Source organism: Notamacropus eugenii, chromosome 5 (genome assembly GCF_028372415.1).
Source record: "Notamacropus eugenii isolate mMacEug1 chromosome 5, mMacEug1.pri_v2, whole genome shotgun sequence".
Lineage (NCBI taxonomy): Eukaryota > Metazoa > Chordata > Mammalia > Diprotodontia > Macropodidae > Notamacropus > Notamacropus eugenii.
This window is the reverse complement of record NC_092876.1, coordinates 221010339-221082427: the sequence shown is the minus strand read 5'-3', so window position 1 is coordinate 221082427 and position 72089 is coordinate 221010339.

Here is a 72089-nt window from a genome sequence, read left to right as displayed (position 1 = left end):
TGTGTAATGGAGTCTCAGAATTTTAGAATTTGATAATCTAAAGGAACCTCAGCAGCCTTCTAATCCAATTCCAAACCAAAAGGAATCCTCACTAAAACACAGCTGAAGGCATATAACATACCTTCTTCGGTAGATATTCAGCACAATCTCAACTAAAAATCACAGAATCAAAGATAAAGGTTAAGGATTTAATGTTGTTATCATCTGGATCTGTTATTTTATTAAAGGAGGAATTTCTCTTCTATATCAGCAAATCTTCTATGACCTATGGTATTAGAGTTGCCTAGGATGTTAAATGGCTAAGTAACTTCACCATGGTCCTAGAGTTAATATGTGTGAGAGAAAGAACTTGAACCTAGGTCTCCCTAACTTGAAGATTAATTCTCAATACATGGCTACAGCAGCAATATCACACTGCTTCTCAGGATTAGGGTTGGACTTTTCATTAAAAGGGAAAGATTTCAAACAACAGGAATCAACTTCTGATCAAATTCCAGAATAAATTATTTAGGAGATGATGTGAGCACCTGGAAAAGAGGAAAGGTAATTACAATAAATCAGCATTAATTCATCAAGGAAGTTATACCAGCCTAGCCTCAATTCACTTTTTATAAGCTTGCTAAAGTATAAAATCTGAGTATAAAAAATATAAACAGGGTAGATCTGGATTTCAGCAGGAGATCTGACAGTCTTTTATACTACATACTTGTGAGAAACATGAAGAGTTATATTCTCGATTGGAAATTCTAAATCCCTGGGACCTGGGGACCCTTAGAGACCTTTTCAAGTGTCCTGAGAGATCAAAACAATTGTCATAATAATACTATTTACCTATCAGAATACTTCTCCCTTTTCCAGCTACGTATCTGTGTGAGGCCAGATTTTCTTCATACACGTCAACCAAAACAACATATCACAACAGATTGAATGCGGGAGCAGATATGAGAATCCAACTGTTTTCTGTTAAGCCAGACAGTCAAGAGATTTGCAAAAATATGTAAAACACTGTCACTCTCCTCACTAAATGTTTTTGTTTTTGTTTTGGAAAATATAGTTATTTTTTTCATTCATTAAAATGTTATGTATGTTAACATGTAATGGGTTTAATACTGTTGTTTTAAATGAATTAATAAATATTTATTCCTTAATTTCTAATATCCAAATATTGATATATATATGTAATATAGATATAGATATAGCTATAATCTCACATAAACAAAGCTCTTTGGTGTATCCTCAAAAAATTTTTAGACTACAAAGGGGATCTCAATAATTTTAAACAGTGTAAAGTAGTCTTGATCCCCAAAAGCTTGAGAATCCCTTAACTAGATGATATATACCTAGTTAGAGAGGTTCAGAACTGCTTGATTGACAGGACCTAACTAACATAGACACAGATCAATGTCAGCATAAAGGTGTGCCTCCAGTAGGACGCTCTGAGGTCTGTTCTTGGCCTAGCTCCATTCAATATTTTTTTCAATGAGTTGGATGAGGTATAGAAGCCATGCTTGCCAAATCTCCAGATGCCACAAAACTGAGAGGAACAGCAAATGTATTGGATAGAATAATTGGAATCTCCACAGGATGGAACAGTAGGCTGATATTAACAAATCTAAATTTAATAGAGATGAATATAAAGACTAACACTTTGGGTTATTTTTTTTAAATCAGTTGCAGAAGTAAAGAATGAAGAAGACATGGCTACAAGCAAATTTTTGTAGAAAACAAGACTCTAAGGGATTAGTGAACTATACTCCATAATGTCATAGAACAACTGAAAAGGATAATGTGACCATAGCCTGCACGTACTGATGCCCAGCATCCAGGAGAAGGGAGAGGATGGTCCCCTTACTTCTAATACTATCCATCCATCTCTGAAATATTTGGCCTAATATTGAGCACCACTTTTTAAAAGTAGCACATCTAACAAGATGGAGTGCATCCAAAGAAAGACAACTAGGATGATAAGAATATAAAAAATCATATCATAAGAGAATCATATTAATGAACTTGAAATGCTTAAGCTGAAAAAAATAGACAAACAATAATAAGATATTAGCTAGTATTTAAATAGCACTCTAAAATTTGTAAAGCACTGTACATATGTTATTTCTTTTGGTCCTCACAATAACCCTATGACGTAGGTTTTCTTCTTCTTATTAAGTGATGTCTTTCTGAGCACTCTTATCCACTACAATACCCAGGTATTGTGGATGAGAGATTAGGCTTGTTCTGTTGGACCCTAGAGGGCAGAACCAAGACCAATAGGTGAAAGTTACATGGAGGCAGATTTCAGGGCAGTCTAAGGGACAATTACATAATAATTAGAGCTACTCAAAAATGAAATGAACTGTCTTGGGGGAAAGAGTGTCCTGCTTATCCCATGAGGTCTTAATGAAGAAGCTAGATAATCCCTGGTTCAAGATATTGCAGGAGGAATTCGTATTTTAGGGGGTTTGAACAAGATATCCCCTGAGGTCCCTTCCAATTTCCTGTATCTGGCTTTATAAGTTTAGTTAGAACTGAGTTCCAAAATAAAAGACTCAGAGATATTTAGTTGTGAAAAAAAAAAACTAAACTTTTAAAGTATCTTCACCATACTTCACTTGCTAAGGCAAGAAAATATTAGGTATTCAGACAAAATAATTTGAAAATGGGTTGTGTAATGATGTATACAGTAGCAGCAATATTGTTTTAAGAACAACTTTGAATGAATAAGTCATTTTGATTATTATAAATACTCAAATAAACTCCAAAGGACCTATGAAGAAAGATGTTAACTGCTTTCAAAGAAAGAATTGATAAACAGAAGTGTGTTTAGAAAGTGCGTGTGTGTATCTAATAGAGAAGAAAAAAAGGAAAAAAAGAAATTTATAAAATTGTATTATGTATTTAAAAGGAATAGTATCTTGTACACAATAGATTTGTAGTTTCACATGCAATTATCTTTTTTTTTAAAAAAAATTACACTATGTTATAGTATGCTACAGAGAGCACAACTACAATGGGCTGGCCAAGTTGTTTGAATGTCAAATGTATTCTTGCCAAAAAGACAATTTTATAGAGAACTCACATAGAGCAAGTGCTCACATGGCGGTCAGAAGAAGCAACACAAGGACACTCTCAAGATCTCTCTTAACAACTTTGGAAATGATTGTGTGACATGGGAGACACTGGCACAGGACCGCCCAACATGGTGTGTCCACATCAGAGAAGGTGCTATGCTGTAGGAGAAAAGCAGAATTGAAAAAGCCCAAAGGAAGCATGAGATGCTCAGATTTAGAGAATTCACCCCAAATGTTCACCTGGACTATCTGTGCCCAACCTGCAATAGAACATTCCGAGCTCGTACTGGTCTGATCAGCCACAGTGAGCCACGCTGTAACTTGACTCTAGCATAGTGAAGTCATTTTGGTCCTCTTCAAAAACAAAGCACAACAACCAACTATGTTATGGAAATACTTATTATATTCCATAAATTAAAAATAAAATGTAAAATTAAAAGAAATACATGAGTTGAAATGGAGAGGGTTTCTGGTTATTCCTCAGTTTACCAGATATCCCATTAACTACAAAGTACCATTCTCAGGGTATTTCAGTCAGGCAGATTTAAAAATTTTGTGTTATAGTGTACTACAACATAAAATTTAAGATTACTGCATGACTGTAAGGTAGAAAAATAAAATTTTAACAACTGATTCTTTAGTATTAGAACTTAAGTTAAAATTAACTGTGGTTCCTCATCACCTCTATGATAAAATATAAATTGATGTTTGAGCCCTTCACATTCTGGCTGTAATCTATCTTTTTAAATTGATTTCACATTACTGCCTTTTACAAGTATTATATTCCAGCAAAACTGGCCTGCTTACCATTCCCTGTGCACAATAGTACATAATAATGAAATGTTCTATCTCCCACTTTTTGTCTTAATACTTATCAAGAAAATTCATTCACCTCACCTTTGCATTTGAAAACCCTACCTCCTTTCAGGATTTAGCTCAAATGCCACCTCCAACATGGGATTTTCTTGATCCCTCTAGTTCTAGTATTCTCCTTCTCCTGAATTTAGGTAGTATGCAATTTGCACTTATTTATTTGTACATGTGATATTTCTCCCCAGTGGAATATAAGTTTCTTGAGTGTAGCTACTCTTTTTTTTTTAAAATCTACATATTCAAAGTTTCTAACACAATGCCTGGCACTTCATAGTCACTTAATAAAAGAATTAAATCTAATTGCACTTAAATGGATTGATTATCAAAGGATATTTACAAATTCATAGGTCTATTTTTGAGAAATAAAAAAAAGTTTATTGAAAAAATAAGTTCTACTTTGTTTGAAATAAAGTTAGTCAAGCTAAAAGCTGCATATGAATTAGTTTCTTTTTGCATCAAGTAATATTTAAATCATCTCTATACAAAAATACAATGTATTATTTTGTTTTAATTTGAAATCATAAATACAATTTAAAGTACCAAGAATAGAGTAGTTTTCAAAGAAATGCAATGTGAATAGTCTGGGTATATCTTTTTAAGTTACTGTCTGACACTGTTTCATCTCAATTAATTATAAAAGGAACAGAATATTGTGCAACTAACAAATAGGACTTTGTTGAATTTCAAGTTTTATAATATTTAGATTATGTCATTCATTTAAACTTTCTTCTAGGGTAGACAAATCTTTTACTTCCTTTGATATTTCCCTCTGGGAAATAAATAAATGATAAAGCAGTATGAAATCATTTCTATGTGTAGACTCTTCAAATTGATGGTATTTTCCCCACCCCAAGCACTGGGGAAAGAAAAGTTATATCCTAGCACTATTTTGAGTCCTGGTAATTTCTGTAACACCATAAAAGTCATGCTGTTTGCACATACCAGCTATTCAACAAATTTTAGACATATATTGTTATTGCATATAGTTGGACTCTACCTTTTCCTCATTGCCCTTCTCATCTAATCCCCCTCCCCACCAAATTTAATCATGAACTTCCATACTATAGAATGCATACACTTCTTGCTCCCAGAAGCATTGGGATATAATGGAAAGCACCTAGACTAGTACAAAATTTCTATATATCCATGACCTTATTATAATTGATGTTTTCTCCAGTCATGTAAATTGCAAATCATTCATGTCTTTTCAACCTGTGATTCTTGTTCATGACCTTCCATAAATCCTTCATAAAAAGATCTTATAACACAATGAAGGTCTTCCACTAGGTTAGTGGTACTCAGTCTTTTCAAGAATGAGGACCCTTAATTTTTTTTAATTTCTCATATTCTCTTATGATGTTTTATTAGTATATGTCAACTGATAAAATACATAATGGCAAAAAAGCTATTGTCAATTGTCTCACTTCTATAAGTGTCTTTGTATTGTATATTGATTGCATTTCATCAGTTACAAGAATATTCACATACAGGCATATCTCAGCGATATTGCAGGTTCAGTTCCAGATCACCTAAAGTGAATATCACAATAAAGGGAGTCAAATGAATTTTTTTGGTTTCTCAGTGCACATAAAGGTTATGTTTATTCTATACTGTAGCCTATTGAGTGTGAAAGAGTATTATGTCTTAAAAAATACATATCTTAATTAAAGATACATTATTGCTAAAATAAAAATAATATCACCTGAGTTCTGCAAATCCTCATCTTTTTGCTGATGAAGTATCTTGACTCGATGTTAATGGTTATTGACTGATCAGCATGGTAGCTGCTGAAGGTTGGGGTGGTTGAGGCAGTTTCTTAAAATAAGACAGTAATGAAGTTTGTCACATTGATTGACTGTTCCTTTCACTTGAACACTGGGCATTGTAAGACTATTAATTGGCCTTATTTCAATATTTTGTCTCCAGGAATAGGGAAGCCCAAGGAGAGGGAGAGAGATAGGGGTAGGCTGGTAGGTGGAGCAATCAGAACATACAGAACATTGATTGAGAACATTTGCCATCTTATATAGCCTCAGTTTCCAGTGTCCCAAAACAATTACAACAGTAATATCAAGGATCACTAATCACTATAACAGATATATAATAATAAAGAAAACGTTTGAAAGACATGGTGCGAGTACCTGCTGTTGGAAAAAAAATGGTGCTGACAGACTTTCTTGACATAGGGTTGTACAAACCTTCAATTTGTAAAAAAAAAAGCAATGTCAGAGAAGAGTGATAAAGCAAAGCACAATGAAACAAGGTGTGCCTGCACAAAACAAAAACAGTAATTGGTATATGTACAAAGCATTACATATTTAGTCTATAAAATGTATATTTATTTAGAGACTCCCAAATGAATTTGTGGAATCCTTAAAATTACTGCATAGGCCTCACGTGACCATGATCTACATGTTGGTGTAGCAGGAAGCATCCTGACACACATCCAGGATGACCTGCTGGCACAGGTTCTTAGATCTGCTTTTCTAAAAGGAAAGCAACTACCTTCTTAGTCACATTCACCAAGACAGAAAATACAAGCAGAGAAATAAAGACCAACAGACAGGGCTTCTAACTGTCTGACATAAGCAATACAGACAGCATAGATCAACAGACAGATCCAACTGTCTGACCATTGCATAAATACGTAGTTACCAGAGACAGACAACTGTCTAAAAGGCCATGGGAGGGGGATTCTCTTTAGTGGCTATCCAGAGTCTCATCTGGTCATATCACATGAACATTCTTCCAAAGAATAAGCCCCCAAAAGCAAAACCTCACCTAAGAGTATATATACATTTTCAGAGCCCTCTTGACCCAGTGCCTCATTAATTAACAAAACAAGCCTCCCCTAATCAAGTTCCCCTTAATGGGCTCCAGGTGAGACCTATTAATGGGCAGGGAAGATCTTTTACTCTAATTAACATTACAGTTGGGAACAACTGGCTAAAATCTTTTAATACTTTATAGATACCAGTGGAAAAACAGGTTTTCCATCTGTTATTCTTTACTTTTCATAAGATCAACCTTCTTCTATTTCCTATTATGTGTCCTTGATAATGTTTTTCATACCACTTCCTGCACAAATGAACACTTAGTATGGTATACATTTGTAGTCTACTTACACATGTATCTTTCCTTTGTCCTTCTGGTCACCTGCAAATCTGACTCTTCAAAGAGCTGCCTGTTTTCTCAGTTTCATCAAGGACCAATACCTGCACAGGTCATTCTCATTAAGATTTTATATAAATAAAAAAGTTGATATTTGGGTTGGTTGCTTCTGTTCATTTTTTAAATAATCCATAATCTTTTTTAATCTTCTGAGAATCATCCTTTTTTGAGATATTTTAAAAATGAATAACTCTAAACATAAAAAATCTATAACAAAAAATTTGAAAAGAAGATACTTTTTACAGCTATGGTTAAGAAGAAAATTCTCAATCAAATAAGAGATGATCACAAAAGAAAAAAATGGATGATTTCTTTATATGAAATTGAGCTTTTCTACAAACAAAATCAGGGTAGTTAAAAAAATGAATTTTTATAAAGCATCAATTTGGAAATATTCTTGCACCTAATATTTCTTACCAAATGTCTGCTAAACTAATATATATAATATGTATATATATATATACATACACACACATACATGTCATTTCCATATGGATAAATGGTTAAAGGATATGAACAAACATTTCTCAAAAAAGAATCACACACTCTTGATGCAAAATGCCATCTACATCCAGAGAAAGAACTATAGAGCTGGAACTCAGAATGAAGCAGACTATTTTCTCTTTTGTTATATTTTATTCTGTTTTGGTTTTTCTCATGGTTTCTCCCATTCATTTTAATTCTTCTACAATATGACTAATATGAAAATGTGTTTAATAAGAACCTATGTGTAGAACCCATTTAAGATTGCATACTGTTGTGGGAAGGGAGGGAAGAGAGAGGGGTAGAAAAAAAATTAAAACTTATGGAAGGGATTGTTGAAAACTGAAAACAAAAAAATTAATTATTAAAAAAAGAATCACACACTACTAATGACTTTAAGAAAGATTTCTCCAAATAACTAAGAATGAAAGAAATGCAAATCAATACTATGATGCAGTTTGACTCAACATCCAGCAAATTCCAAAAGATGACAAAAAATGGAAATAGCCAGTGTTGGAGGGTCTATGGTGCTACAAATTGGTCCAATCATTCCAGAAAGCAATTTGCAAATATTTATTTTTTAATATAATAATTTTTAAAATCCAAATCATTTGACCCAGAGAGCCTACTGCTGGGAATATGCTGCAAACAAGAACAACAATAGGAAGAAACATCCCATATACACCAAGGTATTGATAGCAGCATTTTCTGTATGTGCGTGCACATATTTGCAGTATCAAAGAACTGGAAACAAAGTAGATTCTTATTGTTTGGAGAATTGTTGAGCAAATTATGGTACATGAATTAAATGAACTATTACTGTACCACAAGCTGTGAGTATGATGAACTTATAGGCACATAAGAAGACTTGTATGAGCCAATGCAGAATGAACTATACAGCAGTAAAACAAATATTCCTGATGACCACAAACATGTAGATGGAAAAGCATATAAACCAAAAAGAAATTAAACATTATATAGTCATAATGACCAAGCTTAATGTTGGAGAAATATTGGGTCAATACATCTCCATCTTCTCTTTTTGGAAGGGGGGGGTAGTTCTATGGGTAGAAAATATGGCATATACTGTCAGATAGGGTAGATGCATTGACTGCATTTGTTGAATCTTTATTTTTTATTGTTATAAGGGCATGGCTTGATGAATTGAGGAAAAGAGACTTTAAGATTTTTCAAAGAAGTTTGTTCTATAAACCAGTGTCGTATTTGGCTGCCATGTCTAGTTGGTTTGCAGGAGAATCAAGTATTTCCTGTGTGAGAAAGTATATGGACTCTTTCAGTCTCTGCATTATGGTGACTATTTTACACCTCTTAAACTTTTCTAAGAAATGTTGATAGTCAAAATCAATATCTTTACTCTTTATCCATTTCTTATTTTCAATGTCAAAAATTTAAATGGGTCAGGTTGCAACTATTTGATGTTGCCTCATCTATTAAATAAGAGGGGTGTATTAGATGACCACGAAAATCTCTGCTAGCTACAAATCGATGATTTTAAAAATATAATTGCAAGGAATCTTCATCTCATATTGATGATTTTTTCTAATTTAAGTTTGGTTATTGTTCTTACTAGTGTAATTTGATCATAGACAGATGGCTGATTCAAAAATGACTCATGTAATAACTATATGTTGGATTTAAGATATGGTGAATCTCATTTCTTGCAAAAACTTTCAACACTTTCTGTGTCCAGAATAAACCTGAAGAAAATATTTACAAGATATAGACATAAGGATTAAAACATCTACAAGTCTTTGGCCTCTTTAATTTCTTAATCACAAATCATATTTGTGTATTGATAATGTATTTTTGCTTATTGTTAGTGTAATTTTGCTTCTTAATGGGAAGATCTTTCCCATCCATTAATAAGCCCATGTGACCTGCCTGGGTACATGGAAGTCTGATTCACATGCAGTCTATGGTGGGATGAGCTTGAAGAGTGAGTGGAACAGGAAAGGGTGGGGCAGGAAGGGTAGAACAGGAAGAGGTGGAGCTAGAGCCTAGTTGAGAGGAAGTTAGACAGAGAGCACTCAGAGTTGGGAAAGGCAGCAACTAGCATGAGTGCGAGAGCTTGTTTGTTTAATGGAGCTGATTTGTGGGAAGCCTAACAGGGAAGGCTTGAGGCTGGTGTTACCCTCTGCATGGTTATTGTGTATGGATTTTTGTTACTATGATGGATTTGGTTTTCTGGTGTCTGAATATATGTTTTGGTTCTGTCTTCCATGTGGAGAGTCTGCTGTGTTTTGCAATTCAGAATTGCACTGAGATATTCTTGGCTACATTGGCACTGTGAATATCACACTGGTGCTACAATTTACCAAACTAATTTTTACTATCATTCCCCTTGTGCCTACCTTCACATTAAAGCCTTTATTATTAAAGTATATATGGATTTTGGAGGATCTTGTCAAGTTCTTCATTGAATTCTTCTACTTCAATACCTGCAACAGATATGTTGGTTCATAAACTTCAATATCTTGCATTTAACTACCATATATATGTACATATACATACTCACACACATATATATGCATGTATGGTAGTTAAATGCAAGAGAGTTTACATGAATATACATATATATTAGCATTTGTTAACTTTATATATATATGCAGCATATATATATTTTATATGTACCTATTATCTCCCTCCATTAAGCTCATTGGGAGTAAGTATTATGGCATTCTTTGTACTTGTACCTTGGGCACCTAGAACAACAAAGTGGGCACTTAATAAATACTTGTTGATTGATGGGTTTTAGCATAGAAACAAACATGTTCCTGAAACCCTGCGCACCTGTAAAAATTCTTATTAGTTCTTTAATATAATTTTCTTCCAAGAAGAGCCCTGGATTTGAAATTTGAGGATCTAAGTTCAAATTCTGTCTCTGCTAATTATGGTAGTAAGACCTTGGACAATTGTGAGACCTTGGACAATTCCCTTAACCTTTCTGGGCCTCAGTTTCTTCATCTGTAAAATAAGGGGGTGAACTATATGGATGACTCCTGAGAATCCTGCCAGCTCTGGCTTTGTGATACTTAAAGGACTTGGATAAGAAGTTGAATTCTGAATTTCTAACGTACCTCTCAGATTTTAAATTAGAATCTGATAGTCACAATAAGTTTTATATAGTAATAACTATTGTATAGCATTTATGGTATAAAAGGAAAAGTTATCCTATTTCAAATCCCCTCTGCAGAGTTGTGTCTCTCAAGATGTAAGACCTCTCCAGGAAATACACACACACACACACACAAACACACATATGTAGATAGATAAAGTGTGTATATACACATATACATACACACACATATATAATTTATATATGAAACCAACCACCAATTTCTATTAACTGTCTTTTTTCACAAGGAAGATTTTCATCTTTAAAAAGACAATGTGACATCAGGAGTATTGGTTGGTTTTGTTGAACTGATTTTTTCCCCCTTTTATAATCTCTGTTTCAGGAAATAGTTTACTGGGTAAGGGGCATATCTTTGGAAATTTAATGTGACATAAAAACAAAAAAAACTATATTAAAAAATGTAAATATGTACAATACACACTCTAAGATCTCTAATTTGAAGACACAAAGGCTATGAAAAAGAAGAAACATATGCATGTCAAGAATTCCTGAGGCGTAATCCCATTCCACTGCTAACAGAATCTACCATATAATAAAGAAACTATTTTAGAATTAGGAAGAGATAAGGAGAAGTGTGAAATTATGCTGTCTTGCTACACATATAACTGTTGATATTAATATAATGGAAATTCCTGAAACAATACATAATACGACCAACTAAGAGGAAAGATTTCAACGAATATGAAATGTTTTTATATCACAGTAGCAAAGCTTTCTATAAACGTAACATTTTGCACACATATAGTAGATGAAAGTTATCTATGGCACTGGCTAGACACAATTTTGAAATGACTAATTTACTTTTACCAGGCAGAAATCAACCGATAGTTTAACATTGTGGTGATGTTCAGTAATATTGATCTCAAAATACGCATCCAGACATGTTAAAACATGAGCCAAATTCTGCTCTTCGATTCACACATACAGTTTTCATTGGAATTAATAGGATATGCATATCATGAGGATGAATTTGGGCTTTGACATGAAGCTTTGCAGGAGCCTTCCACCCTAGCTGGAAATAAGAGTGTGAAAGGGATTAATTTAACCTGAAGTTTTCTACTTCACAGAATCAAAATATTTCCTATGCATTTCAACTGAATAATTTAAACTTGTAAAAACAAGTTAGAAGGAGGTTTTTGTTTTGTTTTAATTTTAGCTTCTTTATAGTCAACTCTATCTGAGCTCCTAACAACACAATCCTTCTGCCTGAATCTCTCAAATGTAACAGTAGGCATGAATGTCAAAAACCGGATTGCTAAACAGAGGGGCATTCTAACGACATACATAATGCTACAAACATACCAAACTCTCTAATAATTAAAACTGCTTCTAAATTGGTGACCCTTATGGTTGGTCAGCTAATCCAGTCTGACTACAATCATCGTCATACAATCATCTTCATCATCATCACCATCATCACCACCACCACCACTTCAGAGCACAAGTCAAACAAAATATTTGTGCACCATAGCAGAGTAGATTAAAAATCTACTGGGTATTTGGCATCATTTTGCCTAACCAAGGTCAGACTCTTGGTTCAGTGTCTCAGCAGTTCCTCCAATGGCAACAGCATACTTCTATCAAATTCTATTTTTCTTGGAAAGTCATGGATAAGAAAAATGTCAAACAAGGATATCAGATGGGAGCTTCATTTCACTACCCCTTTCTATCTTGGCAGAACCCACCTCCTTTTAAAGAAAAATCACAAAAATAGAAAATAGACCCTAAAAATAAGCCAAAGACACATGGATATGTGAAGTTATTAGAAAGGGATTTCAAAATACTATACCTTCAATCAACAGACATTTCAATTTTACCAGACTTTTAAAGTGACATATTTATGGCGTGTTTTGTCTTATGAAACAGTGATTCAGAGTATCCTTAATGAAAACAGGAGACAGAAACAGGCAGAGTTTTTGCAGACAGTTTATTTTGCAGACAATATCTTTATGGTCACACAACTGACTGAGGTTTAGAGAATATAAGATCCCACTGTGTTTATTGTTTACTTATTTTAGGCAAGCATTTGATGTGGTCAAACAAAATGAAGCCTTGAAAGTTCTCCTCAGACAAGGTGTCTCCAACTCATACACTACAATCGTTTAAGACTCTATGACAGATACAACTAAAAAGGTAGCTTTATTTAATGATCTCTTGAGTACTGACATAAGGTAATGTGTTAAAAATAGCAATATATATTCTAATGTGTTTTTTCAGTGTCATGAAATATGTATCAAAGAAAGATTCTCTTTAGATGGAGACATTCTGTAAAATGTTCCTATTCACAAATGATACAATAATTACATTGAGCCCCAAAATACTTAGTAGCTTCCTCACTGAAATTCACACCAATGCCAAAGACGCAAATTTAGCGAGCCATACTTTAAAAACAGAATGGATGAAAAATGCACATTACTTTGACTAGGCATGACATGAAAATGGAAGAGTAGCTTATTGAATTAGTCATATAAACATATATGCAAATATATGTATATATATGCATATATGTGTGTGCATGCACGCACACGTGCACACAGATTTTATATATATATAAGCACTTCTAATGATTCAGAATTTAGTAGAAATAAAATGTGAAAGTTGAGATGAATTACATTTGGAAAACAGTGATTCTTTCAATTGTTCTCAAACTGCTCACTACCATAAAGACTTGACACTTTAACACCGATAACTTTTCACTGACCTATTTGATGGTAAATAATAGACTGCCTTGATCTCAGAAGACTAAAATTGCAAATAAGGAAGTAATGGGAAAATGCGTGCTAGATATAAGCAATGTACCCTTATGTTACCAATTACAAACAAGTAGCATGGTATAGTATTAAAAAAATAACAGATTCTGATACCAGAAACAGACCAAGGAATGGGAGAAAGGTGGGGTTGGGGCAAGGAGAGAAAGAGTACATGCATTTACTATATGCTGGGCAACGTGCTAAGTGTTTAGATCTGGGTTTGATTACAAACTGCTACTTATTATGGGTCTGACCTTTGGCAATTCATTCCACTTCTCTGCATCTTAGTCACTTCATATATAAAATGAAGAAGTTAAATTTAATGAGCTCTAAGGTCTTTTCCAGCTTTAGTCTAAACCAGATGTGTAAAATGTCACAAAAGAAAGTTGATGAAATGTAGCTGGTTAGATAACAATGAGGCGAAGAGGAAGAGTCTGAGTGATCTATTGGTACTCTGAAAAACGTGATGATCATGCTGGATAGTGACCTTACTGAACATTATAAGAAAAAATGGAAAGAATCACAAAGGATAAGAAATAAGCAATCAGCAGGAATTTAGTTAAGTACCTACTATGTGCCAGGAACTATGCTAACTGCTAAGAATACAATTATAAAAAATGAAAAATTCCCTGTTCTCAAGGATTTTATATTATTTTAAGGGAGATGATATACATATGCATAATTATATACAGAATAAATGTACAGATAATAAAATTTAAGGGAGCTAGGGAGGATACAAACAGTTTGGTGGGGAGTAGGGTTGGGAAGTTGGGAGATCAGGAAAGGCTTTCTGTAGGAAGTGGTGCAATTTGAACTTTATCTTATAGAAAGTAAGAGATTCTATGAAAGGAGGTGAGGAGGTATTTGATTCTGGGTATGGGGAAAAAGCAGTAAAAAGGCATAGTGATGGAAGATGAAGCACTGTTTATATGGAACAGAGAAAAGAGTATAAGCAGGGGGAAAATGTATAATGAGGGCAGAGAATGGGCAGAAGAGTTAGTGGTGCATTGGATAGAAGACTGCTGCTTTTGGAGCCTAGCGTAGTTCAAATTTCATTCCACACTTATTAGCTAGATGTTCGATCCTAGGGAAGTCTTAATTTATTTTTAAAAATAGTTATTTATTAATTTATCAATAAATAATAGTAATTAATAAAATAATAAATAATGATCAATAATTTATTCATTAATAATATTAATCTATAAAATTAAGGGGTTGGACTCTATCTGAAATCTCTTTCAGCTCTAAATCTTTAATTCTATAATCCTAAAGAAAATAGGGAGCTACTGGAGTTTATTTAATAGGGAAGCAATCATTATGGGTGGAAGAAATATCAAGGATATCACAAATCCAAAGGGTCTGACGATGGGTCAAGTAACCTGTAGTAGAAAGGGTCACTGTAATATATTTTGAGTTATATGATCACCTTGATTTCTGAATTTCTTCTTATCTAAAGGTAAGACACCTACCAACTTCTAAAGTATCTCTGCATATATAACAAGCCTACAGAAGAGGAAAGGAATTAAAATGAGACTTCCAAAGAACCTAACACACCACTGTCATTCAATAAATGCTAAAAGGAATAAACCCATCCACCTTTCTATTTTGACTGGCTCTCAGATTTCTGTAAAAATTACCTTTCTTGGCTAATACTTCCAATGTACTGCCAACAGTGAATTCTTTTGGAATGCTGAATTTTTAAGAATTTGAGCATCTTGGAATTAAAGCAGAGTAAAAATAGTAAGGAATATTTTCTGACTTACTTAGATTCCCCCCTCCCCCACGAACATACCTAAAGATGAAACGTGCCATAAGCTTACATGGTTTACAACTGTTACAATGAGTTCTAGAAACATAATACAAAATTACGAAGTTATACAAATCATGTAATAATTACTAACCTACATCCTCAGTGTCTAAAAGAAGGCAGGGTGAGCCTATTGAGCAATGGAATATATTGGACTTCTACTTTCATTTCCTTTTTGTTTGGATTTCATGGGAGTTTATGTTTGTGGGAGGAATTCTGAATATATTTGTAATAGGTAAATATTGCTAGGAGAAGCTATCTGTCTGGAAATTATTGCTGAAATATCCAGAATTCTTTCCTTCCTTCTTCCTGACAACTGGAGTTAAATGACCTGCCCAAGTTTACACAGCTAGCAAATATCAGAGTTTGAACCCATGGTGTCCTGACTCCAGGGTCAGTGCTCTATCCACTGTACCACCTAATATCTGGAAAAACAAGCAAGTCCAATAGTTTCTTGAGTATATATAAAACCAAGGTGGGGGGAGGGGAAAATGTCATGTTCTTGAGAAGTCCCAAGAGCTACTTCAATTTAATGAGATTTAAAAAGCTAACAGAAGGTAAAAACAGGGGATTGTTCCTTTCTTGTGTGTTCATCCTTCATTGCCGAAGACCATGCCATCAGAGAAATGATGACATGACTTGCACTTGACTTTGTTTTGAGTGAAGGAAGCCTGTGCAGGTCACCAAACTCACTTTTCCTCTAGAGCCATCTGAAACCAGTGACCAGATATTCATCAAGATGACCCAGGATGAAGCAACTGGGGTTAAGTGACTTGCCCAAGGTCACACAACTAGTGAGTGTCAAGTGTCTGAGGGGAGATTTGAACTCAGGTCCTCCTGACTCTTGCACTGGTGCTCTATCTATTGCACCACCTAACTGCCCCTTCCTATTTTGACCAGGTAGAAAAAGAAATTATCTCCTTCTTGCTAAAAGGTAAAGGTTGATTACAATAAGTAGAGTCTTTCCTTTAATATACCTTCAGTAGTTTAACTGAATTACATTGTAGAGAGCTCTCTTGTGCATTTCATGGGGATGGACATGATATTTAATTATAGCTATACCTCGCTGTCTTATTGTAAAATACGTAGAATATAAGCTCCTTGAGTTCTGGAACTGTCATTTTCATCTCGGTATCCCGTGTATATTATAGTATCTGATCCATAGTATACATTTAGTAGATGTTCATTCATGGTTATTATTTGTTCTGAATCCTATAAAATAAGTTCTTTTTTAGGTACAATCAACAAGCATTTATCAAGTGACTACTATGTGCCAGGTATTGTGGTATACTGTTTTGGTTTTTCAGGCAGCTTGGTGGTACAGTAAATAGAAAGCTGGATCTGAACTCAGGAAGGCCTGAGTTCAAATCTACCCTCAGACACTTACTACTTACTAGCTGTGAGACCTTGGGAAAGACATTTAACCTTGCTAAGCCTCTGTTTCCTCATCTTTAAAAAAGGGTTATTAATAACACCTACCACGTAGGATTACTGTGAGATTCAAAAAAGATAATATTTGTAAAGTGCTTTGCAAACCTTAAAGTGCTGTATTATTACCATTTTCAGAATATTGTCTTTTATCAGAACTAAGCATTCTCTCTGAACCCTTCTACCTTTTTTCTCCTGATTTACTTTAAAGCTACTGACCTAAACACTGAAGGATAAACAAACTGACTTATTTGTAAAAGAAATCAATACAGTCAGCACATCATAAATTTGTTCCTTTAGTAATTTCATTATATTATATTCACATGGCCAGTAAAACAGCATGGGAAAATAATACATTATGTTCAAACACACCCTTCTTTCCACCCTGAGAATCACAAGGGATTCTAAATGTTATTCTCCTTATTCTTACCTTGAAACATTTTGATTACTATACATTACAAGGTTGCTGGATTTCTAAAAGCATACAGAAGGTATAATGTTTGTATGTAAATAACTTCTTTTTGAGTGCGAGCTAACATGTAGAAATTTGGGTGTGGCCCAATGTTGATAGTCTATGCCATTTGCCTGCCCTATAAATAAATATACACCTATAATCCCTGCCTAAGGACAAATGTGGCGAGGGTGTAGGATCTTTATACAACAGGTCTGAAACAATGAATTTGAAATCAATAATTTTAAGTTAATTTATTCTGGAGCTGTTCAAAGTTACTGATGTTTGTGCCTGATAGGTCAATAATACTTTAGTCATCCCTCTTACCTCAGCTTTGCTTAGACCAGAATATGTGTATGTGTATAGACAAACAGAGAATAGCTCATATATTTTTATGAGTTTTACAATTTACAAATTTTTTTTCATGACAACCCTGTAAGGTGGGTATCAGCAAATCCATTTCCTAGCTGAGAGAACTATGCATATTTATACTGCTACATATTTAACACCGGCTCTGAAAAAAATGCACGTATGGCATACTTTTAAGTTGAATCTGATCTATTAACATTTTCTCCAATAATTTCTTAATTCTAGACAATCAGCAAAAGAATAAATCAAGTCCTCATTTGTAATATTTGTCAATTTCAGAGGTGTAAATGCTGACACGGAAACTTTAACAATCAACTCTCATTAGTCTGTACAAACTTCTCATCCCATCAGTGAAAGAACTCAGAGAAGGGAAATGTCTTGTCTACAGACATGCAATGAAGTCTGCTGACTCACAGACCAATGTTCTTTTCACTCTATCATACATATATGTGTGTGTATGCATGTATACATACATATAAATACACACATCTCTGTGCGTGTATGTAAGCATGCGTGTATATATGTATACCAGATCCCAGAAAGATAAACAAGAAATTCTGAACCAATAAATTATGACATTTGTTTAGAGAAGCTGGTAAAAGATGAAGCTGGGGGAAACTGAATATATTAGATTTTTCAAAAGGTGTTTGTATTATGTGGGTTTTATTTATCTGTGCCAAATTAGAAGGAGTGTTATGCCCAAAGCTATACAGGAAGGGTCTTGTGGCCATGATGACAGCACTCTTCTTGATGCATTCACAGTACCATCCTTCTTGGGATCCATAGCAATTGGTTCCACCACATCCTTCATTGACTCAACTCTCAGTGTGGAAAGGAGATGAGCCAAGACTACATACTATAAAATTATATATCTAAGCCCACTTTACTAAAGTCAAAATCCAGCTGCATTTTGGGTCCAACCAAATGCTTCTTTCTTCATATGAACGTCTTTTGAAGCTCCAAATAGATTTTGTCAGGTACCTTTACTGTTTAGTTTCTAAGCACACAGGTACTTTTCAAGAGAAAAGTAATATGTTTTGGATTCATTTATACATAGCTTATCAAAATATTTTTCCATGAGACAATCTGATATTGAATGAGCCTTGTAAACCTTTTCATTCCCTGTTTAGTCTGTAACTCCCCAAAAGGAAAAAAAACCCCACAGGAAATCATGTTCTGTCAAGAAAGGCTACATGGCTTGGTGGACTGAGAGCTTTCTTTGGAGCTCAGACGACATGAATTCAAGTTTCACCTTTGACAATATTAGCTGCACAACCCTAGCCAACTAACTTAAATTCTCAGCATCCTAGGCAACTTTCTAAGGCTACAATTTGCAGCAAAGCTGAAAATCTGCCTTGGTAGAGAGAGCTGCAGAAATCTGGAACAACAACAAAACAGTGACATTAAAAATCTAAAAGACCCAAGGTAACACTAAAACTCGGGATGAGAAATTTCTTAACATGAAAACTTAGTTTTAGACTAAATTTAACTTATTCTAAAATATTTAATCTATGTTAGAAATTGAAAGAGATTGATTTGTGAGAACATATTTCTTCATCTACTCTCTACACTAATTCCCTTTCCTGGGAGCTATTTAATTGTATGTAGCTTTCTCCTAGTCCACCAAACATCTCTAAACCTATGATGCTACATCACTCATACTGCTATAAATCAATGCTTTAGACCCTTTGGAAATAGCAATCTGAGGAATAAGATCATGGAAACATAAACCTAGAGATGGAATGAACTTTAGAGGTCATCTATTTTGCTAATTTTACCAATGAGAAAACTTCAGCACAGAGAAATTGAGTGAAATGTCCAAGATCATACAGGTTATGTGAGTAGTAGAACTGGGATTTGAACTCAGGTCCTTCCTCTGTCACTCATCAATCACTTAAGTAAATGGGAAGAAGAATGAAAGGAGAAAAAATATCATGAGAGTTAGCAAGCAAAACTGGATGGGATTAAAAGTAATTTTGGAAAAGGTAACTACTAGTTATTTACTTCTTTTTCTTCTTTTTAATTGATTTGAAAGTCAACCCATGTAAATTAATCAAATGTAAATAAATATATCATTTCTGGAATTCAGTGAATTAGAAAACTCTATAGGTATTTGTTAAAACTTAAAATGCAGTGATGATGTGGCATTAATGCTTTTGTATGACATTGAATTAAATCATTTCTTAGATATACAAAGAGATGCTAACACTCTAAATCATCATGCTATGAAGATGAAATTTATAGGAATAAATGTAAAACTTTGGGTTCAAAATGCTTTATATAAGTACCAGGTTAGGCTACTTGAGTGACAATATGTCCCAAGAGGTCCTGACCTGCTAGTTCACTTTGCAGAACCATCAGTAGCCCAAGTCTCTAACAATACACCGAAGGACTGCTGATGGAATTTTTTTTGACATTTTATAATGAACATTTATGTGAAAAGGCCTAAATGGAAAGTACTTCCCTTACAATTCTGAGAAAAGACTGAGCATCGTTGAGCAGCACAGTTGCTGCTAGATTACTGTATTCCATCTAGATTAAACACAATCCTATTTCTCAGAACTATTTTCTTGCATTATAGAAACATAAAAATAGCAGAACTATTAAATGAGTTGTCAGTCATGCATAAAAACTGACTGTGTCTAGCTTAATATTATATTTAGTAAATTTCACAAGCATATGCCGATATATACAGATGTACAAACATCTTTCAAATGCAACAAAAGCCAAATTCATTGCTATTCTTCCACTCATTATCATCAAAACTCATTTGTTAAATACTAACATATATGTGACGTGTCAGTCTAGTCTTTCAACTTCTTAGATGGGTCAAAGCTTATAATTTTCCTTTAAAGAATCCCATCAACCAAGCTTATTTTGAGATAAGATGTAAAAGATCTTTGAAAATCTTGATTTTATTGCTATTATTATTACTATTATCAGAATTATTTCTTTGAGAACTTAAAAACAACAGTAATACAATATGAATAATATAAAAACAATTGATAACTGTGACTATAACTGAAAAGCATTTAGAATGTGATCTTGTGAATGATGGCTCAGGAAACAGGGAGAATGCCTTCCTCCCAAGATGTGCAAATACTGTATGTAAGACGTAGTCAGTTCAGGAGTAACAGTCATGTCCCAGATTGTCTCCATGGGGTCTGCTATAACCTACGAATATACAGGCTCATGGATACAGTTCATGACACACTGCAACAAACAGCTCATTAGCCCCTCAGCCTAAACTCATAAAAAGGAAAATGGAGGTGTGTGTTTTTCAGGAAACCTGAAGTAGGAAAAAACATATCAGTTTTTATCCAAAGGAAATTGCCAATTTGCACTCCCAGAAGCAGGAATCAATGCATACCCTAGTGACCAGGTAGGAGTTTCACGGCTTCTCACCTTCACACATGCAAGGGAGCTACTTGCACAAGAGACAAGTCTGTAACTATTTTGTGCTCCATTTCAATAACACCTCAAGTCAGGAGAACGGAATTGCAGAATTTTTCAAAGAGGTGCTATAGCTCAATGTTTCTTCTAAACTGTGATGTAAAATAAAGTCTGCTTCATAGGAAAGCAGACTTCCTGGTTACCAGCCAAGAGGAATATAGAGGCAGAAAGGCAGAAAAGGGGCAAAGAGAAGTGGTTAGTAAATATTATATTCCTAAAAGTGTGCCAGGTTATATAACTGCGAGATTCATACTTCCATGTCAACTGAACAGGAAAGGAAACCATGGGATAAATAGCACTTAATTGCAATGACATTGAACAGACAAAATAAACTGAAAGGTAATGGTATGGTGGATAGAAATTTGGCTTTGAGACCAGGAAGACATGCATTCAAGTTCTGCTTGGGACATCAAATGACTGTGATTCCCTTGAATTCACTTAATCTCTCAGCACTCTAGTCAGTTTTCTTAAGATTATAAATTGTAGAGAAGGTGCTAACCTACCCTGGTACAAGGAGTTTTCTCACCTGGGAGTTCCCTATACCAATGAAATCACAAGTAAATTTCCTTCTTCCATCTACTACAGTAAACAAAGAATACTACCTCACTTTTATACAGTATCTTAACATTTCGAAAGTGCTTTTCTCACAATAACCATTTGAAATAGGTAGTAAAAGGTGTCATTATCTTTATTCTATAAGGGCAGAAACTGAGGCTTAGAGACACTAATTGACACGTCCAAGATTTTAAAACTAGTAAGTATCAGATCCAGGACTCCTAATTCCCAATATGCCGAATTTGTTATCATTAAGAAAACTGTTAAACTTATCCTTTCACTGATTAATTAATTAATAACCTACAAACTACTATGGTTAATACATTATGTGCTAGGTTCTATGAGAAATACAAAGACATATTAGACACAGTCCCTGCCATTCTAGGAGTTTACAATCTAGTTGGAAGGAGGACAAGTACACACATAAAGAGATTACTAAAATTTCAAGATAATATAGTTTTCTAAGCCTTCATTTAAAATAAGGAAAGGTACACACATAAAGAGATGACTAAAATGAGTACTACAGATTCAAATAAATTCTTAGTTTTCTAAGCCTTCATTTAAAAATAAGAGTTAAAGATCTTTGTCTCCTGACATTTCCACAGGTAGCAATTCAAGAGTTGCTCTGAAAATTCTCTTAGATTTTCTTAAGTCGGTAGGGTAATGATGGTCACACAAATAATAAAAGATTTAGGACTAGGACTGAGAGACCCAGTCTCCTATCTGGTATTCCTTCCACTACACTAGTGGGGTTGTCTTTGCCAACCACATGTTGTTTTCCTCCATTTGTTAATCAGACTCATTCCTGAGCACATCACAGGAGTTGTAGTAGGGTTGGTTGTAGAGGAGCCTGGACTTCAACCAAAAATTGACAACTTTTTTGTGGAACAATGTAATCTGGCTTGAAATAGTCTAAAAACAACAGTGATCCATATTATATAATATGCAGGCATAAGATGTATGTATGTACGAGTATTTAATTCTACCTGGCAGTTGGTTTGCATCTGACCTTCCACCACCTATTCGGTATTTGATATAGCTATTTGGTAGCTGATCTTCTATAATATCATCATGAATTCACAGGTCTAAATTAGTAAACAACACAGACTGAAGTAAATTTGTTTCCAGAAAAAAAAAACAAAACGTGAAATACTGGGAGAAGATGAAAAGGTTTATTTTAAAGGTCAGAATTTTCTTCTAAAAATTCAACTACAGTCAGGTCTCTAACTTGCCATCTTTGCACCTGGGACAGGTGTAAGACAACAAGGTCGGGTTAGGTTAGGGAGGAGTGGCCATCAATAAAGGAAGAAGGTCTTGGAAATTACTCTTTTTACTAAATTACTAAATAGGTGAGAGACGAAGGATTGTAAATGCTATTGGTGACTGCTAACTTTTTAGGCCAGGGGCAAGGTCCTAGCTGAATCAACCTAATTAGAGCTTTGACTATAATCCCAGATGAATGGCTATTTTTTCTATTTGAGGTCCTGTCACACCTTGGTCACCACTGGAAAAGAAATGCTGTTGTATTTAGAAAGCAACTTCATTTTAAAAGGCGTTCCTTTCAAAATTATAATATTTTTTCTCTTCTCATAGTATGTCAGAATAAAGTTGATTTTGCCAAAACAAATTATTGTCTTCTTATACTAGAATCTTAGAAAATGGATCTTAGACATCATCTATTCCAACTTCCCTTCCCATATGAGAGGATTCTCTACAATATTCCTGAGCACTGGTCATCCAGCCTCTGATTTGGTCAAGTTCAGTGACAAGGTACTCAGCTAGCTCATTCTGGGGCAGCTCTAACTTTACTAGCCTTAACACTTTCCCTCCACCTCTTTCTGTCCCTTATTCTTCAATCTGGTAGCTGTGTGCCAGCACATAACATCTGGCCATCTGTCCTACCCCCTTCTTTCTACGTCTTTGGTCATCTGTTCTCTCTCTACTAATTTAGATGACTTAGCACAGTAAACAGAGCACTGGGCCTGGAGTTAGAAAGACCTGAGTTCAAATGCAGTCTCAGACACCAGTTAGACAAGTCATTTAACCTCTGACCACCTCAGTTTCCTCAACTGTAAAATGGGGGTCATAATAACACTTACCTTCTAGGGTTTTTGTGAGGATTGAATTTTTGTAAAGTGCTTATATATAGCAGGTGCTTAATAAGAGCTAGTTCCCTTCCCTCCCTAAAACAAGCTTCCAGAATAAGAATTCGGTTTCCTAGCATAGATGCAGCATTGATAAAGAATAAAGAGAAGTTATCCTTAAGAATTAGGTGAAATGAACTAGGGAAAATCATATGCCCTGTCACTGATCCTTGCCTTGACAACTTAATACTGGCCTTTGTCATGGAGAGAGGCTATGACTCACTAGCAAAAGTATGCTTGAAGGAATGAATGATCCTTATTGTCAATGAGAAGGTAGGAAAAAAAATTTTTAATAGCTGTTCAGGAGCAGCTATTTTAATATGTCTTCCTGACACCAACAGAAAAGTATCCTGGGACTAGGACTCATTCTTGAAAGCTACAGTACCTAACTTGTGTTTAAATATGCATACATGCAGTTATCTATCGAGAGATGCAGAAAATATAAACTGAAAGTGACAAACTGTAAACTTTAAATTAGTTAAGGGAATTAAGATGCATTAATTTTTCTTTACAGATAGATTTTAGTTTATCATTGCCACAAAAGTTGTAAGTTTTTGTTTTCATTTTAATGAAAATTAGTTCCTCTTATCTTGGCCTAAGTTGTTGGGGGAGCATAAGAGGTGATTTCAAAAGGGAGAAAGATGCAAGGAAACTTCCTTCCTTTGATATTAGCCCAGAGTTCTTCATTTTCACTAAAATTTATGGAATTATTTGCCTCACATCCACCAATAAACCGTTAAAATAGTGAGTGTACAATTCTATAAAACAAAATATGTTCAAGTGGAACTTTTATGTTCTAGACTATATTACCAACTTATTAAACTCTAATACTGGGGAGAGGGGCATGAATGAATAAATGACATAAAACTGAGGAACATATGTTTACCTGAAATGAATATGAATCCAACAAAGTACCTTATCATTTTGTTCCTATCGGCCGTTGTGCCCATACTCCCTACCATATCTATCTCCAAATCATGCCTCACATCTTAGTCAGATGGTTGGCCATCAGGATGCTAGGGCCTATCCTTTCAATAACCCTCCTTTCTTCCCCCACTTTTCACCTTCTTATTCTAGAAAAAAATACTACATTGCTACTATTAAAAAATTTGGCTATACTTTACTCACAATCCCTGAAACTACTTGGATAAAAACTGCCATTTCTTTCTTCCATTCTTTTCAGGTTTCACATCTCCCTACTAAAATGACTACTTGTTGAAGGCAGGGATTGTCTCATTTCTGTCTTTGTATCCCCAGTGACTGGCACATTTAGGGTGTTTAATAAATTTTGTTTATTGATTATACTACTCCAAGGCACCCCCTTATTCCGAACATAGAACTGATCCAAATAGTTTTGGCTTAAATGTAGTTTTAACATTCGTCAAAGAACCACAGATTTCTTCCAGTTATAATATTCTTTGATTCCAACTACCTTTTATTAGTGAGAAAAACTGCCTTCAGTGAGTTGGAAGATAGAGTAAAATTTCTTTTAAAAAATACATTTTTCTATTTCCAGTCCCTGGAATTAGATTCTTGTAAACCACTAGACAAATCATAATGTAGCTTTTAAAAGCAACCACAGAACATCCAGGAAAAAATGCCGAAAAATTGGTATGAACAAGAATCCCCCAAGTCTCTATTTTTAATCATACCCTTAACTTTGTAAATCTGAGGTCTAACCTAAAAAAAAGTTAAAGAGAAACCTCTTACTGTGAATAGCTTTGGTTTGTTGGGATTAGCAAGGACAAGCAGAATTCCAAATACAACTTGACGTTACTCTAGCAACCAGATATATTTTATAGGCAGTGGAAAAATCCTCTTTTCTAAAACTCACTTAATGGAACCTAATAATACAATTTGCATGGTCTTCCTTGCTGACTCAGGCCATGGATGAGCAAATCTTGTTGATGCAAATATGGGGAATGTGTAAATCAGTTATATCCCCACACAATCTGGACCTTTGCAGCACATCCATCCATCCTAACCTATACCATAAGTGGATGAATCTTCATGCCCCAAGGAAACCTGTAGAATCTTGCCCTAAAGTGGCCAATGCTAGACTTTCCCAATGATTTTTGAGCCTACAAATACAGGGGGGTCTGTAGCTACTCTGAGAAACGCCTTGGAGGAGAGAGTTGGGAGCCTTCTCCCAAAAAAGAGCTCAGAAACTCAAGGGCTGAGCTCCCTGTGGCTACTTCACAGTCCTAGTCATGAGCATTAGCACTTGCTAAGGAGACCAGGGCACTGTGGTGTTTATTACAGTAAATGCATAGCACAGTTGTAGGCCTTCTCAGCTGATAACAAGTTTGTTCTTTGATTACTTTAGTGATCCCCAGGATGTAAAAAATAGTTACAATAACCAGTTGATCCAATAAAAACTAAAAACACCTCAAGTCCCATTGACAAGAGACTGACAAAGGACAGAGTAAGAAACTCTTGCCAAAATTCCTCCTCTCCTTCCTTTTCGGAAAGAAAAAGAAAATAAAGATAAGCAAATTTTGTTGCTCTATATACACAAGAGTCAATCAATTCAACTATCACGACCAAAGTTTTGGTTAAAAACCTCTTAAAAATCTTCCACTTTTACCCTGTACAAACTTCCTCTAGTATGGACATGGCCTTGACAGGTTGACTAACCAGCTTGTTTTGGTATTTTCCATCATTATCTTTGCTGTGCTCTCTCTACTACCTTATAGCTTTGCTTCCCTCTGTTTATCTGAAAGATATCCTTTTTTATTAATTATCTTTCCAGCACCTTAATTTTTAAGGAGATACATTTTTTGGAAGGTAAATAAACAAGGAGCTACTCATTGATTCATGTGCCTCTTCTTTTAAAGAGGAAAAGAAAGGAAGAGCAGGTAAAGGCCCACTGTTGGCAGTAAATCCGTATGGAACTGAATACAAATAAACTTCATATCCTCAGTTCATCAATATAACCTCCAATATTCCTCACATGAGAAGAAAAAGACTAATTCCTCATATTGTCAATCATCTTTTATATTTTCCAAAACATTTTCCCATAAATTATATCATCATCATCATTATCATCATCATCATCATCATCATCATCGTCATCGTCATCGTCATCAGTTTAGTTGTATCCTTCTTCATGTATACTGGAGAAATGACTAGGGTCATGGACTTGGTATTAGGAGACTTGAGTTCTCTGTTGTCCAGTCATGTCCAACTCTTCAGACCCTATTTGGGATTTTCTTGACAAAGACACCAAAGTAGTTTGCCATTGAGTTTGTGTAGTTTCAACTAATTAGCTATGTGACTTGGCATAAGTAACTTATCTTCTTAGTATCTCAGTTTCTTCATATGTAAAATGAGGGAGCTGAACTAGATATGCTGTAAGTTCCTTTCCATTTCCAACACTCAATATATCCCTTAAAGGCATTCATTATTTTGTTTCATTTTTTAAAGAATTCTTACCACCAAAATAAAGTTAAAACCTTTAAAAGCTTTTTTCAATGGTTCCTATAATACCTTATAGCTAATTCTCATAAAGAAATGAGAAAACAAACTTACTAAGAGAGACTAAAATTGTCATTTCTTGTCATTTCCCTCCCACCCACCACCACAGGTGTGGAGCCATGGAAAGAAGCCTACCCTTCAGTAGAGAGAGGAGATTAGTCCCATTTAATCCCATTTCCTTACTTTTACAATCTGAGTCAATCTTTCTGAAATCCAACTGAAAAAACAATGAAATGGTCCATCATTAAATTAACCTAATTTGTAAACTCTTAATCTGGTTCTACATACAGCCTGATTCCAAATAATTTAGGTGATGTAAAATGTTAAGATTGTAATGTGTTCCCTGTATAATTAAATTTTTAAGGGAATCATTTATTGCCCTAAGAAGGAAAATTTACTCCATATATGCCAGTATTGAGCTCATAGTCAGATCTAGAAGATGATGTTGTTTTGATGATAGGTTTTGGGGGATTTTTTTGGTTTCTTTATCTTTTTAGTCCATACATGCGATTCATCAGTGTGAGCAACTCCCATTATTATAGACTCTCTCCACTAATGTAGATCAGCAAATCAATCTGTAAGATATAGTCTTTGAAAGCCACCTGAGACATTGAGAAGTTTAAATAAGTTGCATATAATAACATATCCCAGAGTACATCAAAGGCAGAACTCTCTCTGTCAGGAATTCTTAATCTTTTTCTAAGTCATGGACTACTTTGGTGGATTAGATAAGCCTTTGGACCCTTTATCAGAAGAATGCTTTTAAATGCATAAAATAGAATGTATAGGAGCATCGAGAAAATCAACTGCAATATAGTTATCAAATTAAAAAATTTACATTTATTTTTAAATATTATTTTAATCTATTTTTTAAAGTAGAGACTTAAAAAAATCAATTATATTCAGTTCTAAATTCTCTTCCCCTTTCCCCATCTAATGAAAAGACAAAAAAAAAAGAAAACCCATACGTATAGTTGTGGAAAGCAAATTTCTCTATTAGCCATGTTTTTTAAAGCAAGAAAAAGAAAGAGAAAAAAAATATGCTTCAATCTGCACTCTGAGTCCATCACCAAATTCACCGACCTGAAGAGCCCTTGCTCTAGGTAGTTACTATGGTACTACAGAATCACAGATTCAAAACAAGAAGGGTTCTTTAGAGGTCACCTAGTCTAACTCCCTAATTTTACAGCTGAGGAAATTGAGACCCAGAAATGTCAAACGACTTGTTAATGATAACACTGCTGGTTAGTGACACAGTAGGGACTAGCACACAGATCCCTTATAATCTCTTCACATATTAAATCACTTATCTGAGCACTCTATATCAATGGTGAAATATTGAATCATCTCCATAATAAAAGTCTCCATTTATTCCATTATTTGTCCTACATAAAAAGTTGACAATCTTGAAGAAAAGTTGTTCTCTTACACATTTATGCAGAATTAATCCATTTCTGGCTTTCAGATTCTACCAAACAGTGAGTGCCCTTTATGTATGAAAATAAATTAATTTTATTGGATTCACATAGAGTAATATTTTATGGAGGAAAAGTGGGAAAGAAGGTTTGTTGTGGTCCCTTGCATATCGTTGGCACTAAATAATTTCTTAATTGAATAACTTTTTCTTCAATTGAATTTTACTTCCTAAGTACCACATATGGCTACAGTGAATAGGTAGGTTAGTGTTATTAAAACTTTTAAATGGTATGTATGTAACCCGGGTATGTATGAAAATGAATATTAAAGTATAATAAGCCAAAATTATCAGTAAAAATTAAAATAAATCATAAAGATAAAATTTTCACAACTAAAATAAATTATTTTCATTGTTTTTTGACTCATCTTTTTGACATTTTTCTAATGTTACAGTATAGCTTTTTCAAATCTCATTTCACAATTTTTTAAAAAAATATGATGTCATCAACCAATCAGCCCTTATCTTAAAGCCAGGACTATATTTTGAACACTTGGAAGGTGCAGCTGAACTCTTCCATATGTGTTACCTTCTTTAATTAGAATGTGAGCTCTGAGAGAAAGGATGTCTCAATTCTCTACTTGCATTCCTAGTGTTTAACACACTGCATGACACATAGTAAGGCCTAGTAAATACCTTTTCCATTCCGTTCTATTCTATGTGAGAAATAGGTGATATTCTGTTAAACTACACTGTTAACCTCCTACAGTTAATTTTTTTAAAGTGCGCCACCAGACCCTTGCTATAACACTGTCCCCTGGATTCATGCTTCATGACAACCTTATAGATGAGATCATCCCATAATAAGATCTTCAGGGTATGTCAATAACTAAATTCTCTTGGGTTGGGTTCAAAATGGGTCCACATTATACTGAATTCCACAGAATATAAATCTCTAATATGTAATAGAAATCATCTCTTCATGGCACAGCAAAAATCCATTCACCACGTTACTCTTTCCTGTCCATGCCCACACAAACATTCCTATTTTCACCTATTGAAATCTTAACCATCCTTCACAACTTAGCACCATTACTACCTCATCCATGACACATAATTTCTCTGTCTCTCACTCATTTTAGAACTCTGGTAGCATTGTGTTTATAATTTTCTTTCATGCTTGTGATATTCAGATTTCTATTTTATTTGTGGGACTGTACCATCTACTCAGTAGTTGGTAAGATCTGTGAGGGCAGAGGTCATATTTCATTCATCTTTATAACTCAAAAGAGCCTAATGGTGCTTTGCTCACACTAGGCACACAAAATTTGTTGAATGGAATAGCCATGTGAAAATACGAATTCAACCCCAAGTGTTATGTCAGACTTGAAAGGAAAAAGCAAACCCCCTAAATACAAATCTTCATAATGAAGAATTATTAATTCATCCTTTTTCTTTCTAGACCTCTTGATTTCATCAGTATGGAAATTCCCCGGGTATAGATAATTGCTACTACTTCTCTAACAATAAAGGCACAAAGAGGTTAGGTAATTAGTCCAATGTTAAGCACATCTAGTATGCGTTAGTCTTCCTGTCTCTAAGTCCATTCTTTTAACCTCTCCATACTGTCTCTAAATTCATCTTTACCAAGATGAGACTGCTACAGTGCTGAAGTATATCTTCTTACAGAAGGGATCTGCTAGGACTGGGTGCGTTCTTGAGGAAGAACACCTTGAAATATAGTTCAGATTTTGCCCTGGCTACCAAACATGTCTAATTCTACAGACAAAGAAGCAACAGTAAAGTTGTACTCGGACCAGTATATTTTGTGAGAAAAGATGAACCACAAACAATAACCCCAAAAGGTAGTGGTGTCTCATCTATGGTAGCACAGAAGCAATAGTTGGCAAGCAGGATAGCAAAGGAGGGAAGGATGCACATGGGTCTCCTGTGTGTGTGTACATATTTACATGTATATATGCATATTTAATGCATATATACACACAAGTGCATATATATACCTTACATATGTATACATGCATGCATTTACATGCAGCTATATATGTAGAGAAATACATTCCCTGAGATACATATATGCTTACGTGTACATGTGCAATATATATTGTATAGATACTTGTGTATATATACATATGTATAGATGTACCTCAAGGAATGTATTTCTATATGTATAGATGCATATATATATACATGCATGTATGTTTGTACGCATGCATGTCATATTCTCTGAAAAGACCACTTGCTGCAAAGCATGATGAAGAGGTTTCACAAGATCCTTCTTCCCATGCTGTTCTTTCAGTTGAAAAAGCATTCACTTCCCTTAGAAAGCTATCCAACTAATCAATCAAGATTTACTAAGCATTTCCTATGTGCCAGGCACTGTATGAAGCACCGGAGATACAAAAGGAGACAAAAGATGGTTCCTGCCCTCAAGAAGGTTATAATCTAATGTCCCAGTCCGGTGATGTTTCCTGTCCCCATGCTCTGTTTCCACTCCTGGATTTTTCCTGTCCTATAACATTCTTGGCTTTCCTAAAAGCATCTGAACATTTTTATTTTGTGGTATAGTTATAAATATTTAGATTCAAGGGGATATGGGTGTTGATCTCTGCTTAGCTACTTACTACCTTTATGACCTTGGCTGCGCTAATCATGAAGCCTTTCTAGGCCTCTCATTATTCAATTTTAAAGTGAAGGGGTCGGACTCTAAGTTCTTTTATGCAAGCTCTAAACTCTATTCTACTAATAATTTTTCCACCAACACTACCAATTCACCATGATTAAATCAAACTCCTCTTCTACATCCTTGCCAGTCCCAAGCTTTTGCCATTGTCCTACTGACCCACTTACCTATAACTGGTGGCAGTACCAATATCCTACGTGAAGGCTAGTATATATTTCAATAACCATCAGGTTGTCATAATTATTATATTTGTCTCTTCATAGTCAGTTACTAAGTCTAGCTGCTTGTTTTTCTACAACAAAACTCAAATCTTCCACCCATTCTTTAATGTTCCTACTACAAATATTCTTTTCTAAAACCTGATTACCCTGTACCAAGAGTGTAGAGCTGAAGAAGTCAAAGGTGAAGATAAAAAATAAAAGGACAAGAAAAATCCCAAGACTGGATGAAGTCACTGAAAAGAGCGATTTTTTTTTCTGTGAGGAAAAGGGATCTTTTGAGATCTCTTTGGGGATCTGAGATTTGAGAAGAAAAGGAATATATTGAGAAGAAAATTGAAATCTGGGTCAAAAGAGCTAGTTTCTAGGTCTTTTTTCTGTCACTAACAAGTTGTGTGACCTTGGACAAATCACTATCACCTATGTCAGTGCCTTGAACATAGCGGAAGCTCGATAAATGTTTGTTGTATGAGTGAATTTTCCTGCCTCAATTTCCTCTTCAAGAATAATAAAAGCTGTGCTACCTATCTCAACGTTGTTTGAAGTATGATGTAAGAGATGTAGAAGTGATTATAAAGTTAAAATTGCCTGCTCAGATGCAAAATATCCTATCTTTTATCCTAAGCTCTCATCCTCCAGTCTCTACTACTCACTGTTGACATCTTCCCCCATTCTCACTATTTACTCCATATCACTATGCTACTATCTTCAAGTGGGTCACTCCAAATTGTTGGTAAGGATATTCAAATCCCATTCCTCATCAACTCACCCAACCTAGTTTAGATCCTGTGTCTTAGTCAAGCTCACCTTCCTGCTGTTCCATTTTGTCTTCCATCTCCTTCCTCTAAATCACTGTCCAGATCATGCCAAAGTGCTATCAGCCTCTAAAACCTGACCTCTTAGCCTCTGACTTCAACCTAATGACTGTTGCCCCTAACCATCCACTTCCTTCAGTCCAAGCTGGCTCACCAGTTTGAAGTCTGTGTTCTAAGCCTTTGTCTGATTTTTAGGTATAGTTCCTTTTCATCCTGGCCAGGCTCCTTTCTACATAGCTTATGTAGAAGCTTCTCTGAGCTTTCATTATTTCCCTATACCTCCTTCACTGCTCCTCTCCTCTCTGAGTGCATTTCTCATCTCTTGTAATAATAATTATAACTAACATTTGTATAGCACTTAATACGCAGCAGACACTGGGCTAATTCTCACTTGAGTCTCACAAGCATTCCAAACTGAGGCAAACAGGTTAAACAATTTGCCCAGGGTCACACAGCCAAGAAATGTCTGAGGCCAGATTTGAACTCAGGTCTTCCTGATTCCAGGTTCTGTGTTCTATCCACCATGCCACCTAACTTCCCCTAGGAATCTTGTTTTCTAGAAGCCCCTGCTTCCTACCTTTCATTCGTTACTTCAACAAGTATGTATCTTGTGCCTATTAGGTAATAATATATACATATGTGTATACAGCACACTGAGATTTGCAAATCACTTTACATTTATTATCTCATTTGAATCTCCCAACCCTCTGTGAGGCAGGCACCAAAGCATTAATATCCTCATATTACAGACAAGTAAACTGAGTCTGAAAGAAGTTAAGAGACTTGAAGTGATAATGTGCACAGTAACCCAAAGACTGTAATGTACCATGTATGGATGCTTTACAAAGATAAGTAACATAACTTCCTGCTCTCAAGGATCATAGTATCTCAGAGGGGGAGGGGGGAGGGGGAAATCAGAGGATCTCTCTCAAGTATTCTTTATATCCTATGAGTAGCAACTGAAGTCTAATATACGCACCTCCTCCAATTTAAAACGAAAGATCAGAGAGATACCCTCATTTATTTATGTGAAATGTGTGAAATGAGAGTCTAACTGCCTTTCTCATGTAAATCCAATCTCAAAATAAACCCTCCTTCCTTGGGGTGGATGTGACTCTGCAAAAGGACACCTATACTCTGAAATAGGTAGACTAAGCCATCAATGTTTTCCATCTACCCTTTTTATGTAGTGATACTCCCCCTGTTTTTTTCAGATTCATTCCTTTTTTGAGAACTCCCTTGTTTTTCTCATATCCTTCCTCCCTCTCTGCCCAAACCTGAGACCTGGAACAATTAAAAAGGTAAAAAAAAAAAAAATACAACTCCACTGACTGCTAAGAAGGGAGCTGGGCATGCTCAGTAGCCAGAGGAGATTCTGGGGTCTAAATAGGAAGCTTCCAATGCTCTTAAGCCTAGCAGAAAGGAAAAATACAGTAACCCAGGATGTGTCCCTGTCTCTTGTGCCATCCCTGGTAAATGTTTACAAGCAGAAAACTGACTCGTGTGAATGGACTGCTTGCAACCAGTCCCTAGCGGGGGATATCAGGCAGGATAACAGAGTGCTAAGAAACAGCCCCTCCATCTGGTTTGGTGCAAGAAAGGAAGGGATCTTTGCTCTGCTGCACCACAAAGCTCCAATAGATGGAAAGAAGATGGGTTTTTGGCACCTCTGGTACATCCAGAGAGTGCAGTTTTTTGCTAGGATACAGCAGTGTGGCTGCTCCAGGCTGAGAAATGAGACACTGCCTAAGGACCATCCCCTGAGGCTGACTATGACCCATCTTGTGGCTGACAGGGGGGGCCCCTGGGAAGGATAGATAGACCATGGGCACAATCTAGGGAGGCAGCTTAGGACTCAGGGCTAAACAGATGGACTGTCTCCATGTGTGGCAAGGCAGGGATCTTTTAGACATTGAAATCTGTGTGTGAGCCTCCAAATGCATACCTTCTTTGTCCACAGACTGTGATAGTTCCTTCTTTTCTCTTAGGACAGGAGATGGGGAGGAGAGAGAGAGAGGGAGAGGGAGAGGGAGAGGGGGACAGAGAGAGAGAGAGAGAGAGAGAGAGAGAGAGAGAGAGAGAGAGAGAGAGAGAGAGAGAGAGAGAGAGAGGACATTGTTCTCTCTTCTCCCTTGATATCTGGAGCCACAGCAGTAGCAACATCAGGTTCCTCACCTTTCTGACCACGAACTAAAATGGGTTGGGGCTTCTGTCAAAGATGGGTTGTGATTTAAAAAAAAAAAAAAAAGCTTGGATGCAGGGGATGCTGCCACTACTGCACAATCTGGGGGGGGGGGGGGGAGAGGGAGAGAGAGAGAGAGAGAGAGAGAGAGAGAGAGAGAGAGAGAGAGAGAGAGAGAGAGAGCATTGGGAAAGAGAGAGAGAGACGCACAGCTGCCCCTGCTGCTAAAACCTAGCCGTTTTCTTCAATCAGCAGCAAAACATGAGACATTTCCACTGTAGTGCATCCATATTGAGAAGGTGGGAAAAAAATCCCCTGTGCTCTGCTGCGTGCATTCCAGTCACCCCGAGATGGGAGGCGACCCACGTCCATATGCCATGGAGCGATTCTTGTCTCCCCCCACCCCACCCCCCTCGCGCCGCACACTCTCTCTGCACCTAGCTAAGGCAGACCACTCGCTTGGCAGGTTTTGCAGCAAACCCGGTTAATCAGTCTGACAGCAGCTAGTCTCTTACCGTGGGTAGCAGCGGCTCCATTTGCGCTCCTTGCTCCTTCATCTCCATGTTTTGAGATACCTCTGGAATAGGCACCTTTCTTCTGCAGTGTCTTCAGTGTCTTCCACGGAGCCCGGCGCTCGCTCTGCTTAGTATTCGGATCAGGTAGCTCTGAAGCAGGAGGCACTTGAACACTCCAAATCACCACAGTCACATGGCTCCTACTCACTCGGGCTGCTGGCCAGATTTCACACTGAACGCCTTGGAACCCTGGGCCAGTGAAAGAGATTTCCCCAATCCCTGTATCCCTGCCCATACCTGGTGCCTGGAGGAAAGGGCGTTTGTCAGCACTGGTGTCCTGGGGTATTAGCCATCTGACCTAGAAGGAGAAAGTACTAACTTCTTAAGCTGAACAGCCCCAGCTGAGAGCTCTCACCCACTAGGGTTCACTCCCTTATCACCATCCATCAGGTAAGTTATTATTCCAGGCTCAGGACCCCATAAGAGGAGGGAAAAAAATCAAAGGAAAATGCACGCTATTTTGCACTTTGGTGGACCTCAAGAACCAGATACGGCAAACTCACACATTATCTTATATCAATGGCTGCCCAAACTGGCATACCTTACACGGGCTCACACTTTTTAGTCACAAAAGTTAACCAACCTGCAGTTACATCTCACTCATCACAACAGTGAGATGGAAGTAGAGATACTAGTAAATCTTTTAATTGGAAAACAGGGTAAAAACCTTTAGCAAATAGAAAATAGGAGTTGTCAGCATATACTTGAATAATCTATGGTTTTTGTGAGAATAGAGAAATCTTTGCACCAAAGTTGACTGACATCCCAAACAGTATATAATTTGCCATAGGATTCTCAGAGAATTGACTGAAGCATACAGAGGTTAAATGATTATCCAGTGTCAGAAGCAGAATTTGAACTCAAGTCTTCCTGACTCTTAAGTCCAGCACACTATCTATTTCCCTAGACTGCCCTTGCATAGATGACACAGAAAACAAAATCTGTTCCCATAACAGCAATGATCACAATGCTTTACAATAAGCACTTTAACCCAGCAAATGAGTGGCATGAAAACTTCAAAACACTTCACTGCAAGAGAAGAACTCGTTTGTAAGTAGTTGGTGATGGCATTTTTAAAAATTAGAATAATTCAGATCTAGAACAATTTGTCATGGAGCCATTTAGATGACCTGGTCTTAGACCTTCAGTATATATCTTTATACTAGTGATGGAGGAAGAGAGGAAAGCTGAAACATCAGAAAGTTTCAACCTGTAATGAGCAGTTTTTTCCAGATTAAAACAAAACAAAGCAAAACAACCATCTTACCATAAGAAAAGGGCAGCTCGGTGGCACAGTGTATAGGGCACAGGTCCTGGGTCATGGAGAATCTAAGTTCAAATCTTAGACACTTGCTGGCTGTGTGACCCTGGTCAAGTCACTTAACCGTGTTCCTCATCTGGAAATTGAACTGAAGAAGAAAATGGCAAATCACTACAGTATCTTTGCCATGAAAACACCAAATGGGGTCATGGAGAGTCAGACATAACGGAAATGACAGAACAACAAAAACCATAAGAAACACTAAATTATTTTCCATGTTCTAACCCTCTAAGAGAGATTACTTCTTATTTAGTTGTGTTTTTAGAGATGTCTTTTCTTTTGTTGCTAGTAATGACCCAGGATAGTAATTTTATAATAGGAATCAGGTAAGTAGGCTGAATCAATGGTGCCAAATTAAGAAAGAAAGCAGGCCACTAAATTGTATGTAAGAATCGCTGTGGCAACATATTGACTTAGAAAATCACATATTAACATTATCTATGTTCTATCTTGTTTTGTTTACTTTAAAAATATTTTTCAATTATATTTTAATGTGGTTTGGGCTCATACTAGGGAGCATTGCTGGCATATGTGTCTGACACCTCTGGCTTAGATGACCCAATACATGAATCATTCACCTTTGAAACACCCATTTCTTTAGTACATTATCCCTGAAATTTCCTTAGTATTGGGAACCCTCATTATCTAGCAATCCATCTATAACTTCAAGTCTTAGGCAGGTGCCTAAATTATGAGTCCAGAGGAATGATGAAAAATTGCCGCCTGCCCCTCCTGAAGGAGAATTGATCATCTAAACATGCAGAATGAGATATGAATTTTTGGACATGACCAAAGTAGGAATGTGTTTTGATTGACTATGTGTGTTTATTACATGGGTTTTCTTTTCTTTTCTTTTTCTTTGTTTTTGGAAGGTAGGAGGTGCCAGGGAGAGAAAACAAATACTTATTAATTAAAAAAGAAAAAAATTAGATTTTTAAAAAGAAAGTTTCTAGAGACTAAAAGATTAAGTGATTTGCCCATAGCTATAGTGCTTGTATCACAGATAGAACAGGAAGCCAGGTCTTCCTTACTCCAAATCCAGCATTCATTTGCTTCTTCATACCAATATATGGAATTGTGGGAACTTATTGACATGCATTATATACTTAACATTCCAAATCTTAAATCCATGACAATAAACTAAACTAACTTTAATTTATCATGTCTTCCTGATATGATTTATCTTTTCCCTTTTGTCTTCTTTTATATTTGGTTTCTCTTACTAGGTTCTAGTATCATTGTTTCCTAAGTATATTTATTCAACTGTTTATCTTCATTGCTGGCAGTCTCATTGCTTTTTCTTAACATTTACTGTCATTCTGAACCAACCTGGTCTACATAGAATCAGAGTTTGTGGAGCATCAGTTTTGTGCAATTTACCAGTCAACCTCTCCTGTTTATACAAAGGCCTCTTAAAGACTGAAGCCCAATCTCTTCAAAGGACTAGTATGGGACTAAACTAGTTTTTACCAACTAAGATGGCTGTGCCTCCTGAACAAAGCCTGATTCTTCCTATCCCCTAGGGCCTTCTTCCAAACAACTGCCCTTTATTTACCATGGATATCTTCTGCATCTATCTGGGACATTACTTTTTCCCCAATAGAATATAAACTCCTTGAAAGCAGGGACTATTTCCTTCTTGTCTTTCCATCCTCAGTGCCTAGCAGAGTGCCTGGCACACAGTAGGCACTTAGTAAAAAACTGCTGATTAACTGATTAGAGTACGGAAATTTCTGATTAGGTTTTTCAAAGAAGAGAATAGCCATTCTAATGTTTCTTATCCAAGAGGAGGAGTAGTAGTTGTCTTTAATCAACTGCCAAAAATCAATCCTACTGAAAAATGAGCAACTTACCTCATTATCCTCCTCAATCAATTAACAACATGGATTAAGTGTTGACTTAATCTGACTATGTGCAGAACACTTTGAAGAGATACACAAGAAGGAGACAGTGCCTGACTGACCTTAAGGAACACCTGTTGGCTTAGTAGATGATTAGAAAATAAATACCTGGTCCTGGTGTGACTTGAAATAAGACTTGGTTCCCTTCTTATTCATGTCCAAATGACAAGGATGGGTTAACAACTTCATTCACTAGGGTCAAGCTGAAAAGATCACTACAGGAGATTCCCTCTATCCCACTGCCAAAACCTTATGTCGCCTCATTCAAAAAGAAAAATTGAATTTATTTAGACATGCTGAAAAATTAAAAAGATCTGATTGGCTATGTGTGAATTAAAAGAAGGGAAAGGAAAATGAAAGGCTTAAGTTTTAAATCACTTTTAATCAACTGATGCTTACAGTTCCTCTGCACAACACAGGCTTTTAGCCAAGGCTTCCAACATACTACCACAGAGAATGAGAAGAGGGAACGGAGCAGTAGTCTTGAATTCCAGGATCTACTGGAATCATATTCTGGGGAATCTGGGAAAATCAGCTTGGGATAGGCCAAAAATCAGAGGAATAGATCTTACATCTTCTTCTGAACTTTGCAACAATTAGGTATTGGCCAGGAATTCAGGAACAGAAAGTTCCTCTTCCTCAGGCTATGAATTGAGAAAGCCCTTTCCTCTGAGGTCTCTCCAGGTCAAGAAATGCAGCACAGTTAAGCTGTTGAAGGCCAGCCAAGTAGAGGGTAAGTGAAGGAGTGGAAGCTGCTTGTCTGTTAAGTCATTTATCCTATCTAAAGCCTTTAGAAATGAGCCACATGCACCTGAGTTGGAATATTCCACCAGTTCCAATCAGTTGCTAAGGAAGAAGATGAAAGTTTGGAAGGAGCTGCTCTTAAGTGTTTATGTTTGCATTGTATTTATACTCATAGAATCACAGGATATTAAAGCTGGAGGGGACCTCGGAAATCATTTAACTCATATCAGTAGGATTAGACATTTAGAGCTAGAAGGGACTTCAAAGATCATCTAGTTGAGTCTCCTCATTTTATAACTGAAGATAATGAGACCAAGGAGATATAAATGATTTGCCCAAGATCACAAGGGTAACTAATCAGCTAAACTGGAGTTAAACCAGGTCCTCCAACACCAAATCCAAGGCTCTTTCCACTGTACCACCTTACCTCAGATGAAGAAACTGAGACCTAGGGAATTTAAGAGCTTACAAAAGATCTTAGTTAGTGACAAAGCCAGAACTGGAACCCAGGGCTAGTATTTTTCCACTATGGCAAGCAACTCCAAACTCTGTGGATAACTGAGTAGGTGCCCAGGAATGGCCAAACGTCCTTGCATGACCAAAAAACCAATGAGATTTCCTTAGTGGCTTTTGGTAGTCAAGCCAAACTATTAAATTTCAGGGGACTAAATTTGTCCCAGGACCCTGATTGAATAGAACAATGGGTTGATCTTTTATTCATTCATTCAGTCATTCATTCAGCAAGTATCTGTTAAACAAAAACTATTTGAGGCGCCATGCTACTGACGGTTCTTCCCCTTTTTTTAGACCCAGGAAATTAAGAAGTTTAATTTTATTCTTTAAAAACTTTGAAAAATATAGTAAGGATACAGTAAGGCCAAATGCCAGCCATGCAGACAGAAGGTGCCTGCAGGGAAGTGCCACTGAGAAGGATGCACCCTTCTTTTCTGGCTGCCCATTGTCATTCTAGACCAGCAGGGAAAAACATTGCTACCATGGTGTGCTTCCTTCCTCACTCTGTCTTCCATCCTGGAATTCCTGCTGACCGCTATTCCTGCCAACCACCCCCTAAGCATACAAGTCAGCATGGATCTAGAGTACTTTGAGTTCCTGTACTCTTTTGTTTCTAAACTAATACAAACACATTATCAAAGAATCTGGATCATCACTTCAGAATTAACCACCTAATGCTAAAGCTGATGTGGTAAAGAGAAAAGAGGAATTGATCTGAAATTAGAAGATCTGAGTTCAAATCCAATACTAGTTTTATGACTCTGGCCAGGACTTCTTCATGCCTCATTTTCTTTCCCTGTAAAAATGAAGTAGGTTATACTACTTCACAGTATATCCACTTCATAGAATTATTTTGAAAAAGCATTTTGTAAACTTCTAAAAGTTTACAAAATATTTGTCATTATGATGATAATGATATCTTAGAAGGCAATATTTTGGCCATAGGCTGTTTTTTGTTTTGTTTTGTTTTTTGGTGAGTCGTCTAAATTCTTTGGTGAGTCATTGTCTAAACGACAATGTGCCTATTCAGAGTACTAAAGAAAGTTAATCAATGAGAATCTAGTTGAGGTTAGATGACACAAATTTGTTGTGATTCTAGTTAACATGATTGGTTGACTTTCTTCAGAAGTGTCCAACAATATAAGAAAATGAGCAGAGAAAATTTCCCTGAGAGTAACTCAAGGTTGGGGTTTGACAAGATGTGAGTGGGCAAGTAGATGGCACAGTAAATAGAGTGCCAGGCCTGAGGATGTTGAGGAGATTAGGATAGCAAGTGGTTAATTGTGGAAATTGAGTGAACCATGCTGACTCCATCTTGTGACTCAATTCTGGAGCTAGCTCAGTTATTTTTCTAGTCAACTATGGATCTAGTCCAAATTCTGTCTTGTGATAAAACTTTATTCAATTGGGGGAACTGGGAGAAAACTTTATTGTACTGTTTGAACCTAACGCTGCATAGCTGGGAAGTTGGACCACCTCTACCTGCTGCTTCGGGGCCCTTAACTAGGGACCCATGTTATGCTGGGTCAGATCCTGGTCAGATCCAAAGATTAATGCAAAGAGTTTTCTCATAATTGTATATATTAAGAAATTCATATGTCTTATCTGAAAATTGTTCCCACAATGATGAATTAGTTATTGTTTCTTTGATGTTTATAGATACTTGGGGGAGAGTGCAACACCTCTTTTTTTCTGAATTCAGGGAATTATACCTGTTTGCTTTTCCCACCCCACCCCCAACTTGGAAAGTCCCTAATCTTTCATAGAAATCAGATAACCTAATGTTGTATGTTTCCTTTTAATTAATTGGCCTTATATGATTAATTGTTTTTAATGCCTGAAAGACTGTCTCCCCCTGTATTGGGGTCCAGGCCTAAGCTGAGATCTGGTCTCACTTTGTTAAGTAATTGTCATGAATTCTTAATAAATCATTATGCTCAGAAGATCCAACTTTCCTCAGTCATATTATCATTCACCCATCACAGTTTTCTGGCAAAGTCAGCCAGGATCAAATCAGAACTCTGATCCCCAGGGCCAACCACCTTCTGGAAAAAACTCCCCAGAGTACTCCATTTAATCTTTCACCAAAGGTCCTTTTCATGGGAAGACTGCCCACAGAGGTGAGACTCCTGCTCTCAACCCCTATGTCTTTCAAGCTAATGTAAGGTTTCAGTTTGCTCAAGGGAGGCACACCATGTGAGTGTTGGAAGAAGGACATTAGAAAGGGGACTGTTTCACCTTAACTCATCTAGAATTAGAAACAGACAAGTGGAACATCTTGAGTAGAGGTGGTTTTGGTATTCATAAAGCCACCACTCTGGCTTCATAGATTTTTGAGCTCGAAAAAACCTTGGCGGCAATATAGTCCAACCCCTTCATTTTACAGATGAAGAAAACTGAGGCCAGGAGAGATTAAGTGATATATCCAAGATTACACAGCTACTAAATGTCTGAGGAAGGACATTGCTGACTCCAAGCCCAGAAATCTATTTATCACACTATCTAGTTACCTCTAGTTCAGGTTACCTCTTCAGGTTACGGCTGGACAATTGTAGGTAGGTAGTACAGTGGGGAGAGTGCTGGGCCTGGACAACTCTGGCCTTAGACAATTCTTAGCTATGTGACCCTGGGCAAATCACTTAACCCTGTTTGCTTAAGCTCTTCATGGATAAAGTAAGCTAGAGAAGGTAATGGCAAACCACTCCATTATCTTCACCAAGAAAACTCCAAATGGGGTCATGAAAAGTTGTACCTGATTGAAAAACACCAACAAATTGCAGTAACTTCCTAATGCATCTCCTTGTTTTCTGTTTTCCTCTTCTCCAATCCATCGGTCATACAGATGCCAAATTTATATTTCTAAAGCACAAATCTAGCCATGTAACTCCTCCAGTTAAAATTTCCTCTAGGACAAAATTATTTTTAAAAAAATCCTCATCATGGCATTTAAAACTTTCCACAAACTGACTTCTATAAACTTTTCTAATTACTCCATATTATTTCTGTTCCAATCAATATGACCCATTAGTTGTTCTCTACCCACCTCCATGCCTTTGCAAAGATTGTCTCCCATGCTTTAAACATGCTCCGTGTGTGTGTGTCTCCAAACTAAAAAATAATGTTAAAAATATTGATTTCACATGTAATTGGGAAAAATAAAATATTATTTAAAAAATATATATACTCTGACTTAACTTCCTTCTAAACACAGCATGAGTACCACTTCCTATATGAGACCTTTTTAGTTTTTTCTACCTCAAGAAATTTGTAATGATCATAATTTATATTTACCTATGAATATATGTGGATTCCTTTAAAAGAATATAAGCTCTTTCTGTTTCATTTTTCTCTTTGTATACTTTTCTAGCAACAAAATAGGCAGTTAATAAATGTTTATTGAATTGAACTGAAAGGTCACTTTCATATTTTTCCACTTATTTTTTAACTCATTCTTCTTTGGAGTACATTGTCTGGACAATCTACTTTGAGAAAGAATGAGGGGGGAAAACGAGGGAGGAAGGAGGGGCAATTTGAGGAGCTTCCCTGAGGAGCTAGGAAAGATTTGTATTTTTACTGCACATCTTTATTGAATTATAAAAAATTAAATTGAAAAAATAAATCAATGTTTGTCAAAAAAGAGTCTCCCTCCCATCTGTCAGGATGTTTTAAAGAAACTTCTCATCAATTGATACTTGGAGTGTTCATCTCAAACCTGGCACCAGCCTAAAATTATTATAGGCACTCAAACTCCCATTATTATGTTTACAAAATTCCTTATTCTTGTTTGATAGCTAGGATCAGTGATAATCTAACAGAATTTTGACAACAGTCCACAATGACCCAACAAAAGCTTGCTCCCTTCCACTAAGGGGCCCCTAGCTCTGGGCTCAAGGGCACATGCTAGGTAAAGTCCTATGGGAGGCCAGCCTCCAAAAGTAGAACGGAGCCTCTCTCTCTCCCTCTTTCCCTCTCTCCCTGTTCCTCTCTCCCTGTCTCTCTCTCTCTCTCTCTCTCTCTCTCTCTCTCTCTCTCTCTCTCTCTGTGTCTCTCTCTGTCTCTCCCTCCCTTTCCCTTCCTCCCTGCCTCCCTCTATCCTCTCTGGTTCTTTATGCCCTCATCTCAGAGCCCCAGGGAAAATATATAAAGTATAGGTTTGGCTTAGGTCTAGCATTTCTCTCAATGTACAACGTAGATCTAGTCAACATACATAGAACAGCTATTCGTTTCCTCTGTACAAAAGAAATGTTAAAAAATACAAAAGACTCAAAAGCGGTATATTGACAAAAACTCAAAGATGACACAGTAATCCATAACTCTTTTTATGCTCTCACAGGAGGTCAATATTTAAAATATCAAAACCCAGGACATTTAGTGAAACTATTGAATAGTCACTGTACCCTCATTGGTTCTGCGCTCTCTGAACAATTTCCCCAAGGTCTGTGTCTTCTGTTGAGCCAGGCCAGGTGTTGGCCTTCTCCTTCTGGTGGTAGTGTTCTCCTCCAAAAAGCACTGTATTTACTTGAGAGAGTACTTTCCACTATGCAGCTGACACTTCCAAAGGACACAGGAGCTCCCAGTGTCCCAAACTGGAAAGTTCCTCCTAGGAGTCCTATTTGGTCACCTCTCCTAAAAGAAATACACAGAGCAGAACATCTGAGGAGGTGACTAAGGGAACACTGGTCAACACCACTAATGTTCTGTGAGCTGATCCTCTGCTATCGAATGGAAAGGAGAACCTGTACAAACAGAAGATCAAGGTAGGCCCACTTAAATCTGTTACATAAAACTTTGGAGGGTTCGGAAAAGTAAACTTTGCCCTGGTTTCCATTTTGATATTCCTCCATTCATGGGAACTTTTTAGCCATCTGTAATGGATGGGCATTTGGAGAATCTCTAGCTACTTGTCCACATATAGTTGATCAGTGCAAATCTATTTAATTTCTCTTCAATTTTTAAAATTTCTTTAATGTTAAGATGTGCCAAAAACAAACACAGATATCAGAACTGATTTTAAGAATGGAACACAAGTGGCGGGAGATTTTCAGGCATGGGAAATTTTTTTTTTCTAAATTCTATCAATCCTCAACCGGTTTTATCACCACTAAAAATGATTTCAATAATAATTTCTCAGACAAAAATTCTAAACAGGCCTAATTTCAATATTCTTTGGAACCAAAGTGAGATCTCTCTAGGAATGTCTAAATGCAGAACAGAAAGAACCCTGGACTGGAAATCAAGAGGCCTGAATTCTAGGGTTATATCCCTCAGCTGGAGAGATGTGGACAGATAGGATGTAAATTAGGTTAATAACTAAAGTTTGGATGGGGTTTTCGTGGGAAAGAGACACAAAGGTATGACTTGGGAGTCTTAATAACTATAAACTAAAGGGCAGAATGAGTAAGAATCAATATTCCACTGAAAAACTAAAATTCAAGAATCTAAAACTACAGGAAATTCAAGTTGAGATATTTGTACTGGATCAAGAGACAAGATTTAGTGAACTTGGGTGACTTCTTTGAATTAATCTGCTCTCTTTTATCAAGGGAACATGAAAATTCCACACTTATTCCACTCTGATGTACTTGCCCTGGAGGAATCTTGTCCTACAGGACAAGCACATCAGAACCTGAAGCCTCAAGGCCACATGTGGTCCTCTAGGTCCTCAAGTGAGGCCCTTTGACTGAATCCAAACTTCACAGAACAAATCCCCTTAATAAAAAGATTTGTTCTGTAAAATTTGGACACAATCAAAACACTATACCCAAGGACCTAAAAAGCCACAGGTTCCCCATTCCTGATAGATCCTTTGTTGCACTGTTGCTTCAAAGGATATGCAGGAAACTTGGGAGTTGGTGAAATCCCTATCATGTTAGGTCTTAGAACCTCTGAAACTAGATGATTACTTGTCAGAATATTTTAGAGGGGATTTCTGCTAAAGTACAGATTGGACCTTTAAGGTCCCTTCCATCTCTGAGATCCTATGATTCTAGAATTCTAAATCATTTAATAAAGACAGTTAAATGGTGCAGCAGATAGAGCTCCAGGTCTGTAATCAGGAAGACTCATCTTTGCAAGTTCAAATCTGGCCTCGATATTTATTAGCTGTGTAACCCTAGGCAAGTCACTTAACTCTGTTTGCCTCAGTTTCCTCATCTATAAAATGAGATGGAGAAGGAAATAGCAAACCACTCTAGTATCTCTGCCAATAAAATGCCAAATGGGGTTACAGTCAGACATGACTGAAAATGACTAAACAAGAAAATCATTTAATCTCATCAGAGTTTTCATCTCTGTAAAAGGAGAATTGTAAGATCTATCCCGCCTAATCTACAGAGTTGTTGTGAGAATTATATATAATGATAAAAGTGACAACTTCTTGTACAGGAATGCCCAGTATCTCTTCTTGATCTCACACATTGTTAGGTGGAAGAGTATTACAGGGGCAATAAATTCCATAGAAAAAAAATACTGCAAAAGTTACAAATAGGAAATCTGCCAAGAGACATGACAAAGGATTTACAACTTTTCAGTGGAATTTGATTATAACTTATTTTGCTATTGCAAAACAATGATGAGTAGTCCTACACGAGGAATACTTATAAACTGTAAAGCCTTCTATAAATATATTATTATTTAATGCCTTGTTTGGGAGTTTGCCTGCAATGTATACATATTTCAACAGAAGAAGCTTCCACATTTGAGAGGCTAACATTTTCAAGAATTTGAAAAACTGCAAAATCTGCGCAGACAGTAATGTACTTCTTGTAGGTAGATAAAACTCTTCAATTAGTTGTGAAATTACAAGATTTTGGAGGGAGATATTAACACTTATGGGCTTTGTAGCTCCAGCACATGCCAAGTGGATCACAGCAAATATTAAAAAACCATGTGTTGAATTTCATTAAAGAGATACTTATTAAGTTTCCATTGTGCTGAGAAAAGTAATCTAGGTGCCAGGTGAGATGTAAAATTTAGATAAAACTTAGTCTCAAGATTTTTGTAGCTTTAGTTTAGTAGAGGGATATGACATTTGTATAAATAGCTATAATTTAAAATAAAATATGATAAGAGCATAAGATTGGTAAAAAATGCTGCATGACAACTGAGAAATGAAAGGTCATTACTAACTGGGAAAACTGTAATCAATCATAAATTTCGCCTTGAACAAAAATACATTTTTTAAAAAAGGCTATTCCATGGTCACATTGTCAGGCTCATGAGCCTGGAACAACTTACTTCTCAGGGGGACCTTGATATAGCCCACAGCTAGAAAATTTAACTCCTTCTACATAGGTGATCTTTAGCACCAAGAATTCCTTTGAAGAAATACAACAAAAGGAAAAGTGCAGTCTTAAATACAGAAATGACTGCAGAAAGGACTATTGAGAAGACTGTTTCATTTCAAGAGAATGGAATTCATAAACCCTGAGTTCCTTTCTTCCTCATATTGTCCCTACTTCTATGTGGAAACACTACTGACCACAAGAGCGATAGGTCATAGATGGTCAGGATCCCAAATGCCATGTTGGAACATGGACTAATAAAGAATATGAACTCTGAATTGAATCGCAAATAAGTTATGGGATGAACATGTATCTTCCTGAAGGAAGAAATATTTGAGCTAGACTTTAAAGGGTAAAAGTTCACAGCATAAATTTAGCTTATAGCTCTAGCTTTCATTGAATGGCCAGCAAGAGCCCCAAACCAAGCCTCTATTGCTCTTTGTTTAATTTTTGATGGCTTAGAATCTTAGAAAGAGTGTAAATAACAATTGTTTTCTGTTCTGGTCAGAAACTCTAAGGTCTCATCCCCATCCCACACCAAATTGATAGTTTTGTGATGGTAAATTGGGTCACCTTTTGTTTCAATCCTTACCAAATCCTTAGTTACTGAATGAGCATTGCTTCAGACAAACTGAAACCTGAGAAAGACCTAATTTTAGAAAGGCCAAAGTTACCCACTACATCCCAGGCTATCAACAGTCATCTTGACTTTTGTCCTGCCACTGGACTTTGATGACTTTGGAGGAGAGAGTGAGACTGATGACTTTATGGGGCTCTGCCTCACTTAAATCCAATTCACTTGCCAGTCAAGGTATCGCCCTTGTGATATGAGGTCCTTCGAGAATGAAGGACAAACAACTGCTTTATAACACAATTTACTTTTTAAGTTCACTAAAAAAGGACACATCTAATTCTTTATTCATTATAGTATGTACCTAACATTGTTAGCACTGTATTAATATGGAGAATGAAATTGTATAAAGGTCATTATAAGCTTGATGAAAAATGAGCACTAGATGGCACCATATTAATGGCCTTTTATTCTCACCTTTTTATACTTTACTGGAGAGTTTAAATCCTTGAGACATTTCTCTTGTTGAAAATGTAATTTCCCATTATTAGTTGTATAAACTGATTATTCCTCCCATCACCAGTCTTTAAGGCTAATTATCACTGTCTTAGATAAATAGAACTAAACAAATAATCTCTATTCCTAATTTAAGAATAACCAATATTATACTCACTATAAATAGTGACACACTGCTAGCACACCTAACTGATTTTTTTCTGTTAGTCATATATGATTACACTAAGTAAATGGTGGTCACTGTTCCATCTTTCAAGTTAATCCTGCAAATCTTTTTTTTATTCAATTTAAAATAAAAATTCCATGGTAAATTAATTTTTAAAATTTTTTAAAAAAGTTTTGCGTTCCTAATTCTATCACCTCTTCCTCCTTCCTCTCCCCCTTTCCTGAAACTGTAAGCAATCTGATATAAATAATGCATGTCAAACATGTAAAACACTTCAATATTAGTCATTTTGTACAGATTAAGCACCTATTATGAGCCAGATACTATGATAAGTACTGGAATTTATAAATTCCAGCTCTTACACTAATTTGTCTGAATATACCCATGAACATTATATTAATGCAAGAGAAAATACTACATTTATTTTAGTCACTATCACTGTCAAGGTAAGATAATAAACAATATTAAGGCAAATACAGGAAGAAAAACTCACACCCTAATCTCCAAATCTTTTCTTAATATCTATGTCCTCTCACAAGCAACCTTGGTCAATAGGGTTCGATTACATCTCCCACATTTTAGGAAACCAGGAATATATTCTCCCATTATCAGAGAACTTGGACTGTTTTGTCTTGATTTTATAACAATGCTTCTGAAAATACCTGAATTTGTGTTTTTTTATGTGAATGTATTATGATTGCATACCATTTTTCTAAAGGCAATAAACTATTCCCTGAAACTAGAATTTAGTTGCGCTGAAGAATCATTTTGACAACTTTCTTTTAACAAGGATTCCTTTGTTTTTTTCTACTACACTCAAAACTTAGGGAGTGCCCATTGCAAGTATCAAATGGAAAGGCTATTAAGAGAAAATAATGTCCCTGATAATCCCTCAAACTTAGTCCTTCTCTGATGTGGAGCTATATGAAATAGAGAAGAAACTATGGTAGATGAACCATAAACTTTTGTTCTAAAACAGGGTGGTATACTGAAAAGGAGCCAGGAGGCCTGGATTCTAGTCCCAACTATACCACTAACCTAGTGCCAAATTGTATATTGTGTGTGTGTGTGTTTATATGTATATACATATATATGTAATGAAAATATTAATACCGGTATAATAATAGATTGCATTTGTATTATACTTTAAGGTTTCTGAAGTTCATTATATATGTTATCCCATTTGAGCTCTACCTACCTATTGTTATGAGTGCTCAGTTGAATGGCATGCATAATTTTTTTTAAGCTGGACCTTTGATTTCATCAATGTAGGGAATTCCCAGGGAGAAAACTCATGCCACCAACACAGGTCATCAACTGTTCTGTGAACTGTATCTTAGAAAGCTGCTTGAGTCAGTGAGAAATTAAGCAAACTTGCCAGGGTCACACAGTCTCCAGGTGTCAGAGACTGAACTTGAACCCTGGTCTTCTGGATTCTGAGGACCGCTCTATAGACCCTACACCATATTACCTCTTCATAGAAACAATACGTCACAGATGCACCCAGTAAAGTGCATGAGAGCCCTCTGACTAGTATAAAGTGCTGCTATGGAGGAAAGGTCTATTATTAACATATTCATTTTATACCAATGAAAGTAATACTGATTGCTCAACAAGGAAAGATTAGAGATAGAGTAGGTGAATTTTCATTATTTTGGGTATTACAAATGGATACTCTTTAAACAAAGGGAAAAAATACATTCACATGACCTAACAAATTAAATACTTGGCTTACAGGAGGTGTAAATGCTATTTTAAGTTGGGTACTGAACTATAATCAGAAATGTGTTTTATCAATTAAGACTGAAAGTAAAGTTAATAGAAGTTTTAATGGAATACAAATGACTTTGAAGTCCTAGCTGGAAAATACATGCATAATAATCTTCAATCACTTGCCAATTAAACAATCGGTTTTCCATCTAATAGATTGCCAGTGGCATAAGCCAAAGTAACTACAGTGGAAACAACTTCCTATTGGAAGAGGGTATTTATCTATAGTTGGTTAAGGAACATTAAGAAGAAATGAATTTCCTAGGTATTCCTTTAAACTGATGCCCTTATGTTTTGAGACTCTACTCAATACCTTTTTCCTTCCTGAAAAGGAAGTGGCTTATTATCATAATCAAATATTATTTAACATAAGAATCATGGCAACACAATATAGCATATTTCCTATATATTGACGAAGGTCTAACTAAAGCTCTAGCTTGTTCAGTTGGCCAGATGAATTAAATGGGTAACAAACCACCAGTTCCTCCTGAGAACAAGAAAAATACATTTGATTCAATTAAAAATAATTTATGAACTTACTCTGTGCAAGGCACTAGGCACGGATTTTAACCTTTCTATTCTTAAAACTCAAACCAAGACTACCATTGTAATTTTCTATCCAGATTGCTAATGATCAGAAATGAGAGAACAGAGAATGAAACTGATCTAGCAAAACATCAGAGACATATGTTCCATGAATACTAGCTATTCTTCAAGTTCTTTAAGAGAAAACTGATTGGAAAGCATATGATTCTATTTGGTTACAGAAAATAACATGGCCTGACCACTATGTGAACAAGACTACATTTGTTATTGCAGAAATGTGTTTAAGTCTTTCTGTAGGTTAGCATCATTAGCACATTTCTCTTTCAACACATAAGATTTCACAGGCCACAAAGCCTTGTTTCATGCCAGACACAGTGAGCGGGTTGTGTTTTAATTTGTGGCTAATATTTATTTAACCACCATCAGCTGCAATCCTGATCCTATCCACAAGAAGACCCAGGCTTGGGAAGTATCGTGCTCATCCTTGCAGTTGGGATCCCCACTCAACACCACAAGGAGCTCTGGGGCAATGCCAAGGAACCCACTACTCCCTAAACCACGGGTGGGGAACCTGCTGCAGCTTCTAGCCCACATGTGGCCCTCCAGGTCAGTTCTGTGAAGTTTGGATTGAGTCAAAGGACCATACTTGAGTACCTGGAGGGCCACATGTGGCCTTGAGGTCACAGATTCCCCACCCCTGCCCTAAACCTATTCCTACCAAGGTGGCAGTCACTGATGTCCTTGACCTGGGGTCCCTGACCTTTTATTTTTAGAAAATATTTTGATAACTGCATTTGAATATAGCTGGTTTCTTTTGCAACTCTATGTATTTTATTTTTATATATTTAAAATATTATTCAGAGAAGGGGTCCATGGACTTCACCAGACTGCCAAAGGGGTCCATGACACAAAGAAAGTTAAAAGAACTCCTGGCTTAAGAGGAAGAGTCAGATCTTATCCATCCAATGAGTAGGGGGACAACTTTGGAGCACCATTCTACTGGCACACCTACTCCCCAGCCATGTTACATTTCATGAAGTCCTAATTATGTGAACAAGGCATTATGAAGTCAGCCACACATGTATGTAATTCCTTTACTCACAATGAATCAAAAAAGGGTTAAAAATCTCACTATATTGAAATACTGCCTCAAAAGCACTCAGACCACAGTCAATCTATGGACAAGTGCCAAGCCCAGTAATTTATAATAATTGCTAGTATTCACATAGCACTTTAATGTTTTACAAAGAGGTTTACAAATATTTAATCCTATCCTCACCACAAGCTTCAGATGAAGGGGTTACTATTATTCCCATTTTGTAAGAATAGAGGAAACTGAGGTAGGCAGAGGTTAAGTGCCTTAACCAGCTTCTTACAGCTAGAGAGTGTCTAAGGCTCAGGTCTTCCTAACTCCAGGTTCAACACTCAATCCACTGGACCACCTAGCTGAGTTTGAAGAAAGACATGGTTATTTTTCCCTGCAGTTAGTGAGAACCTGCAAAAGACGTTCAAATAATAGAATAGGGTTCAAATGTTATTCTGCTTCCATGTGCCCAGTTTCTAGGAGAATCTCAGTCGATTTCATGAAGGACTTGAAAGTTGGGGCAACTTAGCTTTCCTCCTCATGACACAGGAAGGTAGACTAGGCCTGTAGACTTGGTGGGAGGAAAAAAACTCTTCAGAAAAAATAAAGCTACTCCTCTTGCTTTCATTCCTGTAGGGTTCTCTACTCAGAATATTCCCTCAGTCTTTCCTGCTGACTCCTGAATAAGGCATCAATCACATAATGGAAAATTGGCACTAGGGACAGGGCATACCCTCTTTGCCCCAATTGCTCTATCTTATCTTGTTTTCTTTAAGTTCTTCCTTCTCTTTCCCGTGTTCTTAAAATACTCCTGGAACCCTCTCCCTCTGAGGCTTCATTTGCATTATTTCCACCCTAGATCTTATTGCAGTGTCTCTATTTCATGGACATGCCCACGCTTAGAGGTGTCATGAGTGGGAGCAGTCAGAAACACATAGCTGATGCTCGTCAATTGGGCATAAATATCACTCCAGTTACATTTACGAAGCAACCACAATATAGCTAGCAATGTATAATCCATGCATACAAAAGAGTTTCTGCTCCCTAGATCAGGGTTTGCTAATATTTGTCTCTTCTTTCCACCCCATCCCTAACCCCCAAGAGCAAGCAGGGGTTGAGAGGATAAGTTAGCAGGGAAAACAGCAACCCACTTTGAGTACCCTCTACCATGGCCCATTAACTGAAGACAGACAATTAGGCTCAGGTCACTTTTGAAAGGGAAATTGTAAAAGCCCTAGGCCAGTTATGGCAGGGGGACTGACATACCATGGAGGGCCAACTCATTTGGTACCTGGACCTATAGGCTTCCATTCTATGGTATGTGATACACTGTCACAGAGAGCCCTTGGGTTAGTCAAAGTGAGGTGACTTCCTGTTTTGAGTCTGGGGATAAGAGAGTTTCTTGATCAGTGTGCTGTCTCTTACGTCAAAGTAACATCCAGCTCATGTGCGGAGATTATCTTGACCAGCATGTTATGTCATTCTTAGATGGCGTTTTAAACTACAAAGTGCCAAACTTTCAGTTTGCTTTTCTGATAACTACTTCAGGATTGGCTAATCTGAATATTGCCTCTCCTCACCATATCTCCCTCAGGGAACAAGCTTTGTAGTTTACTGGTAACCACCCTAAGGTTATTTAATTTACTGCTAACCACATTAGCCTATCATAGACACTTGCTACTAGACCATAAGATAAGATTGGTCCAGGGGTCGTATAAGACAAGAAGGAACTCTCTGCCTTTTCACTAGCTGCCACAGACCATTCCTGTCCCTGGACCAATGTCATTCCGGACTGACATGTTTGTGCTCCCCACATTTTTGCTGAAATCATCTGCCTTTAAACACTGCTTGACCCTCTGCCAATTTTCAGTTGTGAGTCAAGATTCATAACAGACAGAGGACCTCCAGCCCTCTTCCGGACAGTGAGAGCTCAGAGGGTACTGGGGTTATTTTTCCTATGTTCAATTTGCCTGCTCTCTGTGCTCGAATTAGGTGTAATGCTTTGCATCCTTGCACTGAAAATTTAGTATTGTATTTCTTGGCCTTCCCATTATCTTCTGTAGAAAGTGATTCATAGATGATAACCTCACTCAAGTTTTTTTTAACTACAAAATACATTTGACTACATACACATCATATACATATTTGACACTATTTGCTTTTTGGGGAAGTTAGGTGGCATCATAGATAGAGAACTGGGCTTGGAGTCAGCAAGATCTGAGGTCAAATGCCATCTCAGACTATTACCAACTTTGTGACCCTGGGCAAGTCACAATCTCTGTCTACCTCAGTTTCCTCATCTATAAAATGAGAACGATAATAATAGCACCTATCTCTAAAAGCTGTTGAGGACCAAATGAAAAAATACATACTTACTTTGTACACCTTAAAGCAATATGAAAAATGTTAGGTATAATTTTTATTATAATCTCTCTAGTCAGTTTCTTTGTTCAACTATCTCTTTAGTACCTACCAACCTAACAGAAGAACTGCTTGATGATGGCTAAAGTGATAAGAAATTTTGAGCAGAGAGAAGTTGAAAACAAGCTCCTAAATGGAATTTTTGATACTAGCCTGTTCCAAAGATTTGAGCTGTCTTCAGGTCAGAGAAGGAGGTCATTCTAAGATAAGGAGCTAAAATTAGAAAACCACAGCTACATCAAATCTGAGTGGAAAACAGGTTAGATAAAATGGTGATTATTAGAAAATACAGCAAATTATACCTAGATGATTCTTTTCTTTGATCCTTTTCTCCTTAGGTCTATTTCATTCTTTAATGCTCTTCCTTAGCTGTTATTAATAAAGAAGAGATGCTTTTTAAAAGCATAATTGAATAGAAAAGTATTATGATCTTCAACTCAGATAATGATCCCAGTGGAAAGCCTGGGGTCATCAGCTCAAGTTCCTTATGACTGAAAAATACATGACAGCAAGTAAGCGAGTTCACCTGTATTCATCAAAAGTCATGAAATCTCCCCTGGTTGGGAACAATCTGGAAGGAGAAGAAAGGAAAGGGAGCAAAAACTCATAGTCACAGGCAATAATCATTCACAAACAGCAGCCAGACCCACTGAAAGTAATAACATGTCCATAAGAGTCAATGATATTGGTGATTTGATCTGACCACTTATCATAGCCTAGGTGTGACATGTTATTGTACTGTAAGAGCTATGCAATTTCTCATATATAAACCTCAAACTGTACAGATCATAGGGTCATTGGCATAAGAGTTGAAAGGGACCTTAGAGGTCATCAACCTTCCCATCCAAGCACCCCATTTCACAGATGAGGTAACTGAAGCCAGAGAAATGAAGGGATCTGCCCAAGGTAGAGCTGGGATTTGAAACTTTGCCCTCTGATATCAAATCCTGAGCCCTTTCGACTATACCATGCTGCCTCCCCAAGAGATTTAAGAAATTCTCCACCTATCCTAAACCTTATTAAGTACTTTTTAATAAAATTAGATCCTCCAAACAAACAATGGCCCAGAGTATCCCATGTTCTGTCTGTTCATTCCCAGAAGACTTCAGACCCCAGAGTAAATGATCTACTTGTCTACCACTCTAAGTAACAGAAAGGATCCAGAGAATTGGTCTGAGCTGGTCAGATTGCTAGGGAGAATAGCCACTGATGAAAATTGTTCCCAGACTAAGCTAACAGAGCTAGTGTCTACAAGTGTGTCTCTGAGGCTTCCTCTATAACAATATTCTCAAAACTAGCTGTTAAGGTCCTGAAACTATAATTAAGTCACCACCACTCATCTGGCATCAGCTTACCCCAAGTGCAGGCACAAGAAGCTAAGAGGGAAGAAACCCTGAATGCCTGAATGTTGGCATTAGTTTCTTTCACTTAAAATTTTTTAGCCTTTGAATGAATTTCTTCTATTTTTATCCCATTACAAAGCATAATCTTTTTTAAAAGATACTTTTGTTCAAATATGAGTAGGACTGCCATTTTCTGCAGGACCCAATCATAAGTCATCCCACACTTGGACCTCTCAAATGTTAGACCTGTCTATTTTGACCCTGGATCCTTACCACTCATTTCTGTCATTTAGAGGTTGTCCATACAATATTCCTCCTTCAACCTCAACACATGCATTCATCAGAAACTCACATCAATTTACTGATCTTTCTCATGTTAGCCTTCTCAGAGTTGAGAAATCTGTGCCTTCTGATATAACAACTACTTTGCCTGATGAACACATTTACATTGCTGAGAGATTAGAAAAGGATATCCTTCTCAATCATGTCCTTTCTATATTTTCTTGTGAATATATGCATTTTAAAGGTCGACTTCTATTGTCCAACTCAATACAGTTACATTCAATGTTAATAATTTCAGACCAAGTAAGAGAAGATAATCTCATTATGTCAAGCCAGTAGAGATTTTTTTTTTTTGGCATGGTGGACCTTAAGGTAGTTCCTAAATGATGCATATGTATGTTTGGGTCACTTTCAATGCCCTAGTAGAACTAGTCCATCACTGAAGAAACAAAGTGGAAGTAGACTCAGTAAATGCACAGTTAAGAAGTGTGATAGGAAGGGTGAGCCTAAGTGTTTCTTTCAAATCAAAGATTCAATGAGGTTTCAACTGCTGGTTGCTGTTTCATGAGCAAATACTAAATTAACTACAAAGGATATCAGACAGAAGATGGTATCTGCATGTAGAAAAAGAATTGATAAATAGAAGTATGTATACAATGATTTTGCAAATACATGTATATATGTAAATATATATATGCATATATATACACATACATACATATTTGTGTTTAATGGTAGTCATCTGCAGGGAGGGAAAAAAGAAAGAAAAAATAAATTTTATGACAAATATATTATATATTTAAAAGGAATAGCAAGGTGTACATAAAAGATTTGCAGTTTCATGTGCAATAATCTTTTTTATTACTATGCTATGGAAATGTTTGTTTCATAGATTAAAAATAAAATAAATCAATATATATTAACTGAAATATTTCTTATTTTTCAGATGAATTTGTACCCTAAATAGGTGTTGCCCTTTGTTGGCAAAAAGAGGAAGAATTTGTAGCCTGAGGTGGGTTCTGAGCTCTTTTGTTCTTTAAACATCTGTTTAGCATCAGGTAAGTTCCTTTAGTAATAGACAATGTCATTATTTTTTCCCATTCCTCTTTCTTCTGAGTCAGCAGGTTGTTTAAACAGGTCAGGTTGAAGTGACTGTAATTGCATATTATATCATCTCATTTTCATCCTTTCTGCTTGTTACTGACTTTGACCTTTTCCATAAGCAGCCAATGATGTAACTGTACAGAGACAGCTGATTCTGAAAAGATGTCTATTACTATAATTAGCCACAAGATAGTTAATTTCATTTTTCATGATGTCACTCAGAATTTGTCAAATTTGGTACCATTTGAAGAAAAGAATCATGTTCATTCGGGAAATTATTAAGTAATCTACAGGTCTTTGATTGCTTTCATTTCTTAACCCTGAACCACATTTTAAAACAATTTCTATGGTCTTTCTCACGCCAATTTCCCCCAATGAAATTACTGAGTATTAAATTATTTGTTCACTTAGTTGGATTGTAAAGTTCTTCATTAAATTTGATTTTCTGTGTTTTCTTGCTAAGTTTAGAGACATTAATACAATCTCATGTGTTTAAAAAAGAAAAATAGGAGGAAGACAAAATTTTAAGTTTCATCTCATAAAGTATCAAAAAATACACAAGAAGAAAACAAAGTTTCAAAGAAGTGGGTGTGGGAACCAACTAACGCCAATCAACCAAGAGCATTTATAGTAAAACTGGAACGGTAACAAATGAACATAGATCTACTGATTTTCAATAGTGAGATATTTTGATTTGTAAGAGTTATGAGAACATCAAACATCTGCTGTACAACTTCAGAACTAGGTTACTATGTGACAAAATAATAGCGGCCCTTGAAATAAAGTTGGAAAGAGTGACAGAATCTAAGCAAACACAGAAAATGAGTCATGCAAAAGGTGGACTAAGGGATCAAATGTCAAGATTTCTCTAAAAAGCAGGAGATTCTCTTTACATAGAAAAGATCGTAGTAGGTCTTTTTCAAAAGTGTCTGGGAAGCCATTAGGCTTCAACCCAGATGTCTACTTCTTCATCTCTATATAAGAGTTTCCCACTCAATTTTGGGCATATGTTACTTCTCAGGTTCAATGTGGGGGCTAATACTTGACTCACAGCTGCCATCCAGTGCATGTTTTCCCAACAGACCAGATAGGAATCTAAATTGATTTGCATTTACTTAGGACAGAATAGCAAAGGAAAACAGAACATCAAGTAAATAATTGAGTAATCTCCCCAAAACTTCTGCAGCAGCCTATGTTCGCCCTTCATCTTCAAAAAAGACCATGACATCAGAAAAGTGATGCTGTGCCTTGCACTTGACTTTGTTTTGAGTGAGGGAGGAGTGAGCAAGGTCACCAGCCTCACCTTCCCCTCCTGATCCAGCAGTAGGAAATAAAACAGTTCCCTAGGTAAGAAAGGGTTTATCTTGACTACTCATCTCTCCAGTCTGAAAATTAATGGCTCTGCCTCCTGGCAACTTATTGTGCCTCACTGTTTCTTAGCTCTGTCTCTCACAGGTTCCTTACTGATACCTTTCAACTCTGTGCTGAAGCTCCACCATCTGCCCTTGCTTTCTGTCTCCAAAGATGCCACTCACTGCTTCTCTATCAAGCTGTGGCTGCCACCTGTGAAGGCTTCTTCCTCAGGGGAGTACTATTACTTTTTCAAGTTGAGACCACCATTGGTCAATAGGCTCCTCCTTGGCTAATCCAGATATTTTCGGCTCTTTTAGTAGCTGGGTCTATACCACACCAGGATTCTACACAAAAGGGTCACTAAGAGATCTGTCAAGACATTATTTATTCACTCCCCTTCCCAGAAAGATCTCCTTACTTGTAGTCAGATTAGGTGGAATGAATTCCTCTTACATCTTTCCCACCTCAGAGTATATAATGAGGCTTTAATATGGCCTATACCTCTCACTGAGTCTGATTCAGGAGGAAAACACTATTACCCACTTTCAAATGCCCAGAGCCATGCATATTGCTTTGAAACAGCAATAAACTTCTATAAGACTTATTTACCAAGATTGGAATAAAGAGGCCAAGGATTATCTATCTATCTATCTATCTATCTATCTATCTATCTATCTACCTATCTATCTATCTATATCTCAAAGGCATTCTTGATAACAAACTGGAAATGAATAGACAAGCTTTTCTATAGCAGATCACCTCTTCACAGTAACAATGAAAGGTATAGAGAACATAACATTCTATTATCCATTGCTTTTTGCTAATTTCAAAATATTATTTGATATGAACATTTGACTAGAACAAAATGTCAAAATTTGTCCTTAAAGATTTTCTTCAAATAAGGTATCTCCCAAGCATATGTGGAAGTCCAAAGATTCTATGAAGAATGTAACCATGGAAATAACTTTGTTCAATGATCTAAGTATAAAATCAAGGAAGACATATAAAACTGGGAGACCTATGCATACTTAAATTGCTGATCATCAATATAGAGGATGATCTACTCAGAGTCCAAACAAAAGGATTACCAGTTGACAGTGAGTTTTCCCATTTGTCCCTATTAGCAGGCGATATGTTTATTACATACAGTTAAAAGAAAAACAGGATGGGGTGGGGTTGGGAGTAGACAATGACTCCTCAATAAAGTCCATAGCCATTCAAAAGAGATCAGCATTATCAACTAAACTAGAAAAACCAGGTGGGTAGAAAATGAATGTTGCCTAGATAATGACATAAAGTTGACAGTCTCTTGGACAGATGCTGCCTACAGACAACGAGCTTCACCCACAATTAATAGGAAAAAGAAATTGGGCTGGATTGAATTTAGGGAATTACACATTGTGGTTTAATGATTTCCCAAGCTCCTCACTGCCATAAAAGGCTTGTCTTTTTTACATCATTATTACAGGAATGCCATGTAGCTATAAATCATAGAATATCATAATATCAAAGCAATCAAGATTGCAGGTGACACAAGAGGCATTGGGAAGATAAGTGCTAAAAATTAAAAAAGAAAAGGTAGTCACTGAGGCATCTTTTTCTTAATGCAGAGAAAAGAACAGAAAGGAATCCAGAAAGAAGCACAGATAAGCAGGGAAGCTGTGAAAGCTTCAGGTTGAATTGTTCTATATTTAAAAAGAAAATCAAGCTGTACGTAATAGAGATCTGCAGGATAATACACTATGTTCTTTTTCTGTTTCACTGGGTATATAAAAATGTCTGTTTTATTTGGTGTTTGTTAATTTCAGAATAATTTTTTAAAAGAATAAAAAGATATATTCACCTATTACCAACAATGACTCAGAGGCATACAATGATAGAGAGATGGATGTGGAGTCAGGAAGACTCAAATTCAAAACTACCTCTAATCTTGCTAGCTATCTGACCACAGGCAATGCCTTTAACCTCTCTCCTCTCTAAATTTCAGCTTCCTCATCTATAAAATCCAAGGGTTAGACTAGATAGCCTCCAAGAACTCTTTAAGATCTAAATCAATGATTCTGTTTCTATGCCATGCATGTAAGAAGAAATCAAGAAATATGCCTTCTACCTCTTGGCAAAATGGTGATGAATCAGAGACACAAAGACATGTAATAAAACATGTATGTTCAGACACAGCCAATGTGATTTCTTTTGCTTGGCTATATATATACTTTATTTAAAAAAGCAAGATTTCTACGTGGGGGCAGCCAGGAGATGGAGGTGAGTTAATGGGTAGTGATAGACATAAAAACACAAACATTTTAACAGGTGCACAGATCTTTATAAAGATGATAACTGGGATACGGTAGAAGTTAACATTGCAGCTCCACAGATCCCTTTAGGGATGAAAGTGAAAAGCTTTAGAAGTTAAAAATCTCTGTAGGAGAAAAGTGAAAGTGAAAGATTTCACCCTAAAAACCTCAATTGCCTCAGCAGGAAGAAATCCCCTGAGGGGTTAAAGGGAAACTATCAGACTTCAGTGCTAAGGTAAAAAATGAAAACAAAACCTTTAGCAAAAGAAAAAGACCAGTGTGATGAGAAAAAAATAAAAGTCTTCTCTCTTGGTGACAGTTGATTAAAAAAAATAAGACTGAAAGGAAAGGACCATAATTTCTCTCTTCTTTTCCCTCAAGGAAAAAGCCTCCAGAGGAGGTCATCCTTTGATTTAACCCATGATTTTAAAAGCTGTCTCTCTCTCTCTCTCTCTCTCTCTCTTTGTCTCTCTCTCTCTCTTTGTCTCTCTCTCTCTCTCTCTCTCTCTCTCTCTCTTTCTCTCTCTCTCTCTCTCTCTCTCTCTCTCTCTCTCTCTCTCTCTCTCTCTCTCTCTCTCTCTCTCTCTCTCTCTCTCTCTCCTCATCTAAAGACAACGGCTTCAACTAAAGTGGATTACAAAAGAGAACTTTGTTGTCCAAAAAAAGGCCTAAGAAGGAACACACTGGAGTAAAGAAAAGGTCCTCACAATTTGATTCCCAAAGAAGAGAGCTAAAAATCAACTCTTGATTGGTTTCAGAAAATCTTGGGAAATCTTGTAAGAACTGATGCAAAGTGAAGTCAACAGAACCAGGAGAACACTGTACAAAGTAACAGCAATATTGCAATGTTGGTCACCTGCGAAAGACTTAGCTACTCTGATTGATAACAATGATCTACAATGGTTCAAAAGGACCTGTGATGAAAAATGCTATCCATCTACAAAAGAACTGGTAGAACTCTGGGAGCATATGGAAACATATACGTTTTTCCCATTTTTTAAATTTTCCTTGGTCTTTTTGTATGTTTTCTTTTGCAACGTTGCTACTATGGAAATATGTTTTGCATAACTTCATATATATAACATATATTACTTGCTTTCTCAATGGGGAGGAGGGCAGGAGAGAGAGAGAGAATTTAGAAGTCAAAATTTAAAAAATAATGTTAAAAATTTTAAATGTAATTGGGAAATATTTAATAAAATAAATAAAAACAGATTTTAGAAAATCAGCTCCTGAGGCCACACAACAAAAATGAGTAAGCAAAAAGAAAATAAAGGGCTTTCATGACATTAGAAATGACCAAAACCCAAACCTGTAAGAGGAGAATAACTCCAAAACATCTTGTTTTAAAGCTCAAAGAAAAAAAACAGTCTACCCCCAAGAACATTTAGAAAAATTTGAAAAAAATAAGACATGAATTTTAAAAGGATATTATAAAAGAAACAAGAGCTATGGAGGAAAGAACTGAAAAAAGGATTAATAACTTAAGAGAAGATCTATAAAATCTTACCTAGTAACAAACTCCATAGAAATCAAAATAGATCAAATGAAAGTTAATGACACCAGGAGACAAGAATTCCTTTTTATAAATTAAAATATGCAAAATATATTTCTATGTTATCCATTATCTATTATCCTCCCAAAAATCAAGAAAAATAAAGAGAGTGAAAAAATATGCTTCAGGCTGCACTTAGAAGCCATCAAATTCTCTTTGGAGGGGGATAACATTTTTCATCATGGTTCCTTTGGAATTGTCTTGGATTGATCAAAGTAGCTAAGTTTTTCATGGTTGATAATTGTTCCACTATTACTGGCTCTATGCACAATTTTTCTCCTGGTTCTGCTCACTTCACTTTGAATCAGTTCATATATCATATCATATTCATCATATCAGTTCATAACTTCCCAGGTTTTTCTGAAACCTCCCCTCGTCATTTCTTACAGCACAACAGAAATGCGTCGCAATCATATACCACAACATGTTCAGCCAATTGATGGGCATCCCCTCAATGTCAATTCTTTGTCACCACAAAAAGAGCTGCTATAAATATTTTGTACATATAGTTCCTTTTCCTTTGCTTTCTTTGAGATACAGACCTAGTAGTGGCATTGCTAGGTCAAAGGGGATGCACAGTCTTCTTTGAGAATAATTTCAAATGAGACAAAATTGCTTAAAATTTTAAAAATTGGAAAAAAAATTTAAGATCTCTAATATCAAAAACAACTGACCTGAAAAATAGATCAAAACAACTTAAAAATCATAAGATAACCTGAAATCTGTAACTACAAAAATAACATGGATATCATATTTTAAGAAATCATTAAAGAAAATTTCCAGACATATTACCAGAGGGTAATATAAAAAAATGAAAAGAATCCATGATTAACTTCTGAAAGAAATTCCAAAATTAAGAACCCTCAGGAATGTCATTGCAAAAATTCAGAGCTTCCATTCAAATAAAAAAATACTACAAACAACCAGAAAGGAAGCACTGAAATTTTGAGGACCCACAATCAGATTTTAGTAGCTATCACTTTAAAGGAATGGAGAACACGAAATGAGATACTCCAAAAGGCAAAAGATAAACCAAGAATAACTTAGCCAGAAAAACTGAACATCACTTCACAAAAGAAAAAATGGGCCTTTATCAAATAAAAGTTTTCAAATATTCCTAATAAACAAAAAAAAAAGGAGCTGAAAAGAAACTTTGAATTATATCTATAGAAGTCAACAGAAAAATAGAAAGGTTAGCTGAAAGTGAACAGAAACAACTTCATAAGGATGAACTCTCTACATCCTAATGTAGAAGAGAAGGGTTAAAAGCTTCTTTCAGAATCCTAATGTCACAAGAGGTCATAGAAGAAATAGAAATATCACTTTGAATATGTAATAAAAAGAAGATGGAGTGAGAAGATACATTAAGGAGAAATGGGGAAAAGATGAGAGAATTTGTTAAAGCACATAATTTGAATTTTCAAGTAGTGCTATATGCGAACAAGTAAGGAGTGGGGGGAACAAACATTATTTGAATATCACTTTCATCTAAACTGATCAAAAGGGATGAAGACACACAGAGTTTAGTGTAGAAATGTATTTAAATCATCAGAGAAATGGATTGAAAAAGGAAGCATGGAATAGGTAATAGAAGAGGAAGAGTAGAGGCAGGGATAGAAGTCATTCCTAATAAGCAAAACAAATCTTAAGTTTGGAGAGGGAATAGTAAAGAGAAGTTTAAAAGGAAAAAACTAATGCAAAATAAATAGGAAGATGGGTGTACAGAAAAGAAAAAGGATAAAAAATAAAATGGAGGGAAATAAGCAATTAACTTCATAACTATAAATGTCAATGGGATGGACACACTCATAAAATGGAAGAGGTTAACAGAATGGGTAAAAAAAAAATCCAACATTATATTGTTTTTAAAATACTTGAAACACAGACATGCTGAATTAAAATAAAGGATTAGAGCAAAATTATTATTCATCAGCTGAACACAAAAAAGCAGGGAGTAGTAATTACAATCTTACAAGACAACAGCAAAAATAGACTTGATTAAAAGAAATGAAGATACTACATTTTGCTGAAAATAACATAGACAATTGATTTTAATACTTGACATATATATGCCATATTTTCTAAATACTTAAAGAAAAAATAATTATAAGGAGAAGCAGGCAATAAAATTGTGAAAATGTAGGACCTGAACTTACCACTATCAGGTGAGAACTGATTAATTCATGAATGAATTCTATTAAGCATTCAAAGAACAATTAATTCCCATGTTACACAATTTGTTTGCAAAAATAATGACTACTAAATTTCTTCTTTAAGATAGAAATATGAGGGAATGTTCATCAACTGGGGAATGGCTAAACAATTTGTGGTATATGAATGTAATGGAATACTAATGTGTTATAAGAAATGATGGACAGACTTCATAAAACCTGGAAAGACTTATATGAACTGATAAAATGAGCAGAACCAGGAGAACATTATACACAGTAACAGTCACAGTCACAGTATGTGAAGACTGTTTCTGATAGACTTAGCCCTTCACAGCAATGCAAGGACCTAAAACATTTCCAAAGGATTCTTGATGCAAAATGCCATACATTTCCAGAGAAAGAACTATAGAATCAGAATGCAGAATGAAGCAGACTATTTTCTCTTTTGTTATATTTTTTCCTGTTCTATTTTTCTCATGGTTTCTCCCATTCATTTTAATTCTTCTATGCAACTTGATTAATGTGAAAATGAATTTAATAAGAATGTATGTGTAGAACCCATATAAGATTGCATGCCATCTTGGGGAGGGAGGGGGAGAAAATTTAAAACAGATGGAAGTGATTGTTGAAAACTGAAAACAAATTAATTTTTTTTAAAAAAATAGAAATGGTCTTCATACATAAACCAGGGAGAATCAAAACATAACAAGAAACCTACAGACTGATGTCCCTAATGAATATAGATACAAACATTTTAAATAAAAAATTTGCAAAAAGGCTACAAAAACATATCACAAAGATTATACAAAATGATCGTGTTGGATTTTTGTCTGGAAGTCAAGGCGGTCTTAATATTAGGAAAACCATAAACTTAATTACACATATTAGAAACAAAACCAATAAAAATTACAGGTTTATTTCAATAGATTCTGGAAGAACTTTTAACAAAATACATCACCCATTTTATAAGAAGCCAATGAGGGAAGAAAAAAAAAAGATTAACACTCAATAAGAGGACCCTAATTGAGATTAGATATCATAAATTTGTATTTTTCCTAGTGTGAAAAGTTGCATGATTCCTTCATTATTGTTCAATAGCAGATGAATGGGAGGAAAGAAAGTATATGATGAGGGTCACCCAGGGTTAGTCAATGGATTTAAGGGTAAAGAACAGTTTAAAAACTGAATTGATAAGCTACAAAATCAAAAGTACAAAAGGCAGAAACTGAGGCTAGAAAGAGAAGTGATGATTAGGGAGAATCTGAAGTGAATGGAGTTCTGGGTTAGGATGAACAATAGGTTTAGAATAGAGACACACTTTTGGATACAGACTAGGTGGGAATTTGTTTTACTTGACAGAGGCAGTTAGGTTGAACAGTGCATACAGCACTGAATCTTGAGTCAGGAAAACCTGAGTTCAGATGCAAACTCAGCTACTTAATATGTGACACTGGGAAAGTCACTTAACCTCAGTTTCCTCAACTATACTATCTACATCCGAGGGTTGCTGTAAAGATCAAATGAGATATCTATAAAGCACTTAACACAGTGCCTGGCACAAGGTAGGCACTAAATGCCTGTTTCTTTCCTGTGTACATTTGTTATGAGGTTTTTGTTTTTCTTCCTTTTCTCTCAATGATAAAATGAAAGGGAGAAAAAAATGTTTAAATAAATAAAATTAAAAACAAAGCAAAAGAATAATTTTAAAAATATGTTTAAGAGACCAAAGGAGAGATGAAAATAGATTATTTGGATCAGAGAGAAGACTATCAGGGGATATACTAGATCATTCTGGATCATTACTGTCATCTAATGCATTACCTATTCCTTCCAACACTCTTCATATCATCTCCAAATCTGATATGCATCATACTTGCAGATTTATGCAAGTCCTTGATAAGAATGTTAAACAGTGCAACTACGCACAAATCATGGAGAAGCTTCAATACTGGACTATATAATCTATAGTTTCTTCAATAGACAATTAGGAGCTATTAAAAGATTTCGATCAGAAGAAGGACAAGATTAATGGAATACTACATTACTTAGTCAGTATCTAAGGAAAAACCAAGGTGATTGACATGATGTTTCTTATTCACCAAACCTATTCTACCCCAGCCTGGACCAGCATTCAGCAGCACTGTTAGGGAGGTATTCAGAGAAACAGGAGGAATTCTTCAAGGGAATAGCTGAGAAATGAGGTAAAAATATTTCCATGAATCTGAGTTGGGATTAAGAACTGATTTGAGGGGATTTTTTTTTAAATTCAAAAAAAGTACATGAAATTTTCAGACTCAAGGAAGGTCAGAGCAATTCTCAAGTTGTGAGCCACCATACAAGAACCATCACTTTTAATGAATTGGTGAAGAATCAAATTTACTTTGGGTCATGTGACCAATACAAATTTGTTAAGTAAGTAGTTACCACCCACGAATCTGGATCAATTTGGTGCTGGCTCTTTGGTTCTGGGGTACTAAACTCTAACTTCCAGTCCATTTGTGTGTGTGTGTGTGTGTGTGTGTGTGTGTGTGTGTGTTCATTCTTTGTTGCAGAAGAAGACCATGCCATCAGAGAAATGATGACATGACTTGCACTTGACTTTGTTTTGAGTGAGGGAGGGCTGTGCAGGTCACCAGCCTCACTTTTCCCCCAGACCCATCTGAATCCAGTGACCAGATATTCATTAGGATGAGTGGAGATGTCCCAGGATGAGGCAATTGGGGTTAAGTGACTTGGCCAAGGTCACGCAGCTAGTGAGTGTCAAGTGTCTGAGGTGAGATTTGAACTCAGGTCCTCCTGACTCCTGCAGTGGTGCTCTATCCACCGCATCACCTAGCTGCTCCCCCTAACGCCCTGCCACCTCAGAGCTCCTCAGAGCTTTAGTGGTGGGAACCCCACTTGCTGAGGGGAGCCAGGTAGTGGTGTCCAGCAGCCTTTTCTCCCAAGAGACAGAGAGAGAGACTCGAGAGAGAGAAGAGAGGAAACTCCCCTCCCCTCCCCCCGGGGGGCCTTCTTCTTCCTTTCCCGGTTTTGGGTTGCTCGTTGCTAAGCTATTGCTACCTGTGTACTCAATCTGCTCTCCCAACACAGTGCCTGTATTTTAGGGCCTATTCTGGCACTAGGAAATTTCCTGCTAACTTAAGAGATGTAAGATAATCCAATATAAAAAGTCCTGAGCAAAAAAGTCCTGAATATTAATCTGTTCATTGCTTTAGAGTCTAGAAACTGGTTTAGGAGATTAAGTTAAATCAGTAATTCAGGTTGCGGATCTTTATTCTTTGCAAAAGAGCTCATGATAAATGGTACAGGAGAGAATTTCACAGAGTCCATTCAAGGCCAGCAAGAGCAGGTAACTCTTTCTAAGAGAACAGGCTCATTGTGTCATCTATAAAAAGTGATCTTTTTTCTTATTTATTTATGCTTATTCCATCAATTTCTGTTGCTTGTATTATTGCTGTGGTCAGCATTTCTAGCTCTATCTTAAAACAAGGTAGATATTGCAGTTTCACCTCAGATTTTACTGAAAAGAATTCTATTTTATCTTTGTTATGCAGAAAAGTAACTCTAATTTTAGATATAAAATGTTCATTGTTTTAAGGGAAAAGTCTATTTATTTCTGTTTTCCAGTGTTTTTAATAATAAAAGGTATTGTATTTTGTAAAAATGTTTTATGTACATATTAACTTTATTGTGTTATTTTTGCTGATTTTGTTATTAATATGGTTTCTTAAAAATAGTTTTCCTAATATTAAGCCCACCCTATATTCCTGGTAAAAAATCCAACCAGGTCATAGTGCATAATCTTTGAGATATGTTGTTGTAGCCTCTTTGCTAATATTTTGATTAATATGCACAACAATATTCATTAGGGATATTGATATTTTTCTATTTTGATTCTCACTGGTTTATATATCAAGACCATTTTTCTCATCACAAAAGGAATTTGATAGCATACTTCCTTTGCTATTTTTTTTGCAAATAGTTTACATGTTATTGGGATTAGTTGTTTAATTTTCTTTTGGAATTTCATTTATGGATTATTTAATACTTTCCTCTGAAATTGGGTTGTTTAAATTCCAATGGATAGGTAGAACCCTAAGGCATTGCTTCTTGCAGCAGTGCCCAAAGTACCAAAAACATATGATCTACCAAAAACTGAAAGGAAAATAACTTTAATAAATGGCAAGTTGATGAAATATGTTGGTTTTGCCTTGCATTTGAAAACTATTTGTAAAAGGAAAAACTATATAAATTCAGAATGTTTATGATCAGATGTTTTACGTACCATTAAATTATTGTTTTTATACATGAATATAATTCCAGATATAGCTAAATATAAATATATATTTATATACACATATAAATGTGTATGCATATGTTTCAGGAAAATTATAAGGCACTTTTACTAACCTTAAGCTTCCCCCCGCCCCTTTTCAACACAAATATATTGCTTCCTGAACTGTGATGCACAGACATCCTAGAATCCACCAGCAACAGATGTTTTGGGAAAGGATCTTTGGAAGGCTGTGTGTGAAGGCTTTGGAGAGTATTTGCAGAGTTCTGAAAGAAAAATGCCAGAAGGAGACTGTAGCTACCTTAAAGAAAAACTCCAAGACCTTGTAACCAAGTCAACAGATTTTTAGCTGTATCTACATATAGGTCATTTGCATTTTACTATAAGGCTTCTTTCATACAAAAGAGTAACAATCAAAATAAATGCTTACTCTATTCTGATTGTCTATATGAGTAATGTATAGCAATTTGTGGAGTAGAGGAAAACATTCAGTTAAGATCTACTTTAAAAAGATATAAATAAAATTTAGTAGAGACCATTTACTGTAGCTAATGAGACATCTATCTAATCAAGATATACATACATACATTATACACATATACATATATACACATACACACATATATACACATACATACACTCATATACATATATGTGTGTATATGTACACACACACACACATATATAATACAGACAACTAATTGTACCCAAGAAATGCCCACTGGAATAGGACAAAAAGTGCAGGATGTTTTGTCATATATATATATATATATATATACATATATATACACACATATATATATGTATATACACACACACATACATACTGTACTTATTCAACAAACTGTAGAAGTTCTGTAATAATTTAAAACCAAGATGTAGTTATTCGAATTCAAAGTTATCTAAATCCTATTTTATGGAAGAGTTCAGTAGTCAAGAACAAGGAGGTTTTGTGGTGCTGAACAGACCTGGTTTAGTGATATTGTCCATCAAAGACATCCTCCCTGTCCCTGTTACTCTGATCTGAGGAGATGGAGGTCTACTTCCCCAATCCCCACTGGACAAGCAGATTGGGTTCCCAGAAGATGACTATCTACTTCTTCCCTCAAGGTTCTAGAGGTAATCCTGGGGTATTCTTACAAAATTGTCCATAAGCCCCCATCTGGTCGATATCAATTACCAGTTCACCAAGTTTAATTAATTTTAGAAATGACTATATACTAAGGTGATACAATAAAATCAGATCAAACAAAACAGTCCTCCCTTAAAAGTCTGGTATACATTATTCCTGTGTTTTTAAAAGATCCTTGGAAGAGTGGTCTCAAAGTTAGAGAGCTCACATGACAAAAGATAAATTCATACCTCCTGACTACTGGTATTGGATATCCCTTTATCCCTACATAGAATCTTTGTGATTTCATGGTTTCTGAAGCTCTTTAATGGGTTATGATGATTAGGGCCACTGTACAGTGTCGAAGCTGTATTTCTCTTCACCTAGAAAAAGTTATACTTCTGCTAGAAGTTAACTTTCTTTAGCAGCTGTAATTTATCCTATCTTAGCTCCTAAGTGGATGCACGGATCATTACAAGTCTAGTCTCTCCAATAGCATGGTCAATGGGGAAAAGGGGTATAACATCCTACTTGAACCTTCCTTACCTCTGATTATAGGCATAAGCATCTATCTCTTCTGAGGTCTTAGCTTAAATTTTAATGTAGGTGCTAGGATGCTTCTACTAGAATCTTTTTTTCTGATATACAAAGATCCAGAGACATGCCTCATTCTTTCAACCAATCCCATTATATTTCCTCATCTTATTTAATCCAATGACTGAAAGTACTTCACTTCTTCCCAATTTGATTAACTAGGTTTTTCCTGTCTACTCTATGTCTTTGATGTATTGATTCCAAAGAGATATCTAGGAATTGTTCACACTTATTTTACACCTTTGATTGATTCTGTAACTCAAAGAGGTTTTTCTTACATGATAAAAGTATCAGAGCACAAAGCATTTTGTTATTTACATTAATAGGGGTTGGAGATGTGGAACGCCCTCCAACAGTTAACTGACTTCTGCTCTTGTAGTGAAAAGTATGGAACACTGGCTGCTATATTTTCAGTGAACTCTGCTGGCTAGCCCTCTTGCTTCCCTTCACCCTGTACTTTACACTTTGAACCTTTTACCCTCTCCATCCTTTTTTGCTAATAAAAATCCTACTGACAGATAAAAATAAATGAACATACTAACTTGTTGGAAGCATATACAGTCTGGAATAAAAGTGGTAGATGCATAAATTCTCCTTCATGCTCTGTCAAGGGGAAACAGCAACCAAACAATGGGTTCCCCCCAGAACTCATAAACCCAATGGTACTGTCTGTGACCACTTTATAAGCCAGTCCAAGGTGATAACTGGAAAAGATAAAAGCAAATAGAAATATCTTAATTTTGAAGCCATCAATTCTCAAGACTAGTGTTGTCAGTAAATTATCTGAGAAACGATAGGAATGGACTTTTGAAAGGTCTCAGTAATGCATTTCGGCAGATAGGTGGCACAGTGGATAGAACACCAAGTCTGGAGTCAGACAGACATATCTTCTTGAGTTCAAAATCTAGCCTCAGACATTTACTAGCTGTGTGACCCTGGGCAGGTCACTTAACCCTGTTTGCTTCAGTTCCTTGTTTGTAAAATAATCAGGAGAAGAAATAACAAATCACTCCAAGATCTTTGCCAAGAAAACACTAAATGGGGTCATGCAGGATGAGACACAACTGAAAAATGACTGAACAGATAATGCACTCCCTCTTTCCTCTATTAGCATAAATTTCCCTTAGATTATTGTTGTAAATGAACCAGAATCCCAGGATAAGGAGGAAAAGGAAAAGGGCTCACTTCATGAGATTTCCTAGGTTCCTCTATCCCCTCTCTCAAGTCAGTACTAAACATAGAAATCTCATGTTACACAAACATTCTAATAGTGCTGGTATATGGCAGAGAAACCTATAACATTGCTTCTTTCTAAAAACGAAAGATAAGAGTATCACCTAGAGGGCAATGGAAAGATTCATGAATATTAACAGGCTGAAACGTAACTCAGAAGGATCTCTGAAGAGGAAAAGATGTAAAGAAGATCATTAAGAAATTTTATTTTTGATCTTATTTTATTATTTTTTATTATTGAATCTTCACAGAGAAGATGAGCTAGTCATCTGGCAAGAGCAAAGGATGATAGGAGAGTCAGGGTCTTTTACTGGTGCCCTCACAATATCAGGAGAAATCAAGGAAACTTTCCAGCATGTTAGGTTGACAGTGAACTTTTGGGAGTAAGAGGACAAGAGTCTCACAGATGGAAAGGCATGGATAGACTGCTCTCTGCATCATTGGAGGGAACTCGTGATCATGAATCAATGAAATCACAGATCCATCTCAGTATTAAATTCTGAACCATGTCAGTTCCATTTTTTAAAATTTGTATTTCTGTTAATAATTAAATGTATACATTTAAATGTTATTTGGGTTCTAAAGTAGTTGAAATATGGTTTTATTCACAATGGAAGAAATGAATGTCCACAAGATGAAGTGAGAAATCATTAGGGAATGCAACTATTCAATACTCCTCCTCTCTTTCCATCAAGATAGAAATGACCCCAAACTTAAAAAATAAGTATGTATATGATAAACATATCATTAGTATGTAAATAATAAATATAAATAATAAAAATAAGAGAAAAAGAGGGTATATTGTGTTCTTGGTTCAGCTTATTTCACTCT